This window comes from Panulirus ornatus, chromosome 4 (assembly GCF_036320965.1).
Source record: "Panulirus ornatus isolate Po-2019 chromosome 4, ASM3632096v1, whole genome shotgun sequence".
Lineage (NCBI taxonomy): Eukaryota > Metazoa > Arthropoda > Malacostraca > Decapoda > Palinuridae > Panulirus > Panulirus ornatus.
The window spans coordinates 62,226,420-62,282,392 of NC_092227.1; the positions used below are offsets into that span (position 1 = coordinate 62,226,420).

At 40.0% G+C, this 55,973-nt stretch overlaps 1 protein-coding gene across 1 annotated transcript; it reads right to left on the reverse strand.

Annotated features, from left to right (window-relative positions):
* Nucleotides 1-1,603: 1,603 nt before the first annotated feature.
* Nucleotides 1,604-29,277, reverse strand: slmo (PRELI domain containing slowmo). The gene is made up of 5 exons (XM_071695495.1): nt 29,107-29,277; nt 16,027-16,192; nt 10,905-10,991; nt 6,985-7,158; nt 1,604-3,286 (listed from the first exon to the last, which is right to left on the reverse strand). Exons 1-5 carry the CDS (start codon nt 29,136-29,138, stop codon nt 2,999-3,001), a joined length of 747 nt encoding a protein of 248 aa, XP_071551596.1. The 5' UTR covers nt 29,139-29,277; the 3' UTR covers nt 1,604-2,998.
* Nucleotides 29,278-55,973: the final 26,696 nt, after the last annotated feature.

Sequence of the window (55,973 nt, forward strand, 5' to 3'; positions counted from 1 at the left end):
TAATGAAAGGGTAAGAGAGAGGAGTGGAAATGTAAAGTGTGATTGAGAGAGCTGAAGAGGGTGTCCTCAAATGGTTTGGACATATGAAGAGAATGAGTGGGGAAAGGTTGACAGAGAGGATATATCAGAAGTGGAAGGAACAAGGAAAACTGGGAGACAAAATTCAAAATGAAGGATGGAATGAAAATGATTTTAAGCGATTGGGACCTGTACAAGTTGGAGGGTGCAAGGCATGCCTGTGATAGAATTAATTGGAATGATATGGTATATAGGAATTGACATACTATCAATGGAGTGAACCAGGGTATGTGAAGTGTCTAGGGTACACCATGGAAAGGTGTGTAGGATCTGTTTGTAGATAGTGAGCTGTGGTTTCGTTGTTTGGCACACGACCATTAGAGAGTGGATATAGCCTATTCTCAGTTTGTTCCTGGCACTACTACATTATCACAGGAAAGAACAATCAAGTGTGAAAGAAAAATGAAATCAGTACCATATGAACCAAATTTCAATAATTGTGTAATGCAGATGAGAATGGTCTTGGACATGTGGTGAGTATTTTGTGCTACCTCATGCCATTTTGGCTAAATCTCATTGTAGGTACTTGTGCCAACCTGACTTTACCCACAAGACATCCTCAAACCATTCTTATTCCTTTTGAAGCTTTTTTCACTGACCTTGAACATTCCATTTCCTCTGTGGAAACATACTTCCTGACTCTCCCTTCTCTTCATCTTGGTTACACCCTAGTCTGAGCCTTTGAGGAGGATAAGCACTCCTAAGTTCAGTCCTTAGGATCCAACTTTTAAGAATTAAGATTCAAAATTCACATTATTCTTCAAATAGTTTGGTATGAATACATGGTTCACGCTTGGTGGCACTGCCCTTTCAGAAATACAGTCTGCTTTATTTATTTTTTTTTTTTGCTTTGTCGCTGTCTCCCGCGTTAGCGAGGTAGCGCAAGGAAACAGACGAAAGAATGGCCCAACCCGCCCACATACACATGTATATACATACATGTCCACACACGCACAATGTACATACCTATACATCTCAATGTATACATATATATACACACACCGACATATACATATATACACATGTACATAATTCATAGTCTGCCTTTATTTGTTCCCATCGCCACACATGGAATAACAACCCCCTCCCCCTTCATGTGTGCGAGTTAGCGCTAGGAAAAACACCAAAGGCCCCATTCGTTCACACTCAGTCTCTAGCTCCCTTTCCACATCCAGGCCCCACACGCTTTGCATGGTTTACCCCAGACGCTTCACATGCCCCAGTTCAATCCATTGGCAGCACGTCGACCCAGTATACCACATCGTTCCAATTTACTCTATTTCTTGCACGCCTTTCACCCTCCTGCATGTTCAGGCCCCGATCACTCAAAATCTTTTTCACTCCATCTTTCCACCTCCAATTTGGTCTCCCACTTCTCCTCGTTCCCTCCACCTCTGACACATATATCCTCTTGGTCAGTCTTTCCCCACTCATTCTCTCCATGTGACCATGTGGTCACATGGAATCTGCTTTATATATATATATATTCCAAATTAATCTTAAAAGTCAGGAGAAATGAAACAAATTTTGTCACTGCAGTAACTGTTGTTGAAATTAAGATATTACAAAGAAACAAAAAAAGGCAATAGTAAAATAAATACTCTATAATATCCTGTATAAATAAATATATTCAACAACAGACCAAAACTACAGCATAGTTTTCTAATGTACAGTATTTGGCTTTAAATCCTTAATACTTGTGGTAGAAAGTTAAAACATCCTTGAATCATTTTAAAGAATATACTTTCCTATCTGTACAATAAAGAGTATCATTATGAATAAATACATCATAACAGACTGTTTAGGCTGTCTTAACCCTCTACCAGCTTTTAACTGATTTAGCATTACCTCTTTCTGGGGTACGGCCATACCCTACTAAAAAAAAAAAAAAATGTGGTCTTTTAAAGGTGTTGACAATTAAGAACTTCTCTGAAGTAATAACAATTGCAACACCTGTATACTGGTGCAAAATAGAGCTGACTACAGGAGCCATTTTAGCTCAAGTGCTCTATAGTACTGTTCAAGCCAAAGAAATTAACAGGTGTGGAAAATTAAAAATAAGAGCATACTAAAATATTACACTGCATGTCTTTAGGTAATGGTAGAAGTGTACCAAGAAGGTCAGCACTGAGTCATGTAATAATCTACCTAGTTTTGCTATAGCTGATTAAATTTCAGTCAGAATGTAAGTCATGGGCATAAATACTAATGGCACTAATCAATCATATCACTATAACTCCAGAAATTTTTCAAAATATACTTCCATAAAGTAAAAGACCTCTCAACTATTTATGTTAAGAAGTAAAGGAAATAAAATATAGTGCTATAATAATATAAATGAAGGAATTCTTGGACCACTGAGGGATTAAAATACTCAAGCCCTACATGACTGTGCTGATTACTTCTGCACATGGATGGACCCTGAGTGAGCATTAAGAGCTGTCATACCTGGAATCATGTCTTCGTACCACAAAGTGATAATCTCTCCAGAACTAGACTTAGCCAAAATCATGTGGTGACAATATAGTGATAAACATGACTGAAAACAATGCAAGCACTGAAATGCCCTGTGAAAATTTTCAGTTCCGAATTTGCCATGGAGGAAATATTCCCTATTTGGCGCAATGTCTCAGATACTTTCCAATAATGAGTAATCTGAAACATATCTTCAACTTGAAGAGATCCCATTCATAATAAAATATTACTGGGATAATTCCATTCCATAGAATTCTTAAGAACACTAACAAAACATTAGAATAAGCACCTACCTACTTTCCAGCTCAGTTTGCATTAAATAAGCATTGCTCAGCAAATTGTATTGCTAATTTTTATTTTCTTTCGTTTTCTCTGAGACTGCATTATCTTCAGACCTTGAAACTGTTACCCTACAATTGAAATAAATCCTAGATATTTTTTGCTATCATACTCTTGGCATTGATCCTGCTGGCTGTGTAAAACTATCAAGTCCCTTCTTTGCTACACAAGATATGTCATCAATTGATTTTTTAGCAACATCCGAGAATCCATCAACTGACTTCTTGGCTACTGAGGAGATATCATCAACTGAACGAAGTGCAGATTCTGTAATCTCCCCAATGGAACGTTTCGTATGAGAGAGGATTTCTGTTGTGCTGCGTTTGTACGTGGACATCAGTTCCTCTACCTCTCTGTTGATTTTGGATATGACAAATTCCATTGCCTCACGACCCTGTGAAAAAAATCATGATCTTTGACTGTACTTTAATACTCTATTTTCAGCATTTACAATAGAGTATCTTGGGCAGCACAGACATCTTGCAATACTCTAACACTGCTCCTCAGTAAAATAAAAAAAAAATTATGTATAACATTTCTATTTCAAATTTGACATCCTGTAATTTTATTATAACTGTCCCCAATTCACATTTAGATAAGCTTGTATAATGACACTGTCCAATCTAAATCATACAGATTATAAACATATATTATTTTATTATATTACTTTACTTTGTCGCTGTCTCCCGCGTTAGTGAGGTAGCGCAAGGAAACAGACGAAAGAATGGCCCAACCCACCCACGTACACATATATATATATATACATACACGTCCACCCACACAAAATATACATACCTATACATCTCAACATATACATATATATACACACACAGACATATACACATGTACACAATTCATACTGTCTGCCTTTATTAATTCCCATCGCCACCCCACCACACATGAAATAACAACCCCCTCCCCCCGCATGTGCACGAGGTAGTGCTAAGAAAAGACAACAAAGGCCACATTCATTCACAATCAGTCTCTAGCTGTCATGTATAATGCACAGAAACCACAGCTCCCTTTCCACATCCAGGCCCCACAGAAGTTTCCATGGTTTACCCCAGATGCTTCACACGCCCTGGTTCAATCCATTGACAGCACGTTGACCCCTGTATACCACATCGTTTCAATTCACTCTGTTCCTTGCACGCCTTTCACCCTCCTGCATGTTCAGGCCCCAATCACTCAAAATCTTTTTCGCTCCACCTTTCCACCACCAATTTGGTTTCCCACTTCTCCTCGTTCCCTCCACCTCTGACACATATATCCCCTTAGTCAATCTTTCCTCACTCATTCTCTCCATGTGACCATGTGCTGATTATAAACATACAACTTCATAAAGGACATTGTGGTTACATAAACGGTAAAGTATCTATATCTAAATGCCATGTACCTTATATTCTTAGATGGGTTCCTACTCATGAAACCAGACCTTATGGTTATTTTATACAATACAGGACATATTCTTTAATATCATAAAACTTTATACAACATAAATGTTGTCTTAACTGAACCTGAAAAAATGACGTTCTACCAGGAGGTTAAAAGTGAAGTGCTATAGACAAAACACATAATATAACCATTAACAGGAAGTTTTTCTACTCAGAAGCAACTGCAAATGAGACAAAATTACAAACAGTAATGTTAGCTGGGAATCACATAATTTACTGCATGTGCCACATTTTCAAAAGCTAGGATAAGCTATAACTGCCCTGAGTTTGAGGGCATCTAAGAACAATAAAAAATTATGACAACATTCAACCAACATATAATACGAGAATATTTGAACTTACTGAATAAACTTCATTAGATAGTTCATATGGAAAAGGTAATATATGTATATTCAATGTGAGTATGGATCATGGTGAAGTGCCTGAGAACTGGCAGGATGCATGCATAGTGCCACTGTACAAAGGCAAAGGGGATAAACACGAGTGTTCAAACTAGAGAGGCATAAGTTTGTTGAATTTCAGTTCCTTGGATACTGTATGAGGGTATTGACTGAGAGGGCGAAGGCATGTACAGACCATCAGATTGGGAAGGAGTAGTGTGGTTTCAGAAGTGGTAAAGGATGAGTGGATCAGGTGTTTGCTTTGAAGAATGTATGTGAGAAATAGAAAAACAGATGTCCTGTATGCAGCATTTATGGATTTGGAGAAGGCACATGATAGGGTTGATAACAATGTTTTGTGGAAGGTTTTAAGAGTATAAGGTGTGGGAGATAAGCTGGTAGAAGCAGCGAGATATTTTTATCAAGGATGTAAGACATGTACGGGTAGGAAGACAGGAGAGTGACTGGTTCCCAGGGTGGTTTTGGAAGTGGTAAAGGATGTGTGGATTCGGTGTTTGCTTTGAAGAATGTGTGTGAGAAATACTTAGAAAAACAGATGGACCTGTATGAAGCATTTATGGATTTGGAGAAGGCACATTATAGGGTTGATAACGATGTTTTGTGGAGGGTCTTAAGAGTATAAGGTGTGGGAGGTAAGCTGGTAGAAGCAGAGAAGTTTTTATCAAGGATGTAAGACGTGTACGCGTAGGAAGAGAGGAGAGTGACTCGTTCCCAGTGAAGGTTAGTCTGTGGCAGGGGTGTGTGATTTCCCCAAGGTTGTATAATTTGTTTATGGATGGGGTGGTTAGGGAGGTAAATGCAAGTTCTGAAGAAAGGAGTGAGTATGCAGTCTTGGGGATGAGAGGGCTTGGGAAATGAGTCATATGTTGTTTGCCAATGATACAGCACTGGTTGCAGATATGAATGAGAAACTACAGAAGTTGGTGACTGAGTTTGGGAAAAAAAAAGTGTAAAAAGAGAAAGTTGACACTAAATGTGAGTAAGCAAGGCTATAGGGTTCAGCAGGGTTTTGGGACAAGTCAATTGGGATGCAAGTTTGAATGGAGAAAAATTGGAGGAAGTAAAGTGTGTTAGATATCTGGGAGTGTACTTAGCAGCAAATGGAAACATGGAAGCGGAAGTAACAGGGTGTTGGAGGGGGTGAAGGTTCTGGGAGTGATGAAGAATGAGTAGGAGGAGAGAACATTATCTCGGAGAACAAAAATGGGTACGTTTGAAGGAATAGTAGTTCCAACAATATTTTTTGCTTGCAAGGCATGGGCTATAGGTAGGGTTGTAAGGAGGAAGGCAGATGTGTTGGAAATGAAATGTTTGAGGACAATGTGTGAGGTGATGCAATCAAGTAAGTAATGAAAGGGTAAGAGATATATGTGGAAATAAAAAGTGTGGTTGAGAGAGCAGAGCAGAAGAGGGTGTGTTGAAATGGTTTGGACATATGGAGAGAATGAGTGAGGAAAGGTTGACAAAGAGGATATATGAGTCAGAGGTGACCAAATTGGAGGTGGAAGGATGGAGTGAAAAAGATTTTCAGCGATCGGGGAATGAACATACAAGACTGTGAGAGGCATGCAAGGAATAGAGTGAATAGGAATGATGTGATACACCAGGGTCAATGTGCTGAACATGGGCATGTGAAATGTCTGGGGTACACCATGGAAATGTCTGTGGGGCCTGGATGTGGATAGGGAGATGTAGTTTCACTGCATTCCACATGACAGCTAGAGACTGGGTGTGAACAAATGTGGCCATTTTTGTCTGTTTTTCCTGGCATTACCTTGCTGAAGTAGGGAGTAGCGATGCTGTTTCCTGTGGGGTGGGGTAGTGCCAGGAATGGGTGATGGGAAGCAAGTACGAATATGTACTTGTGTATATGTATAAGTCTGTGTGTGTGTGTGTGTGTATATGTTGATATATATATATATATGTATATATACGGATACATATATATCTATTTATTTATTATACTTTCTCGCTGTCTCCTGCATTAGTGAGGTAGCGCAAGGAAACAGACGTAAGAAGTAGCCCAATCCACCCACACACACATGTATATATGTGCACATGAGTGGATGGGCCGTTCTTCATCTATTCCCTGGCGCTAGCTTGCAGACACAGGAAACTGATCATGGGAATGTCATGTATAATTTAAATACTGTAAGATATGAGCCAGTAAATAAAGGAAATCTGCTCATGAAAACAAACATACAATGATGAAAGGAAAGGCTAATTACAATACCTACCTTGAAAGAGTTAGCAGAAATACTATTAATAAGGTAATTCTCCATGTATGAGGTGAGGGGTACTCCCTTCACTGTGATAATGGTCTCCTGCCGTAATATTGTCTTTTCATTATCTTTTGGGTCAGGGTAGTATACCATTCGCTCGTCCATGCTTACAGTGTTGGAAAATGTTAACTGAAGAGAAAGTAGCACAATGTTAGAATTCAAAGTTGCACATTATGCACCTACTGCTCATCCAAGCCATCTGCATTGGAATAATGTAGCAAGTAACTTCTGACATAAAATTTCATGTAAGTTTTGCATACCTTTAAGATATATCTGAACTTTGTTTATACACCAACATTTACAATGAATATAACCACTTTCATAGTAAAAAAAATTCAAGCATCTGAAATGCTGACCAAAGTATCCTTCCTTATCAGTCCAAAGTAGCAAGACAAGACTATGCATCACAGGCTTAATAAATGATATGTTGTTACTCCCAAAAATTAAATTGGACATTAACCAAATCACTGAAATTAACCAACACAATAAGAAATTTATGCTATAGAAAAAAACGAGAGGAAAACCTGCCTACCTATGATAAGAATTAGGTATACTGATCATCGCAAATGCAACTTAATTAACAATTCTGTTTTCTTTTGCTTTACAGTTCACAACTCTCACAACTGGGTTCATCTGGAAATATTTATAGCCATCTGTACACACTTTTAAAGGTTTCTGTGCTCATTTTTCCTTCCCTTTTTTTTATTTCCCGAGGCAAACCATGGAAGAATCTCTACATCTTTCTTCCTGCTTTTTTCTATATTTTTGTTTGGTGCCCTTTCAATATATTCCATAGAAATGATTTGTTATTGTTAAGTGCTTTACCATATTGGTTATTCAGCAAATTTTAGTATGAAAAAGGTACCTATAAACCTTAACTATTTTCATAAAATTTATACTTTGGCTCCATTAAAAAAATATATTGGAAACTTAAAACTTCCATATGGTAAAAATTCATCAGTCTATATATATTAACATTACTGAAATTTCTCCAAAACTTTTATTCCTTCAGTTATTAATCAGTCATATTTGACCAAAACTTACATAGAATTCATGTACAGGTACACCACCAATTTTCCAGCACTCTTGGTTCCAAAGCCTTGCCGGACCAACATAATAATTCATAATAATTCATCAACACACTTCCAACGATCACATGTTTACCAAATGGTGTCCTAGCTTTGTCTCTTCAATGTATATCAACTGACTGTTATATTCCCCTCTTGTGTCTCCCCTGATGATGTGATTATTACATGAAAGTGCACTTGGGAACTTTTCGTGTTTCATTTTCCCCGTGGACTCATAGGAATACATATATATACATACACAGACATATACATATATACACATGTACATAACTCATACTTGCTGCCTTTATTCATTCCCGTTGCCACACCGCCACACATGAAATGACAACCCCCCTCCCCCCCGCATGTGCATGAGGTAGCGCTAGGAAAAGACAACAAAGGCCACATTTGTTCACACTCGGTCTCTAGCTGTCATGTATGATGCACTGAAACCACGGCTCCCTTTCCAAATCCAGGCCCCACAAAACTTTCAATGGTTTACCCCAGACTCTTCACATGCCCTGGTTCAATCCATTGACAGCATGTCAACCCTGGTATACCACATCGTTCCAATTCACTCTATTCCTTGCATGCCTTTCCCCATGCTGTATGTTCCAGCCCCGATCACTCGCAACCATGTAACATTATTCAAACCACTATTCCTTCAAACATACCCATTTTCGCTTTCTGAGATAATGGTCTTGCCTTCCACACATTCTTCAACGCTCCCAGAACCTTTGCCCCCTCTCCCACACTGTGACTCACTTCTGCTTCCATGGTCCCATCCACTGCTAAGCCCACTCCCAGATATCCAAAACACTTCACTTCCTCCAGTTTTTCTCCATTCATACTTACCTACCACTTAATTTGTCCCTCAACCCTACTGAACCTAATAAACCTTGCTCTTATTCACATTTATTCTCAGCTTTCTTCTTTCATTCACTTTACCAAACTCAGTCACCAACTTCTGCAATTTCTCACCCAAATCAGCCACCAGCACTGCATCATCAGCGAACAACTGACTCAATTCCCAAGCCCTCTCATCCACAACAGACTGCATACTTGCCCCTCTCTCTAAAACTATTGCATTCACCTCCCTAACAACCCCATCATAAACAACCATGGAGCCATCACGCACCCCTGCCGCAAACTGACATTCACTGGGAACCAATCACTTTCCTCTCGTCATACTTGTACACATGCCTTCTCACTGCTTCTAGAAACTTAACTCTCACACCATATACTCATAATACTTTCCACAGAGCATCTCTATCAACTCTATCATATGCCTTCTCCAGATCCATAAATGCTACATACGAATCCATGTTTTTCTAAGCATTTCTCACATACATTCTTCAAAGCAAACACCTGATCCACACATCCTCTACCACTTCTGAAACCACACTGCTCTTCCCCAATCAGGTGCTCCGTACATGCCTTTACCCTCTCAATCAATACCCTCCCATATAATTTCCCAGGAATACTCAACAAACTTATACCTCTGTAATTTGAACATTCGCCTTATCCCCTTTGCTTTTGTACAATGGCACGATGCACGCATTCTGCCAATCCTCAGGGACTTCGCCAAGAACCATACGTACACTGAATTTCCTCACCAACCAGTCACCCCCTTTTTTTTTACCAACCAGACCGGCCACGTTACTGATTTCATCTTCGACAAAGCTTTCACTACCTCTTCTTACCTCTTCTATGTTACCAAACCACTTTCCCTGACTCTCTCACTTTGCACATCACCTCAACCAAAACACCCTATATCTGCCACTCTATCATCAAACACATTCAACAAACCTTCAAAATACTCATCCCATCTCCTCACTTCACCACTATTTGTTATTGCCTCCCCATTTGCCACTTCACTAATGTTCCCATTTGTTCTCTTATCTTACGCACTTTATTTACCTCCTTCCAAAACATCTTTTTATTCTCCCTAAAATTTAATGATACTCTCAAACCCCAACTCCCTTTTACCTTCTTTTTCACCTCTTGCACCTTTCTCTTGACCTCCTGCCTCCTTCTTTTATATATTTCCCAGTCACTTGCACTACTTCCCTGCTAAAATAGTCCAAACATCTCTCTTCTCTTTCTTCACCACTCACTACCCTTTCTAATCTGCTACCTCCCACCTTTCTCATGCCTCACTCATCTTTTGTGTAAGGCATCACTGCTTCCCTAAATACATTCCATTCCTTCCCTACTCCCCTTATGTCATTTGCTCTCACCTTTTTCCATTCTGCACTCAATCTCTCCTGGTACTTCCTCACACAAGTCTCCTTCCCAAGCTCACTTACTCTCACCACTCTCTTCACCCCAACATTTTCTCTTCTTTTCTGAATACCTCTACAAATCTTCACCTTTGCCTCCACAAGATAATGATCAGACATCCCTCCAGTTGCCCCTCTCAGCACATTAACACCCAAAAGTCTCTCTTTCACGTGCTTATCAATTAACACGTAATCCAATAATGCTCTCTCTCTATATATATACATAAATATATATATTCCTGGGGATAGAGGAGAAAGAACACTGCCCAGGTATTGCCTATGTCACAGAAGCCACTGTATGATGCCTCACACTGGATATGATTTAAATGTGATTAACAAACTTTCAATATAGTTTATAAGTTCAAAGGTTTTGTAGAACCCTTACTAACCAACTTACAAAATGACACAAAATCATCTTAAAAGGTTTTAACCACAGGGAGAAAAACAGCAACTTAATAATTACTTGACATTAGTGTGTCAAAGTAAATATGGCTACCTGTGCTTATCATAAAAGGGCAAAGCTTACATTTCTAGTTCTCATGGTCATCGTTCTCTCATCAGGGTTAACTTCTGAATGTTCATAACCATAACATACTCTGTCAGCACCAAGGATCTGCAGGAAGAAATAATCATAATCAGTTGTTATCTATTTCCAGGGAATTATCATTTTAAAAAAACCCTGAAGGATTAAGAAAAAAAAAATCACATTACAGACTCACTTTCTGAAATGTTTCAATGTAACAAATCTGCAAACTGACTATATCTATTTCTTTATGTTCAAACATCCAACAGTAGCAGCCTCATTTTCCTTGTAAAGCAATACACTTTATAGCATACAAATGTTGTATGATTTTACGGTACATGTTGGCTGTGACTTTCTATAAGCTCAAGTAAACATGTATACAGGAAATACACACACATTCAAAGTTCTATGAACTCATTTTACAGGGACACTTCCGGGATAGATGCACCCTTCCTTAGCTGAAGTTCATTTTGCTGACACTGTTTGAAAAAACTAGAACTATGAACAATAAATGAAAGAAGGGACACAGCTGAAGCTCTGTCAACTAAACTTACAGTTTAATGGTTGCTTTAATAAATATCATAGCCATTAACAGCTTTGCAATGACATTGGGGAATGTGATAGGGTTACACTAACCATCGTAATATAGATGGTACAGGACATAAATCACAGAGGTACACTTACAAAGGATTTCACTTCACTACAGGAGCTGCTCTAAACATATTCTTTTCTTTGGCTATTTTCATATTCCATTAGTTTGTTTCATAGTCTCAAACACCATTGGATATTACAAGTTTTCTATTTTTTTGTCGTTAATTCCTTCCTCTGTACTTCTTTCTGCCTCCATCTTTTATTCCTTTTCTTTTCATGTCCCTCAAGTGCATTATATTTTGAAGTAACTCATTTTCACCCATTGTTTTATGCCACAGGTAGTACCACTATATGAATATTTTTATGTGTAAAATGTGCATTTTTTAAGGTGAATCAATCTCCCCATGTCTATAAAAAGCAGATTTCTTACAAAATGAATTCATCAATAAATTCCTTAAAATTGTACTCATAAAATAGGAAGTACACTTTAAAATGCTATTATATATTATTATATTATTATATATATCTTTTTTCTTTTAAACTATTTGCCATTTCCCGCGTTGGCGAGGTAGCGTTAAGAACAGAGGACTGGGCCTTTTTTGGAATATCCTCACCTGGCCCCCTCTGTACATGTACAGACACATGTACATATTCATGCTTGCCTTCATCAGTTCTTGTTGCTACCCCACCACACAGGAAACTGCATCCCTACCTTCCACTTCAGTGAGGTAGCGCCAGGAAAAGACGAAATTTTTTTTTTCTTTTTTGCTTTGTCGGTCTCCCGCGTTTGCGAGGTAGCGCAAGGAAACAGACGAAAGAAATGGCCCAACCCACCCCCATACACATGCCTTGATTCAATCCACTGACAGCACGTCAACCCCGGTATACCACATCGCTCCAATTCACTCTATTCTTTGCCCTCCTTTCACCCTCCTGCATGTTCAGGCCCCGATCACACAAAATCTTTTTCACTCCATCTTTCCACCTCCAATTTGGTCTCCCTCTTCTCCTCGTTCCCTCCACCTCCGACACATATATCCTCTTGGTCAATCTTTCCTCACTCATTCTCTCCATGTGACCAAACCATTTCAAAACACCCTCTTCTGCTCTCTCAACCACGCTCTTTTTATTTCCACACATCTCTCTTACCCTTACGTTACTTACTCAATCAAACCACCTCACACCACACATTGTCCTCAAACATCTCATTTCCAGCACATCCATCCTCCTGCGCACAACTCTATCCATAGTCCACGCCTCGCAACCATACAACATTGTTGGAACCACTATTCCTTCAAACATACCCATTTTTGCTTTCCGAGATAATGTTCTCGACTTCCACACATTCTTCAAGGCTCCCAGAATTTTCGCCCCCTCCCCCACCCTATGATCCACTTCTGCTTCCATGGTTCCATCTGCTGCCAGATCCACTCCCAGATATCTAAAACACTTCACTTCCTCCAGTTTTTCTCCATTCAAACTCACCTCCCAATTGAATTGACCCTCAACCCTACTGTACCTAATAACCTTGCTCTTATTCACATTTACTCTTAACTTTCTTCTTTCACACACTTTACCAAACTCAGTCACCAGCTTCTGCAGTTTCTCACATGAATCAGCCACCAGCGCTGTATCATCAGCGAACAACAACTGACTCACTTCCCAAACTGTCTCATCCCCAACAGACTTCATACTTGCCCCTCTTTCCAAAACTCTTGCATTCACCTCCCAAACAACCCCATCCATAAACAAATTAAACAACCATGGAGACATCACACACCCCTGCCGCAAACCTACATTCACTGAGAACCAATCACTTTCCTCTCTTCCTACACGTACACATGCCTTACATCCTCGATAAAAACTTTTCACTGCTTCTAACAACTTGCCTCCCACACCATATATTCTTAATACCTTCCACAGAGCATCTCTATCAACTCTATCATATGCCTTCTCCAGATCCATAAATGCTACATACAAATCCACTTGCTTTTCTAAGTATTTCTCACATACATTCTTCAAAGCAAACACCTGATCCACACATCCTCTACCACTTCTGAAACCACACTGCTCTTCCCCAATCTGATGCTCTGTACATGCCTTCACCCTCTCAATCAATACCCTCCCATATAATTTGCCTACATATTAAGTTCTAAATTAATAAGCAATTAAATGAAGTCATACTTTTCTAGAAAGATGTCTTTATACTTAGAATTGGAAGCAAATTATACATGTCAGAATCAATTTTTCTTCCTTTTTCTTATGAAAGTGCAGTAAAGTTCCTTATTAACCAATCTAGAGCTAAATTTTTTTTGTTGTCTTGCAAAACCAAATAAATTTTCCAGAGAGCCTTTATGATGGATTTCCAAGGCTGCTATGCCTTCTTGCAGGGAGAATCCCCAAAGTGCTCACTGGAAAAATTTATGTGCACTGACTATACTAATATACAGGTAACAGTGTGTTTGTGTACAATACAGCCTGTGGCTGAAGTAATTCATAAGGTTGTGCAGGAGCTAAAGACTTAGGTGCACTGAGGAGTGTGTGAAAAGTGAGTTCACATTTGTGAGAGTAAAGATGGTGTGTTCTACTTCCCTGGAAAAAAAATTCTTAAGCTGTTAATGATGCCAGTCCATCGTATCAAGTTTAATAATAATAAATATTAATGGTGTGAATAAGAACCACCATAAAGTTATCACTGTTTTGACATTTTAAAGAGAAACTTTAATTGGATAATCATCCTTATTGCATCACAACCTGTGTTGCATCTTACATATATTTCAGTCAGTAGATGGTTTGCTCATCCACACAATTATTTTCAGGTTTTCAAGTGATGATGCTGCTTCATTTTCAGCAAATTAGGATGTGAAAATGATAAACAAAATGACTGGGAATCTTCAGCACATGCCATCCTACTTTAAATGCAGAACATACTGCACATCAAAAAAGTATAACAGAAAACTCAGCCAAGTAATGTAAATTGATTTGAATTGAAACCCAAAAGCTAGTGAATATTTTTCAAGATGATATTGATTAAATTTTAAGATAACCAATCAACATAATTTGCAGACATGATAGTTTTCAGTTTCCCTTAAATCTTTCTTCTAATGAAAATGACCTTGGTTTATGGTTTCATAATCAAGTAGGGTTTTTTTTTTCCTTTTTTTTTTTTTTGAAAAATCATATCCAGCCTTAGTTTCACTGGTTTTCACATTTAGGAATAGTTAAACACTAACATCCCTGCTACTCTGGATACCAAAGAATCTAAAAAATGAAACATGGGTTGAGAAATATTAGCTTCTAATCTCTTAAGTAAATACATATAATCCACTAAAAGCAGCGGAAGAGTTCCAGTAAAAGGCACCATTCTTTCAATTTACTATACCAGTACACAAATACAGTGGAATGAATGTGCAGTTTCATAGAACACATAATGGCTTCCAACAGCAAGGATTCAAACCCCATGCCATTTATCTAGTAGCTGGTCATGCAAAGGTGAGTGGTTAGTGAATGTGGCTCTAATCTTTGCTGTTGGAAGGCATTATGTGTACCTATAACAGTGTACAGTCCCTACTTTCCTTTTAACTTCCATTATAATTAATATTTTGAATGATAAGATTAATGGTGAAAATATTCACCCAAGATGACAACTCATTTTCAAACACCCCTTATTATAGCATTCCTGGTACTGTTACTGAAACAAATTAACACAGCACACATTCTGCCAATTCTGGCTGAGACTATCATAATGACATGAAACCAGATTTTCACACAAACACGAGCAATAAGGCTCCAAGTTAATAATATTTAAACAAAGTACAATTATTTTTGGATATGGTAGTTACATAAAAACTCATCATACTAGTAACAATCTGTATCATGAAGAATATATCAATGGTCCAAAGATAACCACCAGAGGGATGTTCCTTGGAACACTTGTGTTGCATGTAATACAGAAGAGGTATTGTTTAGAAAATATCAAAATCATCTGTATTATGTTTCATACCTAAAGGTAGAATTTTCTCATTTCAAAAGCCAGGTTAAACCTTTATTTGGGGAAGGGGCAAACACACAAAATCGAAAATAGCCTTAAGCCACTCAAATTTTCAGATGCTGGGAAACAGAATAGGATTTCATGTGTATATAACTGAGACTTTTCAAGTTATGACAGGTTAAGTTGCACATCAAGGCATAAATCCTAATGATGGACAGATGACGATGACAAAAAAGCAACCTCAGGTTACAAAGGTGGCACAATAATTAAGTAACTGTACCTCTGATGGAAAAAAAGAAAGAAAAAAAAAAGTAGGAGTTAGAGTACCTCAGCATCCCACCCTTCAAAAGAAAAGAATGCCTCTCTCCTTGTGTCAAGTAAGTCAGTTTCAAAATTTTCCACCATCTTGATTTTTTTTGTTACTAAAGCGATGCTATATATATACTCTTGTACATATGCAGGCTTTATGTATCACCAAAAATAATTTTCCCTGGTGAATAATGAACCATCCTAGCTTTTAAGTACTCATTGTAAGCTACTTACTGTCTGTGCCCATGACGGCAGGCCCCACCGAGAACTGATGAGTCTGTGTGTGTGCAAAACACCATTTACCACTCGTCGCTCAACTACATCTGTGCCAACTACAGCTGGGTTGTGGGGATTGGGATATTTTCTCCATACTGCCTGGGTTACTGTCTCCCAAGGGTGGCTGAAAGTACATGACAAACAAATAACAAACCATAAAAGCCAAAATATATTTAAGATTAAATTCACTCATTTAAAGCAAAGATTAGTCCTAATGTTCATTTATTCTGTCTAGGACGGTTTTTTCTTTATGTCAGCTGAGACAGCATGGGCAAGAGTTTTGAAAAGGGGGGGCAAGTATGTAGTCCGTTGTTGATGAGAGAGCTTGGGAAGTGAGTCAGTTGTTGTTTGCTGATGATACAACGCTGGTGGCAGATTCATGTGAGAAACTGCATAAGCTGGTGACTGAGTTTAGTAAAGTGTGTGAAAGAAGAAAGTTGAGAGTAAATGTGAATAAGAGTAAGGTTATTAGGTACAGTAGGGTTGAGGGTCAAGTCAATTGGGAGGTAAGTTTGAATGGAGAAAAACTGGAGGAAGGGAAGTGTTTTAGATATCTGGGAATGGATTTGGCAGCGGATGGAAACATGGAAGCGGAAGTGAATCATAGGGTGGGGGAGGGGGTGAAAATTCTGGGAGCCTTGAAGAATGCGTGGAAGTCGAATACATTATCTCGGAAAGCAAAAATGGGTATGTTTGAAGGAATAGTGGTTCCAACAATGTTGTATGGTTGCGAGGCATGGGCTATGGATAGAGTTGTGTGCAGGAGGGTGGATGTGCTGTAAATGAGATGTTTGAGGACAATATGTGGTGTGAGGTGGTTTGATCTAGTAAGTAATACTAGGGTAAGAAAGATGTGTGGTAATAAAAAAGAGTGTGGTTGAGAGAGCAGAAGAGGGTGTTTTGAAATGGTTTGGTCACATGGAGAGAATGAGTGAGGAAAGATTGACCAAGAGGATATATGTGTCAGAGGTGGAGAGAACGAGGGGAAGTGGGAGACCAAATTGGAGGTGGAAAGATGGAGTGGAAAAGATTTTGAGTGATCGGGGCCTGAATGTGCAGGATGGTGAAAGGTGTGCAAGGAATAGAGTGAATTGGAACGATGTGGTATACCGGGGTCAACGTGCTGTCAATGGATTGAACCAGGGCATGTGAAGCATCTAGGGTAAACCATGGAAAGTTCTGTGGGGCTTGGATGTGGAAAGGGAGCTGTGGCTTCGGTGCATTATTACATGACAGCTAGAGTCTGAGTGTGAACGAATGGGGCCTTTCTTGTCTTTTCCTAGCGCTAACACGCACACATGAGGGGGGAGGGGGTTGTTATTCCATGTGTGGCGAGGTGGCTATGGGAATGAATAAAGGCAGACTATGAATTGTGTACATGTGTATATATGTATATGTCTGTGTGTGTGTATATATATGTATATATTGAGATGTATAGGTATGTATATTTGCGTGTGTGGACGTTTATGTATATACATATGTATGTGGGTGGGTTGGGCCATTATTTCGTCTGTTTCCTTGCACTACCTTGCTAACGTGGAAGACAACGACAAAGCAAAATAAATAAATAAATAAATAAATAATTATTATCATTTTGCTTTGTCGCTGTCTCCCGCGTTTGCGAGGTATATATATATATATATATATATATATATATTCCTTTTATTATACTTTGTTGCTGTCTCCTTTGTTAGGGAGGCAGCGCAAGGAAACAGATGACAGAATGGCCGAACCTACCCACATACACATAACTATACACTTTAACGTATACATATATATACATACACAAACATATACATATATACACATGTACATAATTCATACTTGCTGCCTTTATTCATTCTCATCGCCACACATGAAATGACAACCCTTGCACACGCGCGAGGTAGCGCTAGGAAAAGAAAACAAAGGCCACATTTGTTCACACTCAGTCTCTAACTGTCATATATAATGCACTGAAACCACAGCTCCCTTTCCACATCCAGGCCCCACAAAACCTTCCATGGTTTACCCAAGATGCTTAACATGCCCTGGTTCAATCCATGGACAGCACGTCAACCCTGGTATACCACATCCTTCCAATACGCTCTATTCCTTGCACCCCTTTCACCCTCCTGCATGCTCAGGCTCTGATCGCTCAAAATCTTTTTCACTCCATCCTCCCACCTCCAATTTGGTCTCCCACCTCTCGTTCCCTCCACCTCTGACACATATATCATCTTTGTCAATCTTTCCTCACTCATCCTCTCCATGTGACCACACCATTTCAATACATCCTCTTCTGCTCTCTCAACCACACTCTTTTTATTACCACACATATCTCTTACCCTTTCATTACTTACTTGATCAAACCACCTCACACCACATACTGTCTTCAAACATCTCATTTCCAACACATCCACCCTCCCCTGCACAACCCTCCCTATAGCCTAAGCCTCGCAACCATATAACACTTGCTAGAACCACTATTCCTTCAAACATACCCATTTTTGCTTTCCGAGATAATGTTCTCGCCTTCCACACATTTTTCAACACTCCCTGAACTTTTGTCCCCTCCCCCACCCTGTGACTCACTTCCACTTCCATGGTTCCATCCACTGCCAAATCCACTCCCAGATATCTAAAACACTTCACTTCCTCCAGTTTTTCTCCATTCTAACTTACCACCCAAATGACTTGTCCCTCAACCCTACTGTACCTAATAACCTTGCTCTCATTCACATTTACTCTCAGCTTTCTTTCACACACTTTACCAAACTCAATCACCAAATTCTGCAGTTTCTCACCCAAATAAGCCACCAGTGCTGTATCATCAGCGAACAACTGACTCACTTCCCAAGCCCTCTCATCCACTACAGACTGCATACTTGCCCCTCTCTCCAAAACTCTTGCATTCACCTCCCTAACAACCCCATCCATAAACAAATTAAACAACCATGGAGACATCACGCACCCCTGCCGCAAAGTAACATTCACTGAGAACCAATCACTTTCCTCTCTTCCTACTTGTACACATGCCTTACATCCTTGATAAAAACTTTTCACTGCTTCCAGCAACTTGCCTCCCACATCACATACTCTTAATGCCTTCCACAGAGCATCTCTATCAACTCTATCATATGCCTTTTCCAGATCCATGAATGCCACATACAAATCCATTTGTTTTTAAAGTATTTCTAACATATATTCTTCTAAGCAAACATCCGATCCACACGTCCTCTACCACTTCTGAAACCACACTGCTCTTAACCAGTCTGATGCTCTGTACATGCCTTCACCCTCTCAAACAATACCCTTCCAAATAATTTCCCAGGAATACTCAACAAACTTATACCTTTGTAACTTGAACACTCACCTTTATCCCCTTTGCCTTTATACAGTGGCACTGTGCATGCATTCTGCCAATCCTCAGGCACTTCACCATGAGCCATATATACATTAAATATCCTCATCAACCAGTCAACAACACAGTCACCCTCCTTTTTAATAAATTCCACTGCAATACCATCTAAACCCGCCGCTTTGCCAGCTTTCATCTTCCGCAAAGCTTTCACTACCTCTTCTGTTTACCAAATCATTCTCCCTGACCCTCTCACTTTGCACACCATCTCAACCAAAACACCCTATATCTGCAATTATATCATCTAACACATCAACAAACCTTCAAAATACTCCCTCCATCATCTCCTCACTTCACCACTACTTGTTATCACCTCCCTATTAGCCCCCTTCACCGATATTCCCATTTGTTCTCTTGTCTTATGCACTTTATTTACCTCCTTCCAAAACATCTTTTTATTCTTCCTTAATCTTAATGATACTCTCTCACCCCAACCCTAATTTGCCCTCTTTTTCACCTCTTGCACCTTTCTCTTGACCTCCTGCCTCCTCCTTTTATACATCTCCCAGTCATTTACACTATTTCCCTGCAAAAATCGTCCAAATGACTCTCTCTTCTCTTCCACTAATAATCTTACTTCTTCATCCCACCAGTTACTACCCTTTCTAATTTGCCCACCTCCCATGCTTCTAATGCCACAAGCATCTTTTGCGCAAGTCAACACTGCTTCCCTAAATACATCCCATTCCTCCCCCACTCCCATTATGTCTTTTGCTTTCACCTTTTTCCATTCTGCACTCAGTCTCTCCTGGTACTTCCTCACACAAGTCTTCTTCCCAAGATCACTTACTATCACCACTCTCTTCACCCCAACATTTTCTCTTCTTTTCGGAAAACTTCTACAAATCTTCACCTTTGCCCCCACAAGTTAATGATCAGATATTCCTCCAGTTGCACCTCTCAGTACAGTAACATCCAAAAGTCTCTCTCTCACGCGCCTATCAATTAACACGTAATCCAATAACGCTCTCTGGCCATCTCTCCTACTTACATGCGTTTACTTATGTATAACTCTCTTTTTAAACCAGGTATTCCCAATCGCTAGTCCTTTTTCAGCACACAAAAACACAATCTCTTCACCATTTCCATTTACAACACTGAACACCCCATGTACACCAATTATTCCCTCAACTGGCGCATTACTCACCTTTGCCTTCAAATCACCCATCACTATAACCCGGTCATGTGCATCAAAACTGCTAACACACTCATTCAGCTGCTCCCAAAACACTTGCCTCTCATGATCTTTTTTCTCATGCCCAGGTGCATAGGCACCAATAATCACCCATCTCTCTCCATCCATTTTCAGTTTTACCCATATCAGTCTAGTTTACTTTCTTACACTCTATCACATACTCACACAACTCCTGTTTCAGGAGTAGTGCTACTCCTTCCTTTCCTCCTGTCCTCTCAACACCCGACTTTACTCCCAAAACACACCTAGCCAGAGCCAGGTACCCATTTCATCAACCAACCCCTAGGGGTGGAGAAACTACTGGGTTTACTGTGGACCGCCTGATGCAACCAAGATTCAAACCTATGGCTAATTCCTTCCATAAACAAGTAAAAGTGATGATGGGTAGAATTATTACCTTCAGTGCTTCAAGTCAACTAGTTCATACTGGGATCATTCAAATCTTCCACTAATAATTTATTTTTACATTCAAGGTTGGGACAATATCTCAAAAGTTGATTCAGCTTACTATTTTTGGTACTAATGTTTGGGCTAATGAATAGAAATGCAAATAAAACACCTTTCATCAATTTTTCTTTAGCCCATACAGATTCTCCAAATACCTACATACTCTCATTTCATGGAAAAGGCTAAAGCTTGCTATCTTTACACAGTATTACTCCTCTTCCCTTTCCATCATATTTCCGCTATGAAATGTTTCATAATCATACTGTAGTCTGTCATCTGCTAAGGATGCATGAACTCCATAGTTTTGAGGGCTAACTTTAATTTTACAACTTATCATTGGTTTCAGTTCTATCAAATAAATATTATGCCTTAATTCATTAATTTTGGTCAGTATGGAATCAACTGCAGTAGTACAAATGCTGTTAAGTAATCCATTTCCTACAAATGATTCTTTGCTAGCACCTAGCATCCTTTTCAGTCCCAAGGTAGTCCCATAATGATTTTATACCTGAATTTTTTTAACTATTACTCAACTACAATGATCTGGCCTGCTCTAACAACCTTCTTTTTTTCTTTCTCTTTTCTGACTATATGAAGTCTGAAAGATACTACTTCCCTGTGGCAATCTTATAAATAGCATTGTGCATAGATTGATTTCATGGCAATAAGCAGTGATCTTGGCTTATTGGATATCTAACATGGTCATCATTTCTTCAGACTGGTCATTCATGTCCTAAATTTGCAGTCCACTGCATCATTAACTTTGAGGCTTATTGGATATCTAACACGGTCATTTCTTCAGATTGGTCACTCATGTCCTTAATTTGCAGTCTGCTGCACCATTACCTTTGAAAGTTATTGAGATCTTGTTGCTTTCCTACACTACCCTTCTTTGCTGTTCTTTCTTCCCATATGCATATAATTGAATTTATCTAGTATTTCTTTCCTTATATTCCTTTACTACAACTAGATGCAACAATTTGTTATCCATTAGTTGATCAATATGTTGCCTTCTTGTGGCTTTTCATCCAAGTTCTTCTCAATCTTATTAACTGTCTTTTAATGTTTCCATACACCTATCACATCTTTCTTCAGTAAACATATCTGTGCCCACACCAATCTCTTTGGTGTTCGTCTCACAGGTACTTAAAAAAAAAAAGTGCAATGACTCAAACTTAGTTGCAAACTGTAGCAGATTTTAAGTCCACTTTGATGCAATTAGTACAAAATCATTCTTCACATCTTTCACACACCATGTCCATCATTTAAATCTGTTATATTTGGTACATATTGCCTTATCATCAGATCCTGTGTTTGTGGATTTGTCCATTAACTTTCATTACAACCAGCATTCCAAATAGTTAACTTGCTTACAGCCAGCATTCCAAGTCATTCAATATTTAATTGTATGGGTCCCAAATCTAGCATACTTTTCATCTTATCCTGGTTTCCAGTAACATTCATTCCACTCTGATGGCACAATTCTGTCTTCATCTGACCATAACTTGGTATTTTCAGTGGTTATATTGTTTCAAGCAAGATAATGACATTTCATGTTTTGAGCAACCATACCTACACTCATCCACCTACCTTACATGGCAGCACAGCAGCGTATGTCACTGGGCACATGGCATGGCCAACAATTTCTCACCATACTGAGTTGTAAACCATTTTATTTACTACAGAAAATAATAATTACAATACAATAATTTTTTTTTTTTTTTTTTTTTTTTTTTTTTTATACTTTGTCGCTGTCTCCCGCGTTTGCGAGGTAGCGCAAGGAAACAGACGAAAGAAATGGCCCCCCCCCATACACATGTACATACACACGTCCACACACGCAAATATACATACCTACACAGCTTTCCATGGTTTACCCCAGACGCTTCACATGCCTTGCTTCAATCCACTGACAGCACGTCAACCCCTGTATACCACATGACTCCAATTCACTCTATTTCTTGCCCTCCTTTCACCCTCCTGCATGTTCAGGCCCCGATCACACAAAATCTTTTTCACTCCATCTTTCCACCTCCAATTTGGTCTCCCTCTTCTCCTCGTTCCCTCCACCTCCGACACATATATCCTCTTGGTCAATCTCTCCTCACTCATTCTCTCCATGTGCCCAAACCATTTCAAAACACCCTCTTCTGCTCTCTCAACCACGCTCTTTTTATTTCCACACATCTCTCTTACCCTTACGTTACTTACTCGATCAAACCACCTCACACCACACATTGTCCTCAAACATCTCATTTCCAGCACATCCATCCTCCTGCGCACATCTCTATCCATAGCCCACGCCTCGCAACCATACAACATTGTTGGAACCACTATTCCCTCAAACATACCCATTTTTGCTTTCCGAGATAATGTTCTCGACTTCCACACATTTTTCAAGGCTCCCAAAATTTTCGCCCCCTCCCCCACCCTATGATCCACTTCCGCTTCCATGGTTCCATCCGCTGACAGATCCACTCCCAGATATCTAAAACACTTCACTTCCTCCAGTTTTTCTCCATTCAAACTCACCTCCCAATTGACTTGACCCTCACCCCTACTGTACCTAATAACCTTGCTCTTATTCACATTTACTCTCAACTTTCTTCTTCCACACACTTTACCAAACTCAGTCACCAGCTTCTGCAGTTTCTCACATGAATCAGCCACCAGCGCTGTATCATCAGCGAACAACAACTGACTCACTTCCCAAGCTCTCTCATCCCCAACAGACTTCATACTTGCCCCTCTTTCCAGGACTCTTGCATTTACCTCCCTTACAACCCCATCCATAAACAAATTAAACAACCATGGAGACATCACACACCCCTGGCGCAAACCTACATTCACTGAGAACCAATCACTTTCCTCTCTTCCTACACGTACACATGCCTTACATCCTCGATAAAAACTTTTCACTGCTTCTAACAACTTGCCTCCCACACCATATATTCTTAATACCTTCCACAGAGCATCTCTATCAACTCTATCATATGCCTTCTCCAGATCCATAAATGCTACATACAAATCCATTTGCTTTTCTAAGTATTTCTCACATACATTCTTCAAAGCAAACACCTGATCCACACATCCTCTACCACTTCTGAAACCGCACTGCTCTTCCCCAATCTGATGCTCTGTACATGCCTTCACCCTCTCAATCAATACCCTCCCATATAATTTACCAGGAATACTCAACAAACTTATACCTCTGTAATTTGAGCACTCACTCTTATCCCCTTTGCCTTTGTACAATGGCACTATGCACGCATTCCGCCAATCCTCAGGCACCTCACCATGAGTCATACATACATTAAATAACCTTACCAACCAGTCAACAATACAGTCACCCCCTTTCTTAATAAATTCCACTGCGATACCATCCAAACCTGCTGCCTTGCCGGCTTTCATCTTCCGCAAAGCTTTTACTACCTCTTCTCTGTTTACCAAATCATTTTCCCTAACCCTCTCACTTTGCACACCACCTCGACCAAAACACCCTATATCTGCCACTCTGTCATCAGACACATTCAACAAACCTTCAAAATACTCATTCCATCTCCTTCTCACATCACCGCTACTTGTTATCACCTCCCCATTTACGCCCTTCACTGAAGTTCCCATTTGCTCCCTTGTCTTACGCACCCTATTTACCTCCTTCCAGAACATCTTTTTATTCTCCCTAAAATTTACTGATAGTCTCTCACCCCAACTCTCATTTGCCCTTTTTTTCACCTCTTGCACCTTTCTCTTGACCTCCTGTCTCTTTCTTTTATACTTCTCCCACTCAATTGCATTTTTTCCCTGCAAAAATCGTCCAAATGCCTCTCTCTTCTCTTTCACTAATACTCTTACTTCTTCATCCCACCACTCACTACCCTTTCTAAACAGCCCACCTCCCACTCTTCTCATGCCACAAGCATCTTTTGCGCAATCCATCACTGATTCCCTAAATACATCCCATTCCTCCCCCACTCCCCTTACTTCCATTGTTCTCACCTTTTTCCATTCTGTACACAGTCTCTCCTGGTACTTCCCCACACAGGTCTCCTTCCCAAGCTCACTTACTCTCACCACCTTCTTCACCCCAACATTCACTCCTCTTTTCTGAAAACCCATACTAATCTTCACCTTAGCCTCCACAAGATAATGATCAGACATCCCTCCAGTTGCACCTCTCAGCACATTAACATCCAAAAGTCTCTCTTTCGCACGCCTGTCAATTAACACGTAATCCAATAACGCTCTCTGGCCATCTCTCCTACTTACATAAGTATACTTATGTATATCTCGCTTTTTAATGTATATGTATTTTTGAGGGGGAGTATTTAAGAATATCTTGCACTCAAAGTGTAGCTTGCATATCAAGATGGCCACAGTTCATAATTTAGAGCTTTACATTGTGATATCACTGAAGAAAAGAAAGGAGAGGTTATTGAATATCAGAGAATATGTGGTATCAACCAATGTAAAAGTAGGTGCAGTAAAACACTTGTAAATAATCCTATGAACCTATGGAATCTTTCCAAACCTCTCGCATCCAAAATTAATAAGAACCTATGGAATCTTTCCAAACCTCTCGCATCCAAAATTAATCTTAATTTTCAATATTCTTGTTTAGATTTATCACTGACTCAACTAGTCATGGCACTAACTGCTGATGCATGTCAACAAACAGACTACACACAAGTGGTCAGTTGCATCAGCACCCAACCTCTTCACAGACCTTCACTGCTGGCTCCCCTTAAAGTTAATATATTTCTACTATATAGCTGCTAAGAGAGGTTTTGTTGAAACTTTGAAAGATTAACTGACATTACTTTTACATGACACATTTTCATTGATATTCATAACCCTCATCAACATAGCCTTTTCAAATATTACAGAATGAAATAAAACTAATGCTCCAAATTATGCTCTGCAACTCTATTGCCCTAGTATTCTCTAAACTCATCTCAAACATTGTGCAAGACAAAATTGCTCCATAATTCATTCATTTAATCTCGCATTGAAATTATATGTGGATAGTAAGTGATTTTGTTTCATAATGCTAATGTTGGGTTTAGCGAATACAAGCTGTAGAACATGTTTCTCCGCAAAAGTTTTTCAGTCAGTTACATATGAGGACTGGTAAGATATGAATATCAACAAAAACATGGGGTTTAATAATACACTGATGTGTGAGATTAAGAAAAAAAAAATGTTCCAAAAACTTCACTTAACCCCCCCTGACAGCCAAGCGTTATTTTGATATTCAGTATATGGCAAAGTCTATTTCAGGTTCACATCAAAACCCTCTTTGGAAAATAACTACTTATGTCGCACACTAAGTGCTTTATTTAATTTACTGTGATTAGAGAAGTACCTACACAAGACTGATCTACCTTCTCTTTAACGTGAAAGGATATTTGATAAATGATGTACTATATCAGGGAAGTTGAAGGGTTATTTACTGTAAAATTACGTAATGCAGTTGTAATAGTCAACCAGACATATAAAACTTTCAGTAAACCACCCTAGCAATGAAGAATTATCTTAATATTCAGTATTCTAGTAAAAATATAATTGTCCCACTCATAAGCTGAACTGCTAACAAGGAGCCATTCGTCAACAAATCAGACAACACAGAGGTTGACAATTTGATTACTGTTTGTGTCATAGGGTAAGAATTTCACAGATGTTGCTTTGTCTTTTAGCCTTGTATATATGAGCCACATCTTTACTCCTAGGTACAGGTGTATGTATGTACACACACACTAACTCGAGCCAGGTTCCAATTTCATTGATCAGCTTTTAGTGGAGGATGAACAGTTGAGCGAACTGTGGACAGGGTGCCACAACCAGGATTCTAAACTATGTGGGTTTAATACCAGGTGACCTGTGCATGCATGACAGTCAGTTAAACTTACTGCAACATCACAGAGATGAATACATGGTTGAAACATTTCTCACATCACATGGACAACTAGGCGAGGTCTCTTAAGTTCTGCCAACATTCAACACGTGAATTACCTACTTTTGCATTAAATTGAACATGGATTTTCTGGGGTGCTTTCCCTGACCATTTATGCTGGTTTCAAACAATTTAAAGCTCCAAATCATGCTTTGCAACTATCAGTGTAATCTCTAAGCACTTCATTTGCATTAAGGAATATAATCTGCTAATAATGATGAGGAGATAGTCTAAAGAAAGACACAATACTCTAGTCAAAATATAACAATCACACTAATGACTTTGCACAGAGTATATGTTCATGAATGTTTACAAACATGAGTGATCACGCAGCCAGTCATATCAATGCTCAACCTTCCTACAAGTAGCCACTGCATGCAATCCCCAACAGCAGACTTATTCAGTGTTATGTTTCTACTATAAACAACTGCTAACATGGGAGATTCTCAGGGTCTGCTGATTTTTGCAGGTACTTCACCTACATTAATACTTACCTTAATACCACCTTTTCCCAAATGAACAAAATCTTCAAGACTTTCACCTCATAAAGTACTAAACCATCCAATATAACGCCAAGAACTATGCTCTGCAACTCGTATTATCTAAAAGCTACACTAGCATTGAAGAAACAAAATCAATCAAAATTCAAAGCTAATTTCGTTGCAAAGGTAAATTCAATGAACATCAATAGCTATTTTCAGTACAAAAGTAAAATCACTCAACATTAAAAGCTAATTTTAATGAAAATAGTAAGCATAATTTACATAGCACTATTCAATTGAATATGCAAGACTGAACTGGCATCGCAGTAAACTTTTATGGTACATCAGGTTGGGTTGGGTTGGTTACAAAGAACACTAATCACCAGAAGACTTAGAAAACATCCTGTGGACTCAAATAATCAGCGTACCAAGGCAAGCTATCATTTCCTCTTACAGTAAATTATTCCAGTATTACTATCAGAGTAACAGTATACACTTTTTTATGTACTTAACTAAAGATTTTATCTGTAGCGAATCAGCTGTTGTCCAAGATAGCTAAAAATACCTGCTCTTATGTGTTTTATTAATCTTTGTTGTTAAGTACATTTTGAGAAGAAACAGTTGATTTAATATATCCATTGCAGTGTTAGACTGGTATGTACCTTGATAATTTGTTGTGAATTGCTTTTATCCCATAATTTCCTATTCCTTCAGTGTTCTGCACACTTGCTGGGAAATTACCCTGAAATACATATATATCAAAATCAAAATTTCCATCTAGAAAGTTTCATTCAACATTCCACATTAGTGTTTTCCTTATCAGGCTTACTGATTAATGTATTAGTTACATCATACCAAGAAGATAATCAAAACAGCCAGGCTTCTTCACTTCAAGGCTGTTATTCCATGATTTCACAAATTTCATATACATCCCTTCCCCCCAACATACTTAATCATTGAACCAGACATGTCTAGGTCTCATAGATTCATTTAACTTCTCCGTTTCCAAATTATCAGAGAGAGAAAGCAACAAGATGCAAGCTACAGTAACCAAGGGCAACTGTTAGCAATCTTAGCCTTGATTTACAATTCCTAACAACTGCCTCCAAGGTTATTGGGATGTTGTGTAGATGACCTCGAACCCCGCAACCTTAAGATTGATCAATATCAGACTGGCTCTTCCGTCCCCTAGAGAGGAACACCGGTAGAGGTAAATAGACAATTCAATAATGGAAAACAAAGATCCCTGATTAAATTTGGCTTACATATGACGTAACCATAGCACAGAAAACTAATTTAGTTGGGTTCCCGTTTTCAGTGACGGGAGCCCACTGTGTACACTACGAAATTAATGTTCAGAGTATATTTCAAGCGGAATGGCTTCTGTGAAGACAAGACTGTCCTTGTGGTAATACCGTCGCTTACTCATGTTACACCAGAACGTTCCATACGCATTGGGTCCATCAGCTGAGCGGCAACCAGTCACGACCGAACTCTTTAGTACGCCTCCATTCTCATACACTTTGCGTACATCACCATATTTTTCCGCCTTCTCACTCACCTAAATATATGTTCAGATGTCCAGATCTTCATGGTTATGTGGAGTGAAGCGCTTTAAATGCACAAAATTAACACTGAGCTCAACAGCAGTCAGTGAGGCCTTCCGTTCCACTCGAATTGCGGCTCGTAAGGAACGACTGTGGCCGGCCACTCCGGCGAGAGGTACGCAATCAGCACAGTTGCCAGCTTTTGTCTTTTATTACTTACTATAGATCAGTTCAACGCTCAGGATCGCACATTACCACCCCAGCATTAACCACTGAAATATTTTTATGCATATTGTTGAGAAGTTATTTTTTGAAGCAAATGAAATGTCTGGAATTGTAGAATATAATATAGAAGACGATGTTGCATTTGACGTCATAATGACGTCATGAGTGCCAATGCTGGGATTCAGAGAATTTACCTCGCTCTTACTTTCTTGTATGTTCTGATGACAAATACTGTTATTACATTTTCACATGAATATCCTAGTGTATACACATAACATTATCAAACCACAGCTTTAAGGCAATGGCGAGTTGTTAATGAATCTGTGTAGCAATGACGGGCGTGCACAGGTGAATACTATAATGTACTCTAGAACATGGTGATTTTCGCAGCCTATATGTGCTTATACGGTCATGAATTTATTGATGATCACATATACATAGGATATTGTGCATGCACATAAAGTGTCTATTTTTCAGCTTCTTCAACTGATGGTTGCATGTAGGTGTAAATGAGCGTGCATGTGTAGATTGCACACACACACACACACACACACACACACACATATATATATATATATATATATATATATATATATATATATATATATATATATATATATATATATATATATACATATATATGTGGAGGAAGTGAAGTGTTTTAGATATCTGGGAGTGGATCTGGCAGCGGATGGAACCATGGAAGCGGAAGTGAATAATAGGGTGGGGGAGGGGGCGAAAATTCTGGGAGCCCTGAAGAATGTTTGGAAGTCGAGAATATTATCTCGGAAAGCAAAAATGGGTATGTTTGAAGGAATAGTGGTTCCAACAATGTTGTATGGTTGCGAGGCGTGGGCTATGGATAGAGTTGTGCGCAGGAGGGTGGATGTGCTGGAAATGAGATGTTTGAGGACAATATGTGGTGTGAGGTGGTTTGATCGAGTAAGCAATGTAAGGGTGAGAGAGATGTGTGGAAATAAAAAGAGTGTGGTTGAGAGAGCAGAAGAGGGTGTTTTGAAATGGTTTGGGCACATGGAGAGAATGAGTGGGGAAAGATTGACCAAGAGGATATATGTGTCAGAGGTGGAGGGAACGAGGAGAAGTGGGAGACCAAATTGGAGGTGGAAAGATGGAGTGAAAAAGATTTTGAGTGATCGGGGTCTGAACATGCAGGAGGGTGAAAGGCGTGCAAGGAATAGAGTGAATTGGAACGATGTGGTATACCGGGGTCGACGTGCTGTCAATGGATTGAACCAGGGCATGTGAAGCGTCCGGGGCAAACCATGCAAAGTGTGTGGGGCCTGGATGTGGAAAGGGAGCTGTGGTTTCGGTGCATTATTACATGACAGCTAGAGACTGAGTGTGAACGAATGGGGCCTTTGGTGTTTTTCCTAGCGCTACCTCGCACACATGAGGGGGGAGGGGGTTGTTATTCCATGTGTGGCGAGGTGGCGATGGGAACAAACAAAGGCAGACTATGAATTATGTACATGTGTATATATGTATATGTCTGTGTATGTATATATGTGTACATTGAGATGTATAGGTATGTATATTGTGCGTGTGTGGACATGTATGTATATACATGTGTATGTGGGCGGGTTGGGCCATTCTTTCGTCTGTTTCCTTGCGCTACCTCGCTAACGCGGGAGACAGCGACAAAGCAAATAAAAATTATATATATATATATATATATATATATATATATATATATATATATATATATATATATATATATATATATGGAAGGATGGTGTTAAAAAGATTTTGAGTGATCAGGGCCTGAACATACAGAAGGGTGAAAGGCGTGCAAGGAATAGAGTAAATTGGAATGATGTGGTATACACGGTCGACGTGCTGTCACTGGATTGAACCAGGGCATGTGAAGCGTCTGGGGTAAACCATGGAAAGTTTTGTGGGGCCTTGCTGTGGAAAGGGAGCTATGGTTTCGGTGCATTACACATGACAGCTAGAGAATGTGTGAACGAATGTGGTGGCCTTTGTTGTCTTTTCCCAGCGCTACCTCGCGCGCACGCGGGGGGAGTGCCATTTCGTGTGGCGGGGTGGCGGCGAGAATGAATGAAGGAAGCATGTATGAATATGTACATGTGTATATATGCATATGTCTCTGTATGTATGCGTTGAAATGTATAGGTATATCTATGTGCGTGTGTGGGTGTTTATGTATATACTTGTGTATGTGGGTGGATTTAGCCTTTCACCTGTTTCCTTGCTCTACCTCGCTGACGCGGGAGACCGACAAAGTATAACACACACATATATATATATATATATATATATATATATATATATATATATATATATATATATATATATATATATATATATATATATATATATGTATATATATATATATATATATATATATATATATATATATATATATATATATATATATATATATATGATCATAAATGATCATCGTTTCCCGCGTTATCGAAGTACCACCAGGTATAGACGAGTAACCGCATACGTTCTCTAGCTGTCATGTACAAGGCAGTAAATGATCTGTGTTTTAGTGGGTGTTAGAATAACTAGGTGACTCCGAGCGACTCGAGAAACATTGATGTCCAGTTTGTCCAAATTTGCTACTGCGTTAAACATCTCCGTCGTATCGCTAGCGTAGTGTGACGGCTAGGTTACGGTCGCCTCAGCAGTGAAGATGATCATGTAAAGTGTAGGGAACACATAACGGTCCAAGCCAGCCTGGTTGGCCTTGATCCCATCTCAGTTGAGATAAGGGTTTTGTGAATAAAGGATGTAATGTATGTATGGATGGAGTAAAGATAAAAGTGCAGTGAAAGTGATGGGGGTAATGGACGTCATAATGTAAAGGAAATATAACAACGCAGTGAACATAAAGGTGGAATGAAGATGTAGTAGCGATAAGTGTTTAGTGGGAATATTTTCGTACCTTCTGTGGTTTTTATAAGTTGATGTGGACAAGAGGTCGAAAAAGAAGTCGAGCATATGAGTTTAAATGACTAATGCACAATACACAAAATTACACGAAAGTGCACTTGGGAACTTATCGTGTTTCATTTTCCCCGTGGACTCATAGGAATACCTTGAACACCTTTTTTTTTTTTTCCAAAAGAAGGAACAGAGAAGGGGGCCAGGTGAGGATATTCCCTCAAAGGCCCAGTCCTCTGATCTTAACGCTATCTCGCTAACGTGGGAAATGGCAAATAGTATAAAAAGAAAAAAAAGATATATGTGTGTGTGTGTGTGTGTGGGCGTTTTTGTATATCCATGTGTATTTGGGTGGGTTGGGCCATTCTTTCGTCTGTTTCCTTGCGCTACCTCGCTGACGCGGGAGACAGCGGCTAAGTATAATAAAAAAATGAATATGAAATAATATATATATATATATATATATATATATATATATATACCGTGCTTCATTATCCTCGGTTATCTGCAAATAATTAGATAACTTGCATCATTGATTTTATTGTGTGTATTTGCACTGTATACGCATGCTCATGTTATTTTTATGTTGCGGATTGTGGAGAAACAGTATTATCGTCCCTTGGCAATTTTTCCCAAGATCTTGGTATTTTATGTGCTGTCTTGCGATGCCGTTGACCCTGGGATTTTCGAAGCATTTTTTTTTTTCACTACTGATAAACGTAGCGTAAAATGTGATATGAAGAAAATGCTAAGAAAAATACATTGTTGGTTTGTTTTATACTTTATTGTATACTTGCGTACAGCCGTGTCCAACTAATCGCATTCGTGACTGTGTTCACTTCAACGTACATGAACATGTACGTGTCCGAGCCGGATGCCGACATTGCTCACAAATATCATCCCCTAACCCCGTTTAGGTAAAGTTTTCTTAGATTTAGGCGATGGACTGGTTTTCATTCGCTGTGATAGGATACTTGCTGGAACAAGAACATATGCTGAATTTCTGTATCACTAATTCGAGGTAAAATAGGGAGAAATTGCGAGATTTAGGAGGCATTAACAAATCACTTTTAGGGGAGACGAAGACTCACGCGACCAGGAGCTGTGAGTTTGAAAGGTTTCCCCGAATCCTTTACATTCCTGTCGTCATTCACACGTTAGACCTTTTTCAGGCTTGGTATGGTTGTGGGATTAAGACTGCTATATCACAAGAACTACGAGTGCACCTGGGAATTTCTGGACCTGAGTGGAAAGCGGTACACACCTCCAAGGAGAAAAGCAAGGGATATGGTAGCAACAGGTCTTCCACCCCGGAATGGACGAAAAACCCTGAGCTGGACGACTAGGTGAAAGAGAATGATGCATGTTGCAGGTTGCGGTGACCTCGAGTGTCTGTTGAAAAACTGTAGAAGTCGGCACTGATGCCTCACATAGCTTCGTCAAAACACGTGAAAAACTGTGAAGCCAAGGAAAGTGTTGTTGGTATCCAGTATTTCTTTTTCCAGAACCCGTCAAAGGAGCAAGGCAGAGGTTTCGTTGTCAGGATATGTGATTGAACGCAGAGTTCGTTTCAAATGGCTGGATTATTTAGTGGGAACCATGAGAAAATGTTCCTTGTTAGTAAAGTCGCATAAAATCAAAATGAAAAGTACCGAAGCATCATATTTGTTGCAAGATGGTATTGCTTGGGAAGAGAAACAGTCAGTTTCTAACAGTTGCAAGGATTTTTTTTTATTTTTCAATGATTACAGATGAGTGTACTGATGTATCTATGTCATGAGTACTTGTAGTGATGTTAAGGTATCATGATGAAAGGAAGTGTAAGGTTACAAACGCTTTATACAAAAAATAATTTAATTGAAATTAGAGAAACTTGATACTCTATGGTCCATCTTGGAATTTTTTTGAAAAAAGTCAGTCTTGAGAACTCAGTTTATGGACTAGTAAACCAGCGGATAAGACGCCTCGACTGGAATAACATGAGCTACCCTGAACACCAGGAGCCTTGAAACGCAACTTTGGTGGCGAGGAAGAGCGCATACAGGAGCTGTTAAAGAGAATTAAGCACGGTAAGTGACGACAGCCGAGAGGCAAAGGCAGTCGGCGGAGGCGGTAAACTTACTTTTCGCCTCTGCGTCGCTACAACGTGAGGTGTCGATGTTGATGCTCAGCAACACGGTCTGCTGCTGCACTCGACGTAGACATATATTATTCTCAAAGTCACGAACACGTATTTATGCTAAGTAGCCTTCTATATGAAATGGCGAAGCTTGAAGCATCATTATCAACAACAGAAACGAAATAATTATGAGTCTACATGACTTAACCCAACAACCATTCAAAAACTTGACTTTAGTTTTGATTTTACGCCTGCAGATGATAAAGTGTTTAATCACAGTATATGTGTGGGACCTCCAATGCATTCACGATTTTGTATGATAAGATTTGATATACAACTAACCTAACCTATCCCAACCTATATTAACGCCTGGCTTGTAGTGATGTCATCAAGGTTGCATTACCTTACCTTACTTAACGCCTGGTTAGTGGTGATCTGATGAAGTTGTGGGAGTCTAACCAAACCTAATCCAACCAAACTTAACGGCTGGCTAGTGGTAATCTGATCAACTCATTCTCTTATATTTCCTCTTTCGTTCTTCCTATAATTCTCTCTCTCTCTCTCTCTCTCTCTCTCTCTCTCTCTCTCTCTCTCTCTCTCTCTCTCTCTCTCTCTGTTTTCTATCCATTTTGCCTCATCTTCAAATCCCTCCCCACTTTAGAAAAGATTAATATGTCCATGGATCTAGTTAATACGTTTAAGTCATTATTTGTTAATTTTTTTTTAGAGGAAGACGATTTTGCATCTAATGCTTACGTGAATGCCAAGACCGGTGATGAATTAGATAAATTGATATTTTTTAAGAGGTAAATCAATGCCTGCAAACTGTCGTCCAATTAACTTAACGTCTGTGGTTGGTAATCTTATGGTAACAGTCATTCGAGGATGTAGACCAACAGAAGGTGATCAGCATGATTTTCGACTTAGTCGTTCATGTCTTACAATTCTTAATTTTTCTAAAGATATAATCAACCTGTATGATGAAAGTAAACCAGTGGATGTCATCTATTTGATTTTTCAAAAGAATATTGTATAAACATTGAGACGAGAGGTTACCAACAAAAGTTGTAAGTTGTGCTTAGGTGATTAGGAATTTGGTTGTCTTGTGCCTCAAGGATCAGTCTTAGAACCTGTTCTCTTGCTTAAATATGTTGATGGTATTGATTTGATGCGGGTAGGTATAAGATAATTTGAATTTGGCGGGTCGGATGCTATACTTGGGATAGCTAGACTTAATAGGGCTGGCAGAATTGTTGGCGACTGGGTATTTTCTAACACATGGTGCAGGGAACTAATAATGTTCGCCGTAAATGAAGCAGGTGCGTGTTTGTATCTCGGGAAAAGGGTGAATATTATGCGCAGTAAGGGTGATATCTCAAAAATTGAAGGGAATATTTTGCGTTTTGACTTGATGGTGGGAGCCGTTTTGGTGCTGTGGTTATGATGGAATACGAAGGAGATTAGCGACCTTCGGGGCCATATCCCAAAAGTAGCTACTGTGAGGCCCGACTGTCCTTGTTGTCGTAGAAGGTAATCATATATGGGTGTGAGGCTTCTCAGAAGTGAAAGCCGTCAACAATAAACAGCATCTCTGATCAACAGGAGGATACCTAATGCCCCGAGTCAATAGGGACGAATTTGGTATGGTTTCGCCGAGAGGATGACAGTCTCAGCTGTGATAACCAACAAGGTAACGTAACTAGTAGTTAGTGGTTGTGAAGTGGAATTATGAATAAGATCTTCCTTCGCATTTCTGTGATCTAAGTAAAATTTGACCTTTGATTTCTTATCGAGCGGGAGGTTGTAAGGTTGTGCGGTAGTTGTAAAACTTGTAACTTCACAGTTGTGACCTACATTTGTTTTAGGTGAGATAGGAGTGTGCAGCCACGGGTGCATTATATGTGGTAAGTATATATAAATATCATTTAATTGTATGATGAATTAGTATAACATTATTTACCCCTATATGAATTTAGATGTACTGGTAATTTTTTTTGTTACTGATGTGTGATGAGCTCCGGATACCCTGCTTGTGTATAGGGTGGCAATTTCACCTGAAGACATATATGATATGCTGCATTGCAGGATGTGGCAATCCGCAGACGATACTAAAATTCAATAGAAACTGAACATCTGCGGCTTCAAACGGATGTAAACAAGTTGATACACTGGACACAGAGAAGTCATTTTTGAAACTGCTTCAAACGGATGTAAACAAGCTGATACACTGGACACAGAGAAGTCATTTTTTTTTTCATATCTACGCGTACAAAGTTTTACATAGTGGTTGTAAAAGCGAATAGTTAAGGCACGGTAAGAATTCTATGGAATTACAGAAGGTGATAGATGGGAAAGACTAGAGCGAAATAATCTCTCGTGATCCTAGGTATAGAAAGCAGCGCCTGGTAATAATGTTAAGCAAAACCCTTGGATTTACAGGCGAGCTATCAAGATGAAATCGTGGAATGAGAAAAAATCCTGAGTCAAATAAACAACTTGTCTTTTCAACTCTGATAAAGTCTAAGACGGGATCAAATACAAGCATTCAAAATTATCTAAAACTTTCTCGATATAACAAGCTACTTAGGAATGGATTCATTCGTCTGATTTCACTCGCAATAATTCAGAGCCTAGTCGACATAATGGATTGGGATTATGTTGCTGAGCAAGGGTTTCCGCAGGCCCGGACTCCTGTGCAAACTGCTGTCTGTACAGCCAAGACCGTATCTTAAAGACATGAAGCCAGTGATGCTCCCTTAATGAACTTGTACCACCAAAGACTGAGCAGTGTCGCTTGCCAGCATTATGCTGTACGACAGGACATACAGTGAACGGTTTATTTTGATCTGAACGTCACTTTTAAGCGCATTTTCCATAACTATTCTTTTGCACATCAGTTCTGTATTGAAAAATCTAACCACTTCGTCTTTAGCCAAAGGATGTGTTTTACTAAATTTACCCTCACATTTGAGAATCAAGGTGTTTTAGTCATTATTATCTGATATGCTAGGTTGCATGCCCCATTATTTCTACCGCTGTAAGTAGACTTTGATAATAGATGTAACACTATTCGCGGCCTTTCCTTAGCCTATAGAAAATGAGTGGTCACAATATGCTAGGCAGTTAATTGGCCTAGTTGGATCATTAACAGTTTCATTAAGGGGTTTTACTTAAACCATGGCTTATATGTCCCCATGATAATCTTACTTCATCATCAACTATCAACCAACTAATCGATGTATATCTTAGTTTTTCCGTCTCCTCCTCCCCCCCCCCCCCCCCAATGGTGTAAGGGTTAGTGTTCTTGACCATGACGCATTCACGGGCCGCCCAGGGTCGAGCGCATTGATGCGAATCTTGGTTTTGGCTGTCGATCCACATTCAACCCATCTGTTCATCCACCTCATGAACTGGTCGATGAACTGGGTACCTAGCTCAGGCTGAGGGATGGATATATATATATATATATATATATATATATATATATATATATATATATATATATATATATATATATATATTTCTTCTTTCATACTATTCGCCATTTCCCGCATTAGCGAGGTAGCGTTGAGAACAGAGGACTGGGCCCTTGAGGGAATATCCTCACCTGGGCCCCTTCTCTGTTCCCTCTTTTGGAAAATTAAAAAAAAAAGTGAGAGGGGAGGATTTCCAGCCCCCCGCTCCCTCCCCTTTTAGTCGCCTTCTACGACACGCAGGGAATAGATTTATTTATTTATTTATTCATTTACTATCTTGGTATCTGTATGAAGTACACGATAGTTGCACTGATGAATATATATTAGAATTCACCAGAAATAAGGCTCATTAATTAGCGCAGTATATGAAAATATATTGTATCATCTGCCAAGATCACAAACAAAAAAGTGCAGAATGATTGATGGTAAGTCATACCGTAAAGACGTTTCCCAAAAGTAGGATATTCAAGAAATTTATAGTATAAACGTGCGTACGTAGGTTGAAAATTATAATCTAACTTTTCTGATTAGAGATTGTTTTAACTCAGCAGGAAATTAAGGTACCTAATTATCAATCAACTATGGATATCTATGTATAATGGCGTTAAATACATGATGTTCACTACTGATATAATGAATAAGAAAACATTTTCATGTATTTGATGCTCTGAATGTTTACATATTTTTCTCTCACTTATTTTGTTATAGTAAGTCCTAAATATTATAATCCTTTCAAGTATTTCTTTCTAATAATGATATTAGATGATTATGGTATATTCTTTAGGGTCTGACTTTGGCGCGCTGGTGTACACGCCCTGCCAACACTGAATGGCAACCGCGCTCAAGGTCGGCCACATGAGCCAGGATCGGCGCAGATTTTGTCTGTGTTGTGGCTTTACCAGCCAAAAAGACGCGTAAGAACGCGATGAATACTATTTCTAATCATCTCCAGAGTAGTAGCTCATATCAGTCACTGTGTGTACTAAGTGATTTATCTATATGTGTATTTATAGAAATATAGATGGTATTTTTATGGTCAGTTGGTGGGGATGAGTAATGTTCCGGCACGAGATGGCACGTCACGTGCAGGAGCTGACGTCATCGGGATTATGAAACGGCGCTCGGTGGGGGAGGAGCTGGTGGGGCAGGCGGCTCCGGCTGGGGAGAAGATAACCACCCCGCAAGGTAGAATGTTGTCGATTGTATTACGACTCCATCATGGAAGTGATAGGAATATTGTTCACCCTAAGTCAGAAGCAAGGAGCGCTGATACATGTTGACGTAGAATTTCTTAGGTGTAAATCGAACTAGAGACGAATATTAGGCAATTATTCGAAGTAAGTGAGAGAAGCATAGGAAAAATAGTTTGAGAATTCCTTCTAGCGGGTTGAAATTGAAGTTGAAAAAACACTCTATTTGCCATGCAAATATCAGCCAGAAAGAGAATAAAGCTGAACATTCCATTGAATCTCTCGCTTTAACTGCCCCAGCTACGGAGTACTGCAGGGTGTTTGATATATATATATATATATATATATATATATATATATATATATATATATATATATATATATATATATATATATTTAAACTATTCGCCATTTCCCGCGTTAGCGAGGTAGCGTTAGGAACAGAGGACTGGGCCTTTTTTGGAAGTTCCTCACCTGGCCCCCTCTGTTCCTTCTTTTGGAAAATTAAAAAAAAAAAAAACGAGAGGGAAGGATTTCCAGCTCCCCGCTCCCTCCCCTTTTAGTCGCCTTCTGCGACACGCAGGGAATACGTGGGAAGTATTCTTAATCCCCTATCCCCAGGGATAATATATATATATATATATATATATATATATATATATATATATATATATATATATATATATATATATATATTCAAATGCACGCCATTCCCTGCGTGACCGACGTTGCGTAAAGAACAGACGAAAGAATCCGCACTTGGTTCCTTGCTCTGATCTTTCTTCTGGAAAGTAATACACGAAGGGAATATTTCCAGCAAACAGCTCCCGTCCCTTTAAGGCGCCTTCTGCGACACGCAGGGAATACGTAGCCCATGGAGCTCTAAGTCTGAGCTACTACGTCTGGCAACAGGGAAGTGACGGACTCCAAAGGAGAGAAGTTCTTGTACGTGGAAATGACAGATAACAGGATACTTGATAGTCCATAATGAGGTTATTTGATATATATATATATATATATATATATATATATATATATATATATATATATATATATATATATATATATATATAGTGATAGAAACAGGATAGCGAAGCAGAAGGCACTTCACAACCTACCTTTTCCTCTGACTCACCCACCAGCAGAAAACAGAAAAAAGTACTGGTTAAATACAGCTTTGGAAACTTTATGAGAAAGTCTGGAGTGGGAAAATTCCTTAATCAGGTAGACGATATCTGCTCCCCGTCTGGACTCGTAAAAGAAAGGATAAATCATATCTTATCTTGCTGATAACGGATGTTAGTGAAGTATGTGTCTACCCTTGATGTGAAGGTATTCATAGTCTTTGCGATCATTACTTTGGGGTTATTTTTACTCATGTTCCAGCGCTCCATATGAGAAAAATAATGACCACAGTGCCATTACATGTACTTCATCTTCTATTGATACCGTTATTTCTGGTCATGATAGGGTAAAGAAATGTTTGTTTATGTTATTGTGATAATTCATTATGTAAGCACCTCTGTTAGGTCACCACGGGATCTGTGCTTGTTTGGAGACTATGAACTGTTAGTGTTTGAGACACTTTAAGTACTTCTGTAGGGTCACCATGGAATATGTGCTACTTTAGAAAGTATGATCTTAAGAGTTAGAAACTTTTCCCAAAAGACTTATTTCTGGGTGAAGGGATTAGTATGGTTGCTCGTCTTTGAATTGGCTCATAGTTTCTTCTGACCTTTGACTCGTTGTTGGTGACCAGGTCAGAACGGCGTACTCCACATGAAGTCTAAAACAGGGGCGCTGGAAGGTGTGTTCTTTGGACGAATCTGCAGTCTCATGAGACGATAACGCAGCCTCATCACAAAAAACTTTGCGCTTGCTGCAGGGGGAGTCCGGTAACACCCCTATGTGTGTGTGTGTGTGTGACCGGACTCTGCCTTCTCGAGATAACACCACGAGTGAAAAATCACTTGTAGCGAGGCCCAATCAACGGATGTAGATAGACTCTTCTCGTTAAAGAGCTTCACACTCCTTACTACAGGGAGTAGCGCAGCCTCGGCCTGAAGGAGCCTTTAGAAAGGTCCCGAGTATATATATATATATATATATATATATATATATATATATATATATATATATAGATAGATAGATAGATAGATAGATATATATATTTTTTTTTTTTTTTTGCTGTCTCCCGCGTTTGCGAGGTAGCGCAAGGAAACAGACGAAAGAAATGGCCCAACCCACCCCCATACACATGTATATACATACGTCCACACACGCAAATATACATACCTACACAGCTTTCCATGGTTTACCCCAGACGCTTCACATGCCTTGATTCAATCCACTGACAGCACGTCAACCCCGGTATACCACATCGCTCCAATTCACTCTATTCCTTGCCCTCCTTTCACCCTCCTGCATGTTCAGGCCCCGATCACACAAAATCTTTTTCACTCCATCTTTCCACCTCCAATTTCGTCTCCCTCTTCTCCTCGTTCCCTCCACCTCCGACACATATATCCTCTTGGTCAATCTTTCCTCACTCATTCTCTCCATGTGACCAAACCATTTCAAAACACCCTCTTCTGCTCTCTCAACCACGCTCTTTTTATTTCCACACATCTCTCTTACCCTTACGTTACTTACTCGATCAAACCACCTCACACCACACATTGTCCTCAAACATCTCATTTCCAGAACATTCATCCTCCTGCGCACAACTCTATCCATAGTCCACGCCTCGCAACCATACAACATTGTTGGAACCACTATTCCTTCAAACATACCCATATTTGCTTTCCGAGATAATGTTCTCGACTTCCACACATTCTTCAAGGCTCCCAGAATTTTCGCCCCCTCCCCCACCCTATGATCCACTTCCGCTTCCATGGTTCCATCCGCTGCCAGATCCCCTCCCAGATATCTAAAACACTTCACTTCCTCCAGTTTCTCTCCATTCAAACTCACCTCCCAATTGACTTGACCCTCAACCCTACTGTACCTAATAACCTTGCTCTTATTCACATTTACTCCTAACTTTCTTCTTTCACACACTTTACCAAACTCAGTCACCAGCTTCTGCAGTTTCTCACATGAATCAGCCACCAGCGACAAAGCAAAAAAATATATATATATATATATATATATATATATATATATATATATCCCTGGGGATAGGGGATTAAGAATACTTCCCACGTATTCCCTGCGTGTCGTAGAAGGCGACTAAAAGGGGAGGGAGCGGGGGGCTGGAAATCCTCCCCTCTCGTTTTTTTTTTTTTTTTTTTTCAATTTTCCAAAAGAAGGAACAGAGAATTGGGCCAGGTGAGGGTATTCCCTCAAAGGCCCAGTCCTCTGTTCTTAACGCTACCTCGCTAATGCGGGAAATGGCGAATAGTTTGAAAGAAAAAAAAAATATATATATATATATAGGAAGAGAGGAAAGTGATTGGTTCTCAGTGAATGTAGGTTTGCGGCAGGGGTGTGTGATGTCTCCATGGTTGTTTAATTTGTTTATGGATGGGGTTGTTAGGGAGGTGAATGCAAGAGTTTTTGAAAGAGGGGCAAGTATGAAGTCTGTTGGGGATGAGAGAGCTTGGGAAGTGAGTCAGTTGTTGTTTGCTGATGATACAGCGCTGGTGGCTGGATATATATATATATATATATATATATATATATATATATATATATATATATATATATATATATATATATATACAGAGAAGAGGTAGTGAAAGCTTTGCGGAAGATGAAAGCCGGCAAGGCGGCGGTTTTGGATGGTATTGCAGTGGAATTTATTAAAAAAAAAGGGGGGAGTGACTGTGTTGTTGACTGGTTGGTGAGGATATTCATTATATGTATGACTCATGGTGAAGTGCCTGAGGATTGGCGGAATGCAAGCATAGTGCCATTGTACAAAGGCAAAGGGGATAAAGGAGAGTGTTCAAATTACAGAGGTATAAGTTTGTTGAGTATTCCTGTGAAATTATATTGGAGGGTATTGATTGAGAGGGTGAAGGCATGTACAGATCATCAGATTGGGGAAGAGCAGTGTGGTTTCAGAAGTGGTAGAGGATGTGTGGATCAGGTGTTTGCTTTGAAGAATGTATGTGAGAAATACTTAGAAAAGCAAATGGATTTGTATGTAGCATTTATGGATCTGGAGAAGGCATATGATAGAGTTGATAGAGATGCTCTATGGAAGGTATTAAGAATATATGGTGTGGGAGGCAAGTTGCTAGAAGCAGTGAATACTTTTTATCGAGGATGTAAGGCATGTGTACGAGTAGGAAGAGAAGAAAATGATGGGTTCTCAGTGAATGTCGGTTTTCGGCAGGGGTGCGTGATGTCTCCATGGTTGTTTAATTTAGTTATGGATGGGGTTGTTAGGGAGGTGAATGCAAGAGTTTTGGAGAGAGGGCTTGGGAAGGGAGTCAGTTGTTCGCTGATGATACATCGCTGGTGGCTGATTCGGGTGGGAAACTGCAGAAGCTGGTGACTGAGTTTGGTAAAGTGTGTGAAAGAAGAAAGCTGAGAGTAAATGTGAATAAGATCAAGGTTATTAGATACAGTAAGGTTGAGGGACAAGTCAACTGGAAGGTAAGTTTGAATGGAGAAAAACTGGAGGAAGTGAAGTGTTTTAGATATCTGGGAGTGGATTTGGCAGCGGATGGAACCATGGAAACGGAAGAGAGTTGTAGGGTGGGGGAGGGGACGAAGGTTCTGGGAGCGTTGAAAAAATGTGTGGAAGGCGAGAACATTATCTCGGAAAGCAAAAATGGGTATGTTTGAAGGAATAGTGGATCCAACAATGTTATATGGTTGCGAGGCATGGCCTATAGATAGGGTTGTGTGGAGGAGGGTGGATGTGTTGGAAATTAGATGTTTGAAGACAATATGTGGTGTGAGGTGGTTTGATCGCGTAAGTAATGAAAGGGTAAGAGAGATGTGTGGTAATAAAAAGAGTGTGGTTGAGAGAGCTGAAGAGGGTGTATTGAAATGGTTTGGTCACAAGGAGAGAATGAGTGAGGAAAGATTGACAAAGAGGATATATGTGGCAAAAGTGGAGGGAACGAGGAGAAGTGGGAGACCAAATTGGAGGTGGAAGGATGGAGTGTAAAAGATTTTGGTCGGCCGGGGCCTGAATATGCAGGAGGGTGAAAGGCGTGCAAGGAATACAGTGAATTGGATCGATGTGGTATACCGGGGTCGACGTGCTGTCAATTGATTGAACCAGGGTATGTGAAGCGTCTGGGGTAAACCATAGAAAGTTTTGTGGGGCTTGGATTTGAAAAGGGAGCTGTGGTTTCGGTGCATTATACACGACAGCTAGAAACTAAGTGTAAACGAATGTGGCCTTTGTTGTCTTTTCCTAGCGCTACCTAGCGCGCGTGCGGGGGGAAGGGGTTGTCATTTCATGTGTGGGGAGGTGGCGACGAGAATGAATAAAGGCAGCAAGTATGAATTATGCACATGTGTATATATGTATATGTCTGTGTATGTATATATATGTACACGTTGAAATGTATAGGTATGTATATGTGCGTGTGTGGACGTGTATGTATATACATGTGTATGTGGGTGGGTTGGGCCATTCTTTCGTCTGTTCCTTTGCGCTACCTCGCTAACGCGGGAGACAGCGAAAAGTATAATAAAATAAATATGATAATATATATATATATATATATATATATATATATATATATATATATATATATATATATATATATATATATATATATATGTATATATATATATGTTCCTATGAGTCCCCGGGGAAAATGAAACACGAAAAATTCCCAAGTGCATTTTCGTGTAATAATCACATCATCAGGGGAGATACAAGAGAGAAATATAACAGTCAGTTGATATACATCGAAGAGACGAAGCTAGGACGCCATTTGGTAAACATGTGATTGTCCACACGGGAACTTTTCGTGTTTCATTTTCCCCGTGGACTCATAGGAATATCTTGATCACGCGCAAAATTGTGATCCTTTCCAATATATATATATATATATATATATATATATATATATAATATATATATATATATATATATATATATATAATATATATATATATATATAGGTAATATGGATGGTATTGCAGTGGAATTTATCAAAAAGGGGGTGACTATTATTGACTGGTTGGTAAGGTTATTTAATGTATGTATGACTCATGGTGAGGTGTCTGAGGATTGCCGGAATGCAAGCATAGTGCCATTGTACAAAGGCAAAAGGGATAAAGGTGAGTGTTCAAATTACAGAGGTATAAGTTTGTTGAGTATTCCTGTGAAATTATATTGGAGGGTATTGATTGAGAGGGTGAAGGCATGTACAGATCATCAGATTGGGGAAGAGCAGTGTGGTTTCAGAAGTGGTAGAGGATGTGTGGATCAGGTGTTTGCTTTGAAGAATGTATGTGAGAAATACTTAGAAAAGCAAATGGATTTGTATGTAGCATTTATGGATCTGGAGAAGGCATATGATAGAGTTGATAGAGATGCTCTATGGAAGGTATTAAGAATATATGGTGTGGGAGGCAAGTTGCTAGAAGCAGTGAATACTTTTTATCGAGGATGTAAGGCATGTGTACGAGTAGGAAGAGAAGAAAATGATGGGTTCTCAGTGAATGTCGGTTTTCGGCAGGGGTGCGTGATGTCTCCATGGTTGTTTAATTTAGTTATGGATGGGGTTGTTAGGGAGGTGAATGCAAGAGTTTTGGAGAGAGGGCTTGGGAAGGGAGTCAGTTGTTCGCTGATGATACATCGCTGGTGGCTGATTCGGGTGGGAAACTGCAGAAGCTGGTGACTGAGTTTGGTAAAGTGTGTGAAAGAAGAAAGCTGAGAGTAAATGTGAATAAGATCAAGGTTATTAGATACAGTAAGGTTGAGGGACAAGTCAACTGGAAGGTAAGTTTGAATGGAGAAAAACTGGAGGAAGTGAAGTGTTTTAGATATCTGGGAGTGGATTTGGCAGCGGATGGAACCATGGAAACGGAAGAGAGTTGTAGGGTGGGGGAGGGGACGAAGGTTCTGGGAGCGTTGAAAAAATGTGTGGAAGGCGAGAACATTATCTCGGAAAGCAAAAATGGGTATGTTTGAAGGAATAGTGGATCCAACAATGTTATATGGTTGCGAGGCATGGCCTATAGATAGGGTTGTGTGGAGGAGGGTGGATGTGTTGGAAATTAGATGTTTGAAGACAATATGTGGTGTGAGGTGGTTTGATCGCGTAAGTAATGAAAGGGTAAGAGAGATGTGTGGTAATAAAAAGAGTGTGGTTGAGAGAGCTGAAGAGGGTGTATTGAAATGGTTTGGTCACAAGGAGAGGATGAGTGAGGAAAGATTGACAAAGAGGATATATGTGGCAAAAGTGGAGGGAACGAGGAGAAGTGGGAGACCAAATTGGAGGTGGAAGGATGGAGTGTAAAAGATTTTGGTCGGCCGGGGCCTGAATATGCAGGAGGGTGAAAGGCGTGCAAGGAATACAGTGAATTGGATCGATGTGGTATACCGGGGTCGACGTGCTGTCAATTGATTGAACCAGGGTATGTGAAGCGTCTGGGGTAAACCATAGAAAGTTTTGTGGGGCTTGGATTTGAAAAGGGAGCTGTGGTTTCGGTGCATTATACACGACAGCTAGAAACTAAGTGTAAACGAATGTGGCCTTTGTTGTCTTTTCCTAGCGCTACCTAGCGCGCGTGCGGGGGGAAGGGGTTGTCATTTCATGTGTGGGGAGGTGGCGACGAGAATGAATAAAGGCAGCAAGTATGAATTATGCACCTGTGTATATATGTATATGTCTGTGTATGTATATATATGTACACGTTGAAATGTATAGGTATGTATATGTGCGTGTGTGGACGTGTATGTATATACATGTGTATGTGGGTGGGTTGGGCCATTCTTTCGTCTGTTCCTTTGCGCTACCTCGCTAACGCGGGAGACAGCGAAAAGTATAATAAAATAAATATGATAATATATATATATATATATATATATATATATATATATATATATATATATATATATATATATATATATATATATGTATGTATATATATATGTTCCTATGAGTCCCCGGGGAAAATGAAACACGAAAAATTCCCAAGTGCATTTTCGTGTAATAATCACATCATCAGGGGAGATACAAGAGAGAAATATAACAGTCAGTTGATATACATCGAAGAGACGAAGCTAGGACGCCATTTGGTAAACATGTGATTGTCCACACGGGAACTTTTCGTGTTTCATTTTCCCCGTGGACTCATAGGAATATCTTGATCACGCGCAAAATTGTGATCCTTTCCAATATATATATATATATATATATATATATATATATATATATATATATATATATATATATGGATGGTATTGCAGTGGAATTTATCAAAAAGGGGGTGACTGTATTATTGACTGGTTGGTAAGGTTATTTAATGTATGTATGACTCATGGTGAGGTGCCTGAGGATTGGCGGAATGCGTGCATAGTGCCATTGGACAAAGGCAAAGGGGATAAGAGTGAGTGCTCAAATTACAGAGGTATAAGTTTGTTGAGTATTCCTTTTAAATTATATGGGAGGGTATTGATTGAGAGGGTGAAGGCATGTACAGAGCATCAGATTGGGGAAGAGCAGTGTGGTTTCAGAAGTGGTAGAGGATGTGTGGATCAGGTGTTTGCTTTGAAGAATGTATGTGAGAAATACTTAGAAAAGCAAATGGATTTGTATGTAGCATTTATGGATCTGGAGAAGGCATATGATAGAGTTGATAGAGATGCTCTGTGGAAGGTATTAAGAATATATGGTGTGGGAGGCAAGTTGTTAGAAGCAGTGAAAAGTTTTTAACGAGGATGTAAGGCATGTGTACGTGTAGGAAGAGAGGAAAGTGATTGGTTCTCAGTGAATGTAAGTTTGCGGCAGGGGTGTGTGATGTCTCCATGGTTGTTTAATTTGTTTATGGATGGGGTTGTTAGGGAGGTGAATACAAGAGTTTTGGAAAGAGGGGCAAGTATGAAGTCTGTTGGGGATGAGAGAGCTTGGGAAGTGAGTCAGTTGTTGTTCGCTGATGATACAGCGCTGGTGGCTGATTCATGTGAGAAACTGCAGAAGCTGGTGACTGAGTTTGGTAAAGTGTGTGAAAGAAGAAAGTTAAGAGTGAATGTGAATAAGAGCAAGGTTATTAGGTACAGTAGGGTTGAGGGTCAAGTCAATTGGGAGGTAAGTTTGAATGGAGAAAAACTGGAGGAAGTAAAGTGTTTTAGATATCTTGGAGTGGATCTGGCAGCGGATGGAACCATGGAAGCGGAAGTGGATCATAGGGTGGGGTAGGGGGCGAAAATTCTGGGGGCCTTGAAGAATGTGTGGAAGTCGAGAACATTATCTCGGAAAGCAAAAATGGGTGTGTTTGAAGGAATAGTGGTTCCAACAATGTTGTATGGTTGCGAGGCATGGGCTATGGATAGAGTTGTGCGCAGGAGGATGGATGTGCTGGAAATGAGATGTTTGAGGACAATGTGTGGTGTGAGGTGGTTTGATCGAGTAAGTAACGTAAGGGTAAGAGATATGTGTGGAAATAAAAAGAGCGTGGTTGAGAGAGCAGAAGAGGGTGTTTTGAAATGGTTTGGGCACATGGAGAGAATGAGTGAGGAAAGATTGATCAAGAGGATATATGTGTCGGAGGTGGAGGGAACGAGGAGAAGTGGGAGACCAAATTTTAGGTGGAAAGATGGAGTGAGAAAGATTTTGTGTGATCGGGGCCTGAACATGCAGGAGGGTGAAAGGAGGGCAAGGAATAGAGTGAATTGGATCGATGTGGTATACCAGGGTTGACGTGCTGTCAGTGGATTGAATCAGGGCATGTGTAGCGTCTGGGGTAAACCATGGAAAGCTGTGTAGGTATGTATATTTGCGTGTGTGGACGTATGTATATACATGTGGATGGGGGTGGGTTGGGCCATTTCTTTCGTCTGTTTCCTTGCGCTACCTCGCAAACGCTGGAGACAGTGACAAAGCAAAAAAAAAAAAAAAAAAAAAAAAAAAATATATATATATATATATATATATATATATATATATATATATATATATATATATATATATCCCTAGGGATAGGGGAGAAAGAATACTTCCCACGTATTCCCTGCGTGTCGTAGAAGGCGACTAAAAGGGGAGGGAGCGGGGGGGGGGGGCTGGAAATCCTCCCCTCTCATTATTTCTTTTTAATTTTCCAAAAGAGGGAACAGAGAAGGGGGCCAGGTGAGGATATTCCCTCAAAGGCCCAGTTCTCTGTTCTTAACGCTACCTCGCTAACGCGGGAAATGGCGAATAGTTTGAAAGAAAAGACACACACACACACACACACACACACACACACACACACACACACACACACAAGGAAATGAAAACCATGCTGTAATGTTAATCATACTTATTCTCAATCGAACATCAGTGATGTTCCCCACCGCGCTCCACCCAGTGTTCACCCCAAGGCGACCACAGATCACGGGGAGCGGTCGCCCTGGAACCTCCCGGAAGCCGAGTGCTGATCGCGTGGTGTTACCAGGAATAAAACCCTCATTTTCCTCCAAAACGCCGCAAGTCCAGACCTGCACCACGACGATTTTGTTCAGCTACTGCAAAGCCGCTTGTGACACAGGTCAGGATCAGAGGGTGAGGGGGGTTAGGCTAGGTGAGCCTGGGTTGAGTAGGAGACAGAAGAGAGAGTGGATGGTCTAATGGAGAGTGATTGGTGTGAGAGCGGATGGACTTAGGTAGGTTGGTTGGTGTTGGGGAGAGTGGGTGGCTTTAGGAAGAGAGGTTGGCCTTAGGGAAGAGGGAGTGGCTTGGAGGAGAGTGGAGGACCGTACGTGGGGTGGTTATTCTGAGGGTGAGTGGATGCCCTTAGGAATGCTGGTGGCCTGAAGGAGAGTAGGTGCCCTTAGGAGTGTGGGTGGCCTTGGGCAAAGTGGTTCGTCTATAGATCTCCCAATCCGTCTCTCCTTCCGTCTGTCCATCTATCTATATGTCTGTCACTCCCTCCATCTATCTGTCTGTCCATCACTCCATCTATATAGCTATCTGTCTGTTACCATTTTTCTACCGTCAGTTTGGGTCGGATCAGGAGCATGCGTACGTACATATGTACAGACAGCCTCCACACCATCAGCCTCCCACGTCCTCAACCCAGGCCAGGTGGGCTCATGTGAAACACTCACGGAAATGCTTCTTATTCGTTCATTTGATACACCGTCTTCATTCGTTAAGATTTTCGTTGGGCTCGGAATGCTCCTTAACATTTACGAATGTTTAATGTCAAGGTCTGTGGCAGTCGTAGCTGCGACCGTTCCTGTGTCTTGTGTGCGTATGCCGTTTGCGGTTTTTCTGCCTAAAGTCGCACAGAACTTCCTGTATCTATTACTTAATGACATTAGGGGGGAAAAAATATTACCTCGATCCTCAGGTCGTTTCGTATATTGTGCAGGAGGGAGACTTCTTCCGCAGCATCTCGAGTGTACGTAGGAGAGAGAGAAAAAAATGTCCTTCATGGATGGCATGTCACGGAGAGAGCACAGGGAAGGAAAGCTAAGTGCTGGGGTGTTTCAGTTTCAATGACATGGCTGGATCTCAGCTAAGCTAAACAAACGCCTTATTTCTGTGAAGGTTTGGAGAGAGAGAGAGAGAGAGAGAGAGAGAGAGAGAGAGAGAGAGAGAGAGAGAGAGAGAGAGAGAGAGAGAGAGGCACCTACAAGACGCTTTTAGAACCACATGCATCAGAATACTTACACCACACACCTGTGCACACACACTTCAGTCTTCTCTTCCATTTCACAGTATCCCTTCCCCTGTCCCACCTCATCTCTATCTACCCTATTTAATCAAATAAATTTTCATATTTTGTGACTGACATGGAATCAGTTATTTGCAACGCAAGGCTGGCGAAAAAAAAAAATATGCGAAAAAAACTGGAAATGTAGAAACAATTCAAACTTTGTTCATGAACTTATTTTCTGCTAAATCTACCGATAGCGAGTGTTCTTTAAAATACGTATATTTCCGAACCTACGTATCATCCTACGGGGCCCCAACTCTGCTAAGATCGACCAATCTTACTAAGCCTAAAGAAGCCTAGCCTTACGCAACCTAAACTGGCATATATGTTTGACGTATGAACATGGTTACATTTCAGCAGCAGCAAATTTAATAAAGTCTAGCTTTTGGGATACGTATTGTCATTATCCTTTCTTGTTTTGGTAAAGATGTTTGCTTGTGTTTTCTGTACTACGTATTTTTGTCTGTCATCATAAAAGTTTTTCATGGGTTTATCATACTTTTTTGTTTGCTTGCTATTTTGGTAAATGCGTTTGCTTGTGTTTTCTGCCATATTAGTTTGTTACTCTGCTTGTGGTTTCTGCTATATTGCCTTATTAATTTACTTGTTTTCTGCTGTATTATCTTGTTCTTTTCTTGCTTTCTTATTTTTAATGTGTTTTTTCTTATGAACGTGCTTGACATGCCTAATATGATTGTTCTGCTTGTCATTTTGGTAAACACATTTGCATGTGTTTCTTGTTATGTTTACTGGCTACTTTGTCTTCTATTAATCTTTTGCTTTCGCATTTATTTTGTATGTGCACGTGTTGTTTGAGGTTGTGTGCTTGATTTCTTATACGAGTTTGAATAGTTTTATTGTGAATAAGTTACCCATTAAAGATATGATATATGTAATTTTGTTTTACAGTTACAGTGAATATAATTGATACAATATTTGTTATATTTTTTGTTCTAAGCTTGATACAGCCCTTAATAAGTATGAATTATTTTATACAACATAATCAAGTTAACTGGAGAATAAGTCTTCAAGAGAAATTATATAATTCAGTATATGTAACTGTAATCTGTTTACCATCACTTACATGAATGAAACTCCAAAATCATAAGAATTGTATTCATGAGAAACAAACACTGGATAATCTATGTATTTACAAAAGTTGTTCATCTCATTCGAATTTCTGCAAACAGCGATCAAAATTAAGTAGATTCTTAATACTCTTCATATACACAAGATTGTTTACCCATCAAGTTAGTTTTGAATGATGCATCACTCAGAAGTTAAAGTAGTTTAACCATTCTCTAACACGTTCTCCTTTACTAGTTACTCTTTTTTACCAATAAGATGGCGCTGGTGGCAAGTTTTCACAGCTCTTCAAAAGTACTGTTATCGTGAGTGGTTATTCTTCCCACATACGATCCCTCTTGGTCCAAAATTTCCTTCAGTGTATCCGGCACAATGGCACCTTGTGGAAGTAGCTAGTATGACTGTGTTATACACAAGTGTTTTAACCCGATTTTAGACAGTGTTACGTATTGAGAACTGTTTATATACCAAGGCCTGTAACAACAATGGCTGAGAACTTTTAAGTTACATCTACATCTGGTGTAAATACATTCAAGAGACTGTAAACATCCAGTTGTTGTTGTGAAGTACGTTAACGTTCGTCCTAAAAGGCACCGTCTGGAAGTAATGAATTATGGTGCTCTCCATTTGGATGAAAATGTTTATAGAGGGTGTCGCGTGACCTTGATAAACATGTTTGAAGCTCGGGTAAAATTACCGTTTCGTACATGCACCCATTTGGAAGAATAAGTTACGTATAGCCGATGTTTTTTGATGTGTTTTGCGCGATTCTGACCTTCATTTCTACTACAAATCGCTGTCTTTTGAGATATTTCCCTCCTTTAACTAACGATAAAGCCCCCCCCCCCCATTATGGGAACCGAAGTTTTGGGTGGAGGAATGACAGAAAGTAGTGATTTGCGGTAAACGTAAAGGTCAGGATCGTGCAAAAGACATTAAAAAGAACCCCATCGGAAGTACAATTTCAAACGAACCAAACCCAGCTTAATTAACCTAACCCAAGCTAACCTTTGCCGTATGTCCTAAACGGTTATAATACCGAAGCCTAGTTGCTATGAGTCGACTGAACAAGACGTTGAGACGCAGGTGGGTGGTGCATGTTCCTCTTTAATTATCCACATATCTTTATGCTTCAAATTTGAATGAAATATATATACAGTATAGGTGAATGTAATTTGTAGATTATGTGCAAACTATATGTTGGAGGTTTGTATGTTCAATGAAGGTGCGCGTTTCTATGCACTTTGTTCGTATATATATATATATATATATATATATATATATATATATATATATATATATATATATATATATATATATATATATCAAGGTGAAGTCGCACTTCAGTAGTTCAGATAATTTTCTTTCTTTAGTTTTTACATATATTTTTCAGTATGTAATGCACGGCATGTTTCGCGTAGACAATGCGCCTCCACAGGTGCACATAGTTCATAAAGTGTAACGTCCCAAAACCAACACATAGGCTATTATGTACATCCTGTTACCGCCATATCAGGGTGTACACTACTGGCCTGACTGTTAAACTGGTTAAAGGGGGTTGTGTGAGGGTGGTTGACCTGGGTAACGAGATGCGTGTTCACCTACTCTTACAATGTTATTGTTTCTTGATATTTCTTACATAATGATTTGGTTGAGAATAGATGTGCTTTTAAGTTACCAGGGGGAGGGGAGACAAATTAGAGTTATCAGTTTTAGCTCTTAAGACATTCAAAGACGTGACGGGTAGGTAGCATAATCAGATGAGGGGGTACACTGTGACAGGGTTGTTAAGGCCTGTAGAGTGATCGTTTTCTTGTCAGTGTTTAGCAATACCATTCCTATGATCACCTCTGCGTACATTGCTTACACCAGGGCCCCCATAACCATCTCGCTTGCACCTGAGCCCTCCTCCCACTGTTACCTCACTTATACATGGGCCCCCATAGCCACTTCACTTACACCTGGGCTTTCATAGTTACCTCACTTATACCTAGGCCCCCATAGCTACCTCACTTACACATGGGTCTCTATAACTTCCATACTTAGACCTGGGTCCCTATAGCTACCATACTTCCCCTGGGTCCCCATAGCTACCTCCCTTACCCCTGGGCATCCATAGCCACCACACTTACACCTGGGCCCTCATAGCCACCACACTTACACCTGGGCCCTCATAGTTACCTCACACCTGGGCCCTCATAGTTACCTCACTTACACTTAGGCCCTCATAGCTACCTCACTTACACTTGGGCCCTCATAGCTACCTCACTTACACCTGGGCCTCCATAGCCACCACACTTACACCTAGGCTCCCATAACTACCTCCCGTACACTTGGGCCCCCATAGCTGCCACACTTGCTCCTAGGTCCCTATAGCTGCCTTCCATTCCCTCCATTTAGTTACTTTTATAGTTGTGAAGGGTAGGGGTAACGTTGGACACTAGGAAGGTACAGTCGATACATACAGGAGATTGTTACAGGTGTGTGCTGCAGGTTCTCCCAAAGTGTGTAAGTGGTTTGCTGGATATGTTATTTTTGGTGCCATATTCATATGCCCCGGCAGACTGAGGATGTGTGTATGTGGGGATGTTGCTCAAAAAGGAAACTGGTTAAGGTAAGCTTCGTTATTATACATTTCGTGCTGATGCGTTGAACATCACGTGATGTAAAGTTACATAATGGTTGAATTGTATTATCATTGTGTTAATATGAATTATGAATTCAATGAATATTAAATGATGCGAAGTTCCATACTGGTTGAACAGCAGTAATATAGTAGTTGACATACACGTAACGATGAGAAACTTAAGCTATTAGCTTGCATAGCTGTGCACTTGACCTCTACCTCCAGCAGTAGATATAGGACGATCCTTGTATCTGTACAACCACAAGTTGCTACAAGATTGTGGTGACGGACGTCGGTCAGGCGATCGCCCCTCTGAACCCTGAGGAAAATTGTGGAGTTCCTGTGGTCAGTCAGGTTGGTGGGTCACAACTCTAGTGGTCAGTCAAGTTGGTGGGTCACAACTCCTGTGGTCAGCTGGGTGGGTCACAACTCCTGTGGTCAGCTGGGTGTCACAACTCCTGTGGTCAGCTTGGTGTGTCACAACTCCTGTTGTCAGCTTGGTGGGTCACAACTCCTGTGGTCAGCTGGGTAGGTCACAACTCCTGTTGTCAGCTTGGTGGGTCACAACTCCTGTGGTCAGCTGGGTGGGTCACAACTCTTGTGGTCAGCTGGATAGGTCACAACTCATGTGGTCAGCTGGGTCGTTCACAACTCCTGTGGTCAGCTGGATGGGTCACAAGAGTGGATCACAACTCTTGTCAGCTGGGTGGGTCACAACTGTGGTCAAATGGGTGGGTCACAATTCCTGTGGTCAGCTGGGTGGTTACAACTATGGTTAGCTGGGTAGGTCACAGCTCCTGTGGTCAGCTGAGTGGGTCACAACCCCAACGGCTAGGTGCCATGGCCCTGTTGTTTACACTGAAGCGACCGCATCTTCAACATAGACCTCTCGAATTAATTACCGGTTGACTAGTTCACTGATTAAGGTTTCTGATTTGTATATCTCTTTCACAGTCAACGTAACTGGAGGCAGACACTCTTATGTGAAGCTGGCAGGTCCAGTTATGTTGATGTGTTGCGGGAGTTAGAGAGAAGCCATTTTCTGTGGATTTAGGGGACCCCCGTTTTCTGTGGAGTCCTTGGAGAGGTATGTAGGACATCTATCGGCTAAAGGTTCACTTATCTATTTTTCGGATACGGCACAGAACGGCGTGTAAGACGTTATCATCACTGGTGACTGTGGGTACAGATCCGCATTTTGACAGTCTTTGTTTTAGACTGGCAGTGAACTGCAGGTGCTGAGCGACATGATTTTCAACAAAATATGCTGGTTGAAGAATGCAGGTGCTGAGCGACATGATTTTCAACAAAATATGCTGGTTGAAGAATGTGTTGCCTTTGTTATGCTAACCCCAGCGCACAATATGACTTCACGGCTTATTGT

Coding starts and splice junctions, on each gene's coding strand:
- slmo (XM_071695495.1), bottom strand. CDS start 29,138: ATGAAGATCTGGACATCTGAACATATATTTAG. Junction 16,193..29,106: donor ACATCTGAACATATATTTAG/GTGAGTGAGAAG, acceptor ATGTACTTTCAG/CCACCCTTGGGAGACAGTAA. Junction 3,287..6,984: donor TTTCTGCTAACTCTTTCAAG/GTAGGTATTGTA, acceptor TTTTTTTCACAG/GGTCGTGAGGCAATGGAATT.